Consider the following 72,089-nt stretch of genomic DNA (forward strand, 5'->3'; position numbering starts at 1 on the left):
TAGAGACTAGGTCCCATGAGTGCTGTGTAGAAGCTGGAGACCTGGGAAATCCAGTGGTGTAGCTTAACCTGGGTCAAAATGCCTGAGAACAAGAAAAGCTGATGGTGTAAATCTCAGCCTGAGGGCAGGAGATGAGGCGAGATTTCCCAGCTCAATACTGAGGCATTAAGAAAAGGGACAATTTCTTCTTCCTCTGCCTTTGGTTCTATTCGGGGCCTCAACAGATCAGATGATGTCTGTTCAACTTGAGACAGGCTACCTACTCCCCTGATTCAAATGCCAATCTTACCTGGAAACACTCTCACCCAGAAATAATACTTAGTCTGGGCACCCAGTGATCCAGTCAAGTTGACACATAAAATTAATCATCACAAGTTGGTTTCTTTTTCTGCATGGGGAAGGACTAGAAACGAGGTTAGGGAGCTCAGAGAAAACCACTTTGAAAGACTTCGGGACTGTCTACATCTTGGAAGAGCTACCTCCTTATGTGGAAATACTCATGTCTAACCAGCCATATAATTAATTTTGTGAGGATGCTTGTAGAAGGCACTTGATCATTGAATGAAGACTTTTAATAGACAGCCTTTGAGCTCTTTCTAGCCTTGACATTCTATGAGCCCGTGGCAATACTTAATCCATACCACCAAGTATATTTCTGGATTGCAGGTGACAGCTAATGAGCTACTCTTCTCTCAGCAAAATTGTAAGCATTCTTTAATAAGGTAAGGGAGAGCGGGTATTGATTATTAAATATACTTGTATGTTTAAGGCAAATAAATGATTCAGCATACCCAGAGTTGCACAGCAATGTCTAGCCTAAGAATGAGTGTGTTTTTAATAATCAGTCACTGTTTGTTTGACACATGGCTGTCTGGGTAAATTTAAATGATGTGTATTTAGAAAGCTTGATATAACCCACTACCTTAGAAACATAGTCATTTATCAGGGACTAAGTTGTTGTTAATAACTTTCCCTGGGGGAATTGCAGGCAAATGGTTATGTATTTGATGATATTGGGCCTTCAGTCAGACATGCTGGGAAACTTAATCTTCCATTTCAGAAGAATAATAGGATGTTGTGTGGTAGAACAGTGACAGGGCTGCAAAACAGACTGCATTATTCTCCCAAAGTATTAGGGCACAGGGGCTGGGGTGCCTATGAATTTTTATTCAAAATATGGCCAATTTTGCACTAGAAGAAGCCTTATACAGATGAGGGGAGAGCTCTCTCATGGAGAGAGACATATCTTGTTTTAGTTGTAGGCAAACTTGAAAATGACCTACTCTAATCTTACAGTCAAACACCTTTATTTTACTGACGAGGAAACTGAGTCAGAGAATCCTGAGGTTGGGTGGGGGTATCATGTTCAAGGTCTCAGAGTAAGAGACAAAGAAGTCAGGAGGGAGTAACACCAGGACTCTATTCCCCATGGAGCTTTTCAGCCCAGCTCCAGCAATGGCACAGATGTATCGTAAAACAGGGAGGGAGCAGAGGCTTGCCAGTTAACACAGTCAACAGCTGCAGAGAACCCTGAGGGCTGGGACTAGCATGGGATAACTTGTGGAGGACGTAAAGACTTGAAGTGACTTGGCATGAGGATAATATTTACATTGCCAATGATAAACTTGCAGGCATCGTAGACCCAGGAAACATTGACACAAACTTGGAATCAAGGCCAAGGGCAGCATAGTTCATAAATAGTACCCACTGTCCTGGGCAGGAGTGGAGGGAAGTGCTGGTTGCAAGGAAAGGCAGGGAGAGAAAGTTATGAGGGCACTGACATTTGACCACGGCAGCATCTGGGTGAACAGGAAGACAAGCTCTGCCATCTAAGAATCTGGAAACTTTAAGATGATAGAATTATATGGGTTTTGCCTTTCTATCTGTGTAGAAAAATAGCCAATATTATAAATCTTTCTAGTTTAGGACTTTCATAATTTTATCCTCACCAGGGTATTATTGGGGCGAGGGGTTAACTGACATGTCACCTCCTCTTTTCCAACTTTCTGTGTACAGCTAGAATATCAACTTATACATTTTCTTCAAGTTTTGTTTTTTTGTGGATACCTCCCCTGATTATATTTTGTTAGCAGGGCTGGTATTGCATCTAAAAAAATCTTGATAACTCTTATATCTAGCACAATTTTTAGAAAATAAGAAGTACTTAAAATATATTAAGTAATAAATCCATTAAAAATGTTGAGTATGATGCGTACAGAACTTTCTAAATGCTTAAATGCTTTAACATCAATTATCTATTTTAATTTTCACAGTTATCTTATGAAACAACTTTAATTATTATTCATATTTTTAAAATGATGAAACTTAGAGAGATTAATTATTCAGTATCATGAACCTAGGAAGTGACAGCAATAGGAAGTCTTATAATTATAAAGCCCTAAGTTCTTAAGTTCTTTGCATTTCACCACGAGAGAGAGAGAGAGAGAGAGAGAGAGAGAGAGAGAGAGAGAGAGGAAGGAGACTAAACTGTCTTGGGCAATTGGCTTAAAACTCAAACTCACATTGCTTGTGCACAGCCACCTATCATACTAGAATTCAACTAATAAACAAACACATACTGACACCTGCTATCTGTTCAGCTGCCTAAATTAAAACTGTCAGGCAGGTTTACACCTGTATTCCACTGAGGACAAAATCGTAAGGCAAGTGGAACAGGTAAGTTATGTATGACCAAAGGGTTCTGGCCCTCAGAAGTAGGAACTATGAGTTCTGAGTGAAGGGACCTCAGAAATTTTCACCAAGAGAGATCCTGGTGTTTGACCAGGACCTTGGAAGATCAGTAGGAATCTGGAATGCTGAAAAGAAAAGAGTTTCCCAATTTTATGGAATGATTTTACTCTAAAAGCAAGAGGGGGTGAATATGTAAGTGCACCTGAAGATTTGGTGAGAGTCAGGGAGTTAGAATGGAAGGTGGATGGTGAGTAACGGGAGAGACAGAGGAGCCCAGAAACGCAGGGTGATCGTAAGAGCTGCATATACCCGGCTGTGGACTTTGACATAATGCTGTAAGCGAGAGACCTTTTTGCAGGACTTGGAGATGAAGGATAACTGGACCAGATGTACATTTCAGGAAGATTGTTCTACTAACTCGGTAGAGAGTGGACAAGCTCTGACACAGATAAATCTTGGAGAGCTTATTTTAATAGTCAAGATCTGTGCTCCTAAAATTATATATATATATATATATATATATATTTATATGTTAATATTTTATAGACACACATGTATGTGTATATATATATGTTATGTGTATATATGTGTATAAATAAATATATATATATTACTGGGAGATATTGTTGAAATGCAGCTTCTGGTTAAGGGCATCTAGATGGGGCCCCAATGTTTTACATTCCCAACAGTGCTCACATTTTAAGGAACAGGTGGCTAGGGGACAGATGAGAGGAGTGAGCCGAGGTCATAAGAATAGAAAGGAGGGGTGCCTCTGGGATGGTTCTGAGGTCCCAGAAGAAACAAACTCTACCTTTCTTTCATGGCCTAGCCAAGTTTCGTCAGTTGTTCCTTGCCACATCTTGTCCAGAGGACTCCATGTGTGCTTTTCCTTTTTAATTTTTTTAAACCCTCACTTGAGGATGTTGATTGATTTGAGAGAGAGAGATGTGAGAGAGAAATGTGGATCTGTTGGCTCTTGTATGTCTCCCAACTAGGGATCAAACTTATAACCTAGGCATGTGCCCTGACTGGGAATCAAACCTGCAAACTTTCGGTGTACAGGATGATGCTCCAACCAACTGAACCACCTGGCCGGGGCACTAATGTGTACTTTTATTTTCTTATTTTTTAATTTAAATTATTTTATTGTTGTTCAATTACAGTTGTCTATTTTTTTCCCCCAGCCCTCTCCCCACCCCCTCCAAAACCACCCCCTCCCTTGCTTCCACCCTCCCTCTTGGTTTTCATGTGTACTTTTACAAAGCTTACTGTGCCATGATCTCTTTGGGCATTTAAGTAGATTTTTTAAAATAGAAATTTATCATATGCGTGTATATTTTTTGGCTCCCATGTGAAATTAAAATTCCCTAAAGGTCACAGATTATATCATAATATTTCTTCTGCACTCCAGTGAGCACATAGAACTGGATACTAATAAATGCTTATTAAATTTAGAATGTTCCTAAAAAACATCAGAATATTGCCTTTTTTTGTTAAAGGAAAACCATATTTTTTGTACTGGGGAAGGGAATTTGAAGCTCACAAGTTAAAGCTGATCTCTAGACAAACACTATGCTCAAGAATCCTTTTGAAGTATGAATAATTGTGAAACTTGTTTAATAGAGTGAGATGTTCATTAACAAATGTCCTCCTCCCATAATCTTGCTTTCAAAAGGTAAATCTAACCTAAATGTTTTTATACACGTATAAAGATAACATTTCTCCCTGCAGGCTTTCACAGCAAAACCTTGAATCCCCATTTGAGTCTCAGAATGAAAATCTCAGGGATCAGGGTTTTGATGAGGACAGAGCAAGGGTGGCCCTTTGAAAGCGATAAAAGTCAGATGATAGGAATGGCAATAACTGATACCTTTCTTCCTCAAGAGAATTTAGAAATGTTCTAAATTTAAATGAGTTAACTCTGATTCTTTCAAACTGTTTTAGATCCTTGAGCTGGTAGGGCCTGGGCATGAACTTGGCTTAAACCCTAGCAATAAAATGTCCTTTAGTTCCATAAGGTTGGAAATCAAAAGGCCACCTGGTCCCAGTAAAAGGCCATGGCTTTTACAGATAGACAGATACAGCTTAAAATGCTCCTGGCCCTATCTAATGCCAGAATTATTAAGTAATTATGGGCGAGTTATACAACTGCGTTGGGCTTCAGAATATGCATCTATAAAAATGAGGAGAACCACACCTGAGAGACGTAAATGGCTTCTGGCGCGGCCCCTGCTCAGATGTTCTTTCTCTTTTTTTAGTCCATCCAGGTTATCATTTCCTTTAGGACTGAGGACTAGGATCTGGGGCAACCCAAAACTCCGAGTGATAATAATGATAAGAAAATAGGTTCTTAACTTGTCATAAGCTAAATTATAGCTTTGGTTTTAACATTTCTTCTGAATACATCACATGCCTGAGGTTGTCAAAGAAAATGTGAACAACACAGAGTCAACGGCCGCATTCTCCTCCCTGTCAGGGCAGGTGGCACGTTGCCTGGAGTCGTCTGCCACCTTTTGGCTGGCCAGATAAAAAGACAAGGATGTCTTCTCGGAGGACAGGGCTCGCGAGACTATGCAGACATGCCAGTCATTTTAGGGGAGTCAGCTCCCATGCGAATTTTCTTCAAGCACTTCTTTCTCTCATTTCAACCTTTCGCAGCTTTATTCTGTGAAACATGGCCTTTTTCCTTTATGTTTTAGTATTGTATTCATCATTGGCTTGGTGTGTGTTTGAGTCGCTTAACCTCATTGCACCTGAGTTAACCAAACACAGAATCCAGTGTTCTCAATGTGATGCATGAGTATTTTAATGAATGAAGTGTTTATTCATGTAGTAAAAGGATGCCTTATCAGAAATATGGGCAAATTCCAGAACAATAAGGGCCAAAGAATCATGACTTTAACCAAAGATACATATAAATAAGAGGACATTGAGATATAATTTAGTCTATTTGCTCACTGTGTTCTGATGGTACTTACAAGAACAATATTAATGTTTTTTATTTTGCATTATGACTTACAATTTATACCACACATATTCTTCAATCCTCTAGCTCATTTAATATTACCTAAATCACCTTGCTACCCACAGAGTGAAGTTCAACTCCCTTCTATACCTATAACCTTCACTTATTTTTTATCTGTCCCAGGACTATTTATGGAGCTTATAAAATGCCAGACAAACTCCTAAACTCTAGGAATACAGTAATTGCTGAAACCGAAAAAAATCTCTGTTCTCCAAGAATTTTTTCACAAGTGGAGTAAGAGAGGCAATAAACAAATAAGTATACAGATGTTGTTAAGGGTCGAAAAAATAAAGCAGGATAAAAGAAAGGGCTTGTGAGAGGTGATGCAGTTAGAGCTGCTTGTTAAGGGAAAGTTACTTGATGGGTGATTTATTTTCTTTTTTTAATTTTAGTTATTTATTTTTAAAGAGAGGGGAAGGGAGGGAGATAGGGAGAGAAACACCAATGTGTGAGAGATACATCGATCTTGCACGCCCCCACCTGGGGACCTGGCTCACAACCCAGGCATGTGCCCTGACTGGGAATCAAACCAGCGACCTTTTGGTTTGCAGGCCAGCACTCAATCCACTGAGCTACACCAGCCAGCGCAGATGGGTGATTATTTTCATTAAAACTATAAAGGTAATGAAATAGAGTAAATTAGAAGGACTTCTTAGAGAAGGGCTTTCTCAGTGGAGAGAGTAGCAAGGGTCCGGGGCCTAGAGGGGACTGAAGTTGCTTCCTGAAGGAGGTAAGGAGGCTGGTGGCGCTGGGGCCAAGGAGCAAGGAGAGAGAGGAAGGACATGAGAGTGGACAGATGAGATGCATGGGAGGCAGAGCGCTGGAGCTGGGCAGGTGGGGTGAGGATTTTTTGACACTTTTGTAAGTGATGTCAGAAGCCAGGGCAGAGTTTTCAGCATAGAATTTGCATAATTAATTCTCAAGTTTAAAGAATCGCTCTAATGCCTGTTGGAGAGGACCCGATGGCATGAAGAGGTGAAGCAAGGTAAGATGACCACATCATTCATGATCTAAACTGGGGCACTTCAGGAGAGTGAACATTGATGTTATTCATAGTCATGCAAGGCAGGCTATGAATAGACGTTACCTTGGGCAAACTGGGATCTGTGCTCACCTGGAGCAGGGAGGGCAGTTGGGGGCTACTGGAGATAGGATGGTGCGATGGCTTGTTTCCTGCTTGTGGCAGTTTTTCCTGTTGCCCCTCAGGGTCCACTCTCCACCAGTCTTCCTCCTGCTCTCTGCCCCAGTGGCCTGGCCCAGAAAGCCACCTTTGATGGACTCTTGTGCCTTGTGTCTTCAAGGTGAGTTCAGCCACAGGGGAGCTCCAGCTGGAGATGGAGGGGGGCAGCAGGGGTCCCTCTGGTCCTTCCCCTGAAGGCTGATCCCACAAGCTGTGTCCCTCTGGAGGGGCTGCCCCACCTCATGGCAGCTTGCTCACACTGACTTTCCTTCCAGGTTCTGGCAATCTTTTTGTCCCTGCTCCCTTTGGTGCTGGGGCTGGCCCAGGGTTCCTGCACCATAAATTGGGGTTCCTTAGCACCCCATCTACCCCTTTCTGGTTAGTCTTTTTGTAAATGTCCTCTCTTTGCATTGTCCTAATTTGACTGTGCCATTTGTATCTTGTGGGAGAGGTCTGGTACCCTATCCATCCCTGAAGATAGTTCTAGGAGTGACTCACTGCAAATTGTGCCTAACAAATGGGATCTCAGCCGCTTCATGCTTTGGAATCACCTCCATAAATCATAGCATGCATTAATTTCTTAAAGAACAAAGAAAAAGCAAGAAGAATACTTTTCTTCTGTGACTCTCTCTAAACTCAGGAATTCATTAAGCAACCTTTGAAAAGAAACATTCAAGACAAATCTTAAAATACTGTGTTCTTCAAGTACAGCCTGAAAGGCCTGTTTTATATTTCAGAATAGGTTATCTGATGCCTTTGTAACGGGCAGAGTTTCTCAGCAAAGGCAGCTCCGGATTGCGCCTCTGCCTTTCAAGGAGCTCTCCTTTCTGCCTTCCATGGGGCGGGTGGCACCTTAAGCAGGGGGCAAGGAAGAGGCAGAGCTGAGTGATGCTGAAGCCCAGCTTTGTGCTGTTAAAAGAAAGGGGACCAGAATAAGAATGATTTGAATAAAAAATAGTTACCTAAAGCCACGGTGAACTGGAAAGCAAGTTTGGTGCTAGAGGAAGTGCAAATATTTTTACGACAATGCTGAATGCCAGGGAGGCTGTGTGTTTGTCTCAATGACCTTGGGAAACTGAGTAATGTGGACACTTCAAGCCTCCATGCTCATCATGCCCTGGGAAGGGACAAACAGGGCAGGATGAGAGGATGATCGCGGTCTCCAGAAGCCCAACACCAGCAGAAGACGTGGTCAGGGAGTCCTCCCTTCAGCCCTCATATTCCCAGCACCTGGCCCAAAACCTAGCAGTGTGTTAAGAATTCATAATGTTTATCAGGTGAGTACAGTGAATGGAGAAAGTATCAACAAATAAATGTCAGAATACAGTAAGATAGCATACCATCCATGACATTTACTGCTTTGAAACTGAATTAAGCTGGGGAAACAAAAATGAGTCCAAAGAAGAAGCGGATGGCCCGCCAGTGTGCAGTCTGAGCAAACAGTGGCTTGTCCAGTGCTGCCTGTTGCGCACCTGCTGCTCTAAGTTAACGCTTCAAGTCATGAGTCATCGTGAAAGGAGATTGTCACCAGGAGCCTATCATCCGTTTCGCACTTAAAAATGCTGAGTGCCATGCTGTTTGATTAATAAAGATAACGATTACTTTACTGCCAAGTTTGGGGGAGGATTTCACGATATTCTAAAAGACAAATGCTTACAACTGAAGTGCGGAGGGACTGGAACTCTTAAGGGAGAACCTAAGAAAAGATGTTCACTGTGGTATAGGGACAAGCATTGTCCGGCCTCAGCAGCAGTGGACAGTGACTGCGGGCAGAGGGGTGGTGGGGTTTCACAGAGGAGGACCTGCTTTTGGTATTCGGTCTCCCCATGGATTCAATCAATGGCTCTAAACCTCAGACTAGAGAGTGCCCCAATTTTACGTATAGTCTCTGCTTGCTCATTTATGGGGAAAGGGAAGTCAAATAGCTAGTTAGACAGACAGTGTTTTTGACTAACTGGGTACCAGTTGTACTGCCACATGGTATTCGATTCTTTTTTATTTTCTCACCTGACACTGTCCCAGCAACTGAGACACTGTTCAAAGTCTCTGTTCAAAGTTAATTTATTCTTCACACGAAAGCTACTTAAAATCTAAGCAAGGAATCTACACAACAAATGGATCCTTTACGTTTTTTGACAATAAAAAATAAGATAAACTCCTTTGATTCTTCTACTGTCATCGGGCCTGGTCCAAATTCAAACTTGGAAGAGTGTTTTCTCCTCGACTTATCGAGGCCTCCCATTTGGCAGACACCATTTTCGTCTTCTCCTGTGTGGCACTTATTACACGCTGCCTCCCTCCCAGGGGTCCACCGCCCCTTGTTCTCTCTGTTTTGTTATTCTTCAGGATAGACGTTGAGATCACTTATTTAGCCCTGAGGGTGAATGTAAGAAGTTACCTCTCTCAGGGACATTTGCATTTAAGCCTTATCTCATTGTTATCCTTGATAAATACGTTTCAAGCATTAGAAGAGAGAGTCATAGTGATGGTATGAGTTCTATAGCCTTTGTCCCTTAAGTCATAACTCACATAACCCACTAGCAGAATCTATTTTCGTAGAAAACAATGCCTAGGGCATGCTCATTGTCCTTTCTCTGCGGAGTAAGAGAGAACACTGACTCATAATTCATCTACAATATATATCTTTGTAAGTATTTTACTTTGGATTAATCTTGGCTTTTAATATAAAACATATATATAATTTTTTTCATCCTCACTGGAAGACATTTTTTCATTGCTCTTAGAGAGAGAGAAATGGAGAAAGGAAACAAGAGAGAAACATCCATGTGAGAGAGAAACATCAATTGGCTGCCTCCCATACATCCTCAAACTGGGAATCAAACCCACAACCCAGGTATGTGCCCTGACTAGGGATCAAACCTGTAACCTTTTGATTACAGGACGATACTCCAACCAACCAAGCCATACTGGCCAGAGCTAAAAACGTGTAATTTAAGAATAGGGAACAATGACATAGACAAACTTTTTCCACAAATAAGATTTTCATTTTTGCCCTGGCTGGTGTGGCTCAGTGAATTGAGCACCAGCCTGTGAACCAAAGGGTTACCAGTTTGATTCCCATTTAGGGCACCGTGCCTGGATTGCAGGTCAGGTCTCCAGTAGGGGGCGGCATACAAGAAGCAATCACACATTAATGTTTGTTTCCTTCTTTTTCTCCCTCTTTTCCCCTCTCTCTAAAAATAAAGTCTTTATTTTTTTTCATTTTTCCAAATCACTGACTTAGTAAGTGAAAGACTCTCAACTAAAACATAAGTCTCTCAAATTATTGCCCCCATGTTTTCCTGAAATTTCACCCTGGTAAGTTTGGTCTCTTTTGGCCCCTCATAGTTTTACATTTCACTGCTTTATTGAACTACATATTGGTGTGTTATGCAAAATATGTAAATAATGAAGATCCCAGTATCCTTTCCAGCTACATTAAGTTATTCCAGGAGAAAGAGTTTCCTTGTCCCAATTATCAGAGTAATTTAAGTCCAGTCCACAGATCAGCCTGAGTTTACACCCAGTGCTAATGCTGAAGCCATTTTCTTCCTCCTTTCCTGTGTGATAAAAATTTTAAAAGAACAGAAAAAGCATTAAATGAATATATTTTTGTGGTCTTTTGAAGGTCTGTAATGAGAACAGGAAATACATAATTGAACACAGAGTGGTACAAGGTAAGTCATCAGTTAATAAATTGAAACATACTGTCGTGAAAGTAATAAACTGGAACACTTTCGTAAGAGGTCAGGCGTGTTGCTTTGTAGTTAGACTGTAATTCGCCTTCCCTAGGACAGAGCTGTCTCCTCATTCTGCATGCTCATTGATCTGCAGTCGTTTAATGAGGAGAAGGGTGACCAACAGGTGATCTGAGGAAATTTGCTCTAGTATCCACAGGGCTAGAGATCAGCTGGAGTTGGAACATGAAAAATTACATTTCTTTATTCTCGAGTTGATTATCAGACTGAGCTCAGTTTTCACTGTGGCATCTTTCAGGGTCCTTTATGCGGCTCTTTGAATATCATTGCCTATAAATAGAAACAGTAACATAACCCAGGACATTCCCTTTCATCACGTAGTGAACAGTAGATCTGGGTTCTAGTTCGACCTCTACCACAATTCATTGTGTGAAGAAAAAAAATCTTTCCTGGAAGGGTCTTCATTCAAAACGGTCTCTCCAAATTCTCTTTCACTTCCCACCCATCGTATTTCATGGGGGTGCTTAACCCATGGATGGACTGATGCAAGAAATATATTCCAGGAACTTCTAAAAGAAAGATGAAACCAAATCTCAGACTTTATAATGTAGTTAAGAACCTATGAGTGTGAAAAAAAAATTGCAGCAGGTGTCTGAATACGAGCACATTCTAATTAGCTGGATTATTCTTTCTGGTGATGTTTGATGAACTTGACTCCCAGCTGGGCTAGAACTATACCTAGCATTTCATTCCTTAGTGACTGAGATCTCAAAATGTTTTATAGCAATGATGAAGCCTGAGAATCTGTCTTTGAAGAAGACTCCAATAAGCAGAATTTGGTATTCCAGGTATGGATGGGGCACCTGTTAGGAACAATCTAGTAATGATGCTTTTATTTGAGCTCTGTCAAATTCCAGAGGGAAAGTTGCCTCTGGTGTTTTCATTCATGGCACACTTTTTCATGTCAGCAAATCTTCCAGAGGAGGAGCATAACTATGAACAGCTTTGAAGGTTTGCACCCACTCCTATTTGAATTGATTTATTGAACAGATTTCCTTGGAGCACCTACTATGTATACAGCCTGTATTAAGCATTTTGATGCCTTGAAATCAGGACCTGAGACGATGAGTAACATGATAGGAGAGAAACAAGGGAACACCACAGATAAAAGAATCAGGCCAGTGAGCCACAGTCTAGAAAATTAGGCCATGGGGATGAAGAGAAGCTGACTTTTAAGACTCAACTTAATGTTTAACTAACATACCACTGATTTTCCCGATTAACATTAACATACCCAACAGGTATTGTCAACAAGGCACTTTTTGTATAACTAGTGACATTTGGAAAATCAATCCCCCACCCCAACCTGTTGTTCACAGGTAAAAAGCAAAAAAGATGTACTGATAACTGTGAACTTATAAATTGTTTACATCTTACTGGAATAAAAAGTCTACCTGATTTAAGAGCAGCAAATTAGAAATGTGGCGTTCAGTAGCAACACATCTGAGGGCTTCTAGGAACGTCGCATTGCTGCTGCAACCAACATTCTTTTACAAGAGATCAGTGGTGCCAAGTTCATAGAGATCATTACCCTCATTACAGGCCATTTACCATTTTGAGAAGCTGCACATGTCAAGTTGACCTCACCATGCCCTTTCTGAGACTGCAGTTAAGAAAGAAGAAACAAGGAAGACGAAAGACAGAAGCTGAACTTCAAAGCCACTTGACTCAATTTAGTTAAATCTATTCTTAATAAAGCCAGGTTTAAGCTTCCAACCTGACTCCAGTTTCTCAGCTTACCTGCCTGTATAGGGTCTATAGACTGGAGTTCTTCCAGCAAACCTGGCTGTTCCTCTTTAAGTGGGTAAGGTCAGAAACCCAAGGACTCCTGCCCCAGTATTGTCACACAGTGTGCGTGCCACACTGGGACTGGAGTTAGGGTGCTGCCTTTTAAAAATGATGGTAACTGTGGCTATTTCCAACTGCACATTTTGGGAAGCAATGTAATCCATAATTGTGACTACCCCAGCATGCCAATAATTTTATTATTGTTTAATCGGGCAACTGATTATTCATTTCTTAATTTTTTTTCACCCTCATCAAGGTTGACTCTTTTTGCTCTCCCATGATATGGTACCAGAAGCTGAAATCAGGCCACACCTAGATGATACTATTCCAAAACACAGAATCAAAGAAGTGGGTTGTGCTGATCAGACTGACCCATCTAATTCTCTTATTTAATATGAGATTCTTTATTTCAAACTGAAAGCCATGTTTTATTTTCTTTCTTCCATATTCTTTAGGGTTTGGGTCTTCTCATTAGTTCCTTCATTCAACCATTTAATTAATACTTATTGAGTGCCAGACACTGTGCTAGACAGGGGATAAACTGGGAGTGAAGAGCAAATAAAATCCCTATTTTAATGGTAGCTTCGGCCTAGTGAGAGAGACAGAGTTAATTAAGCAATCACACACAATTAAATCTAAACTTTCAACTGTGAGAAGTACATCCAAGAAGTACACAGTGTCCTAACCTAGGTAAGTGTGATTGCTTTTTGGCCAAGTTTGAGGTTTCTTTATTTTTAAAAATCAGTCTGTAACTGTCCTTACTATTCAAAAGAAATTGGTTCTTGGGTCTTTGAGAGTTTGCACAATAGCTCCATTTTTCTTCTTTATCCTGTTATTTCTGCAGTGATACCAGGGGACCAGAGAGACTCTGAGGTACCTGGAACCACGCAAGAGAATGAGCAGAGCGGCACCTCTCTTGGGAAGACCTACGACCCAGCCGTCAGCTCAGCTCCATTAAGTACACACCATGTAAGCTTGCACGATTCTCTTCTTCTCTATCCCTAATTTCCTCACCTGTGAAATGGGGGTAATAATTACCATCCTTCTAGTATGTACAGCATGCTAATAAATTGTGAAGGGGTAGAATATAAAATTAAAGTAGCGTTATTATAATCACTTTTGTTATAGTTATTATGGCTACCACCAGAAGAGCTAAAGTCAATAAACATTAAAAATTTCTCGGTCTTTTTCCTTCATCCTTGTTTCTTGCCAGAAGATCCGTCGATGGGAGCTCTTCATTTTCACCCAGGCAGATCTCATTATGAGATTTCTCATGGATGGGGACTGTAAATTTCCTCCACCAGACCTTGGGACGCGTGATCTGACGGGGCTTTTTTCCCACTGATTTATGACTTTATTTTTATGAAAATCTATAATAATTACAGTGCTTTAAGATATACATGTAATGCCTCAACTCTGCATGAAAGAATAAAATAAAATAAAATAAAATAAAATAGAATAGAATAAAATAAAATAGAATGGTACTCTCTCAGAAATCTGAGGCATAGCATTATTCTATCCTTGGCCCGCCTCTGTGAAAGATGGTTGCAGATTGGAATTTCTTCTGGTTGTGGTGGCTTTCAATGCAGGGTGAATAAATCTGTCCCCAAGGGCCACCTTCTGAAAGGATGCTCGTCTAGATTCGGAAGATATTTATTTACCTCTGCCACAATTTAGAGACAAACTCTTCCCCTCAGTTTCCCCCTGCCCTTTGCTGCTGATAAGAAACCCCTGTGGATTTATGCTGCTAGCCAACAGCAGGATTTGTGAGTTCAGACAATGTTGCTGGCGCTACAGTGGGTAAGATACATTCATCACAACAGTGCTTAGTCTAATTTTCATTATGTCTTGTACTGCCTGTGCTGTTAAAAACTACTGCTTTTAAACCATGCTCTGGTAGAAAGAGTATCTCCCGGTTCCAATGGCAACACAAGATTCTGTCCTTAAAATGAGGAGAGCAGAACTGAACTATGCTCAACTACTAAAAATACTTCACCTGCAGCCTCAACTTGCTGCTAATGTGTTAGCCCCAGTAGATAAGGCCTGAGGTCATCTTGACAAGGTCTTGTCAAAGGAGCCAGCAAGCCAGTGGGTCTCAGAGCACCAGGGGCAAAGGGATCTTCTCGTAAGTGCTCCTCCAGGCTCATGTTAGGTAAGTGACTCTTCTGGAAATCTTAACATTAGAGTATTTATGACCTAAAACTGATCAAATAACTTGAGCTAATAAGAAGTCAGAAAGGGTCGAAGGCAGAGTTAGGCTTCGAAAGCATCCACTCGGTAAGATTAGGGTTGTGGGGCTGTGGAAAAGAGGAAGCGTTGAATGAGCATTGAATGAACTGAATATCAATCTGGCCATGGTCTAGTGGTGCTTGAGCAAAGTTTCCATGTTTCCAGGGATGACACCTTGCCGCTGTTCATCTGTGAAGTGTTATTTAGTCAAACAAAACCAAGTATTAAGTCATTTCAAAGGCCATTTGCAAAACAAATGATTTCTATGCCTGATTACAAGAGTTTAAAATGAGATGTAAGTTCCTGAGGCCAAAGAACTTCTGGGTTTTATGTATGTATGTATGTATGTATGTATGTATTGGAAATGGCAAAGACACAAGTCAATTCAGTTTAACTTCATTATTAAATGATACCTTAAATTTCTGCTAAGGAACTGTTACCTGGAGTGATACCTTTCTGGGTGCCAGCTAAACCATCCCCCCATGTCAGGGGTTTTGCTCTCTTCATGATGTATACGTGATATATTGCCGCCCATGAGTCCTAGCGCTGTTCGGCCAGGAAGGCTGTTTCTCACTACCTCCCCGCTCCTAGACTCACAGCTGCACTGAGGCTCTCATTCAGCAATTAATCACGCCCAGCCCTGAGACATCTCCTATCTTGTGGTCTTTGTTGTTGTATGGTATTGAATTGTTTAGCCTTTTTTTATGCCTTCTCTCAAAATCTAGATGATAAATGGAGGGAAGGGTCCCATGTTATATGCGTTATAAAGGCAACATTTAATTGAAAAACTTTTGGAGATGACATCTACTTGCAAGATAAATTCAGCCAACTCTTTTTAAATGCCAATAATCTAATTTTATGATTTTCAGTCATCCCGTGCTTGCTGAGAGAGAACTTTGGATGTGATAGATGCATGACAATTTTGTTACTTATTAATAAACTTTGTCCGGATCCCTAGGCACATAATCCAGTCCAGGGAAATGGGCTTGGGGTGGGTCTGAGTGTGATCCAGAAGGACCACACCTGGACAAGGACATCTGGAGGGCAAGGCCGAACCAGAAGGACTATTCCTGAAAGATTATCAACAATGAGCCAGACGCAAGGAGAACAGGTAAAGGAGGAGGTGGAAGGGCCAGGGGTGACTGCATGAATTCTAAGCAGCATAGCAAGTAAGCTTTACACAGACAGGATGGTCGGCAGCCCAGAGACTCAGGAAAAATAGAGTAAAAGTGACAGTGGAGTGTACAGCAGGTGAAGCAAACTGCTTAGAATTCAGCACATGAACTCTGGGCTGGTGGTAGATATGTCTTTTTTGGCACTTACAACAACAGCCAGAACAATGGCTAAGTGATATATACTGCCTTAAAAAACTCTACTGACCCATGCTATGGTTTCTTTCAATTCCTTGCTGATTTGCACAACTACCTTAAGGCTATACAGGGAGCTGCTTAGAGGAGAATGCTAAGGAGGAGAAGATACTTTGCTCTCCCCACAGATCTCAGTCTGCCATAAGCCCTGTTGGCTGGTTGTCCTGCAAACTAGTGCTCAGATTTCTTTGGGAGCCAGGGCTAGGGGTGTGAGTGGATTGGCACGATTCCATTTTCTCACTTTCAAAAAGAACATGGCAATCATAATGAAGCTGGGTTAAAGTAATCTCAGTGAGCCTACATTGGAAATACCTACAGTAGAAGGGTGCTTCGTACACTAACCTTTTGCTCAATGAAAATCAAAGAAAGGAGGGAAGGAAGAATAGTCCATATTATGTGCGTCCTGTGCAGGAGAATGAATCTCTGCACTTTCTCTTCTGGAAGACTAATCAGTATTTTCTTCTTATTTTCTGCCATTAAAACTTGAGACTGAAATCTCATTCCATCTCTTTCTTCAGCTGGCTGAATCTTCTCATGCTGAGTGTGTTAAGGAAGTTTGTCTTCACTCTTCAGCATGTAGTATAGTTTATGCATTTAGATGGAAGAGAGAGAGAGAGCTTTAAGCTGGATGTGGTAGAGTTGTCACTGACCTGCTTTGTCTTTTAACAAAACTCCCCTGCAAGAGTCATATCTGTAGAATCCCATGGAGTCTCTTGTTTCTCCACCCAGGGCAGTAAGATGGTACAGCTTGTGCTTTAACAAGTACTCTGGACACAGATTTGTTTTCATCTACCTTTTGGGCTAAATCCAATAATAGCTGAAGCTTCTCTACCACAGTTGATCCATGGGCTCCATAGAGACAGCAAACTGAGCTGAGATATATAAATGGCCCCCGAAGTGTGGCCTGAAATGGCAATTGCCTTGGTCACTCTAACTGGCTGGTGCTCAGAACAAAGTTGCTAATGGAGACAGATTTTCACCGCTGCGTTTTCCTTTCCCCAGCAGTAGAGCCTCTCAAGATCTCATCCCTTCTTCAGGAATGTGAAGTCAGCTGCTTTCAAGATAAAAATGTGCTTCCAGTTACAAACTACTTTCACATCCATTATACAAGGACCCATTGTATTCTTACCATGAGTCCAGTGAAAGCATTTATTACAAATCCCATTATATAGATAGGTAAACTGAGGCCAAACAACTGCACTGTACCCAAGAAACAAGCAGGGATCTGTGTGTCGAAACCAGAGCTTCAGAGCTGGGCCAGCCACCAGCTCCTTGACCCCACCTGACACCCTGTCTCAGCACATACGTGCTGTCCCACACACGCTAATTATATTTTGCAATGCAGACAGGACACCAGGCTAGACTTTGAGCAAGAGAAAAGCAGTCACTACAGAGTTGTAAAATGACCCATTTTCAACTCTAATTGCATATTTTGTGTCTTTTGCAAAACACACAAAATTCTGAAGGTGGTGTTTTGTGCTCCTTTCTTCATATTCATGGTGGTTTTTAAGGCTTGTAGAGAAGTATTTGTAAGAATTTAGAAGTTAGGGATGAAGAGAAAGAGGGAGGGAGGAGGAAAAAACATTTATTGGGCATCCTTTCCAAGACCAATGCTGAGAGTTTTTTCCACTTATCTCAATGCACCCCCACACTGGGTGGGTCACTGGACTTCACTGGGCCTCAGTTTCCTCATCTGTAAAGTAGAGCTGTGATACCTACTTCAACGTTATAGTTCTGGAGTAGATAAAATTGGTTAATGCACATAAAGCATTTCAAATAGTACCTTGCACTTATTGAATGTTTGTGTTATAATTGTAATTGTTATAATTGTCTTCATATGAAAAAAATAAGACCAAGAATTTTAAATACTTGGCCAACATTTCAGCTGTTAAAAAACTAGGACAAGAACCCAGGTTCAAATCCAAGCCCAAGTTATTGTGAAAGAACTAACATGGCATACCTGCAATATTATATAATATCTGGAAAGACCTTTAGTTACTAGACAAAACAAACATTCCATGTGGGCACAGAGGAGGGGAGTTTGGGGAAGACTTCTTCTTTATTGGCCAGAAAAAGAGGAAACTCATGAAAAAGGAGGAAGCTCACTACCTCTTTAAGCACCAGCCGCCTTTGGAGGAAAGCAAGAGATCGCCCTTGAAATCTACAGAAACTGAGATAATTAATGGCCTGTATATATGAAAGCCTTTCACATAGCCTTTTTTACTGTTGACCTGTCTCTGTTTTAAGAATTCTCCAACACAGTTTTTTAAAAAACATCTTCTCTAGCAGTCCCAAAAATTCACTGTAGGAGCAACAGATTGTTTTTCTTTACTATCTCCTATGTGAAAAAATATCATTTGAATGCTACAGTAGTATATGCATACTGTGTCTTTTTAGTAAGAGTTGATTATTTTTTACCCATTCCATTTTGTTACATTATCTCTGAATTAAGGTGATCATCCATGCAAGTCTTTTGGCATTTACTAAATCACCATGGTAACATAGGGTCAAGTTCCTCTGTGGGGCAGCGAGGCATCTTCCAGGAGCCAATGGGCTATTCTGGACTTTCAAGCTTGCTGTGAGTAGCAAGAAGATGCCTGGTTACAGCAACAGAAGTTGTGGGATGTCGCTTGGCCTTCGTTAGGGAGGTGGCCCAAGGCCCTGCTCTGTGCTGAGTCTTCTAGTCTCTCTAAGAGCCTTCTCAGCTGGTCTTCAAGTTCAGCACAGAGAATGGGCCTAACAGTCATTTACTGTTATTTATGTCTCAAACCTCCCTAAAATAAACAACAAACACACAAACAAATGACTTTCCCTTCTTTCTCTAAATGGCAGGAGTCTCTGTGTATAAAATCTATTCCCAGAAGAAAACTAGCATATCGTGTTTCCTAACAGAAGCCCGTGATGGGGGAGGGAGGGGTGAAGACCCAGAACTGTGCCCAATGTTGCAGAAGATACAGGCTTTTAAAAAGACTAATGCATTGAAAGGCAAATATATTGCCACTATCCATAACCCTGACATTTTGACAAATACTTCAGTGTCTGCCTGTGTGATCAAATTGATTATCTCTGAGAGTTCCCTTCAAAGCCAGTCACCTCTGTGGCAACTTCCACTTGGTTCTATCAAACCCTGGGGCTTGAGGCCAGCACGCAGTTTGCATCCCAGAATTCTTTGCCACTTTGCTCCATTATTTTCACCCACCCCGAAGAAAGCAGTTCAAGGAACGCAGTGAGAGCTTTCCTGAGGGTGAGGTAAATATGGCGACTTCCTGAGTTTTGTTGGGGAGATAAAGCTTTGTTAGAGGGAGCTCAAGACAATTCATTTTCTTGTCTTTTGATATTTTCACTGAGAGAATCTCCAAGTGATTCACTCTGTCCAGCTGGGTTTAACTCTGCCTTCTGAGAGGCAACTGTGGAGGTAGAGAAACACACAGTTCATTGGGATCAACACATCTGCTAATGGTGCTGGCTTGAGCAAAGAAAATGTTAGTTGTGGTGGTGTTCAGGGGGACAGGCAAAGGATAGGTGATACTTCAATTCGATAGAGACCTTTAAAGAAGATGGAACCACTAGACTTAACTCGCCTGAACTTGAACTAAGGTCTATAAAAACATGTCTTCATTCATTCATTCCTTCATCAAATACTTACTGAAATCTTACTGAGTCTCAGGCCACATGCTAAGCACTGAGAATGCTAAGGATGATTACCCCTCAGGTAGTAAGTTTGCCTAATGCCTCTTCCAAAGGATCTTCCTTTGCCTTTCTAGTCTTTGGCAGGGAGAACAGGAGTTGAGGGTAGAAGCTTGCTCTCAGTCCTTTTCTCAGAAAAGGATAAAATAAATTAAAGGGTGGGAGAACATAAGGAGAACAGATTGATACAGAGACGTGAAGAAAGGCAGTTGATCTGTGGCACAAACAGTGTCTGCTAATAGCATGACATTCTCCGCATCATTAGTTTGAAGAATATCCTACCTCCAAAATTGTTCATTCATGTTCTCTCTTTTCCAGCATAACCAACATAAGTCAAATCCAAGTTACCAGCTTTGCCTGGATTACTACAGTGGCTTTTAAAGTAATCTCCTCAATCCCAGGCTCATCTCGAAATACCTTCAGTTCAGCTAGTCCTTCAGCAGGTGCATTGTGGGACCAAATAACCTCCTGACTGACCTCTCTGCCTTCCAATTCTCCCCATCGGAGCCCGCTGTATGCACAGCCACCAGGTTCACCGTGCTGTTGCACAACTGCCTTCGTGCTTCTCCACACTGAGGACTTTAACCCATGGAATACAATTGATCACTTTGTCTGCTCTCACAGACTCTCTACAGTGCTTTGCAGCCGGTTGTCCCACGTGCCCTAAAAGTGACGGGGCTTCTCCTGGTTCCTAAAGCCCTCTGGATATCCTGTCCCTTAGGCTTACTTGTGTTGTTCCCTTCCTCTGAAATGGTCCCTGAAAATGGACTGCTTTCATTCCTCTCACCTGTATTTAAAGCATGCCTCAGTACCTCCTTTCTGCAGCCTTTCAGTACCTGTTCTATGATTTACGATGCCCCCTTTGTCTGACAAACAGACCACATAACCCATCCTGAAGGCCCTTTGCATATTCTCCCTTGAAACTCCCCATGGGCCTCTTGTTGATACTCAGTGAGACCTTCAACGGTTGCGATGGTGTCTTCTCCCTGCTACACTCAGCACAGTGCCTGGCATATTATCACATTATTTTTGAAGAAGCAAAAAAATTAGTAGATGGTACAAACAAACTTAAGTAGAAAAGGGTTTTTAAGTAAATGCCATTGTTAAAACCCTGCCCGGAAACGACAGTGTTGAGAGAGAGAGGGAGGCTGGTCTCTCCCGGGCTCCTGTCGCCAGGTGAACCACTGTTTTCACACATGTCGGCCCCATCCCTGTCGGGTCAGCTTTGGCAATCTGACTCCAGTGCTGCAAAATTGCCTACCACCATTCCAACGGCTTTTGCTTTAAGCATCTCATTGTGTCCTTATTGTTGTTTGTGGGTTTGTTTTCGAACAGCTTAAATAAATATATTAACAGGCAAAAGGCTGCTTTCTTATAGCATAACCCTGGCAATTGCACCATCACATTTCCGTTGAAATATTCCTTAAACCCAGTTCTCCAGAGCTTCCATCAATAAGGAGTCTTAGATCTAATCACCCAGGACCTGGCCAGCTGGGGTCTGGCCCAGCATTCTCAGGATATACTATGGTGAACACAAGTCATGGACAGTGAGGTCAGTAACAGCCTCTCACCAAAATGAAGATGCTGCCACCGCTGACTACGAGAGCAGACATGTCCTGATGGTTTCAGCATCCCTGGAAAAAATGGAAATAATGTGCAAGCCAACAGGTGAGCCAAGGGAAAGCCCATATGCACTTAGAGAGACTGCATGCTCTCTCGCTCTCTCTCTTTCCCTCTCTCTTTCATTTTTTTCCTTTTGCAAAAGATGCAAGTTTCATGCTTCCATCTGCTGCAGAGGAGACAAACCTCAACCTCCCTTTTCTAATGGAGGAAGTAGAATACCCTGTTAGAGGCTCAGACCTCACCTGGAATCTTCCTCTCTGCATTTACTGACCTTTAGGAGCCCAAATCCATTATCTTAAAATTGGCTAAATAAGGTCTCTCCAGTTAATTTTGCCTATAAAACAATTTTCCTATTCAAGAACACTGAACACCGAACTCCATCTCATCGTAAAGAGGCCATTAATTCTCTGCTACTGCTCGTTATTCTTATTAACTATTCGCGGACTTTTTGCTGGAGGCAAAATGTATCTATTAGAGCCAGCAAATAAGGATGGCTAACATGCTGAGGCCAGCGTCCTCACTCAGGCGCTCAGCAAAGCCGGCGACATTGGACATCGCCAGCTGGGCCTGTGCTGAGCATCTGCGCTGCACGAGCCCTGAGAGGGAAGGCGGGAGGACAGGCTGTTGGAGCAGCAGAGTCCTTATTCAGATTTGCTTATTCAGAGCGCTCTGTCTTGGATATGTAGCGAAACTGGAGTTTTCTAATGGTGAAAACTGACTGATCACTTAGATTTGCCTTTTTTCCCCTGTGTCTATGAGGGGAGGGTGAAAGAGAAGAAGAGACACGATGATTTCACTCTGGCACTCTCCATGAAATATAGTGAGGTGGAGGAGGAAGCCATGAACGTTTCCTGAACAATTAGCTTACTTCTTACAATGGCTTTTTAAAAGCAACTCTATCGAAGTATATCTTACATGTCATAAAATCTACCCATTTCCTATGTAAAATGCAATAATTTTTACTAACTTCACCAAGCGGTGCAATTATCTCCATAAATTAGTTTTAGAACACTCCCATTTCCCTCAGTAAAATCGTTCCCCCTCCCCATTTACAGCTACTTATAATCCACTCCCACTCCCACCCCCCGCCCCTGGCTTCTGAGAATTGCTCATCTACATTCTATCTCCTTAAGTGTGCTTTAGGTGATGTTTCATATAAAGAAACCATGCAATGTGGGGTCTTGTATATGGCTTCTTTCATTTTGTATAATGTTTGAGGTTCGTTCATGCCACAGTATGTATGAGTAGTTTCTTTCTTTCTATTGCTGAATGGTATTCTGTGTAGAATACACCACATTTCATCTATCCACTCACCAGCTGATAAACATTTAGTTATTTCTAGTTTGGGATTATTACAAATTATGCTTCTGTGAACATCTGTGAATATCTAAAAGAAGGTCATTTTGTGGACATGCTTGTATTTTTCAGTTCTTTTGGATATAGACCTTGGAGTAAAATGGCTGGGTCACACGGTGTTTTTGTTTTACCTTTGGAGACACTCTCGAACTGTTTTTCCAAAGTGGCTGCGACATGTTACATTCCCACCAACAAGATCTGAGGGTTCCTGTTTCGCTATATCCTCACTAATGTTTCTTGCTGTCTGTTTTTATTTATTTTGGCCACTGTAGTGGGTGGAATATGGTATTTTGTTGTGGTTTTAATTTGCATTTTCCTAATGAGTAATATGTTGAGCATCTTTTTAAGTACTTATTGGCCATTCATGTCCTCTTTGGAAAAATATCTTTATACTCTTTGTCTGTATTCTGATTGGGTTGTTTGTCTTTCAATAGTTGATTGGAAGTATTCTCTGTAAATTCTGGATGCTAACACTTTATCGGATGTGTGCTTTGCAAATATGTTTCTCCCAAACTGTTGCTTATATTTTTTTATTTTCTTAATAGTGTATTTTGAAGTGCACAAGTTTCGTATTTTAAAGAGGCCTAATTTATATATATATTCTTTTCTTTTTTGTTATCCTATCTAGAAAATCTTCATCCAAGACAAGATCTCTAAGATTCTCTGTTATGCTGGCTTGCAAAAGTTGTTTTAGTTTTTATGTTTCAGTTTATGATCATGTTGAGTTAATTTTTGTGTATGTAGTGAGGTGGGAGTCTGAGTTCATCTTTTGGTTTATGGATGCGCAATTTTTCCAGCACCTTTAGATCAAAAGACTATACTTTCACCAATGAATCAGTTGCCTTGGCACACTTGCGAGACAATCAATCAACTATAAATGCAAGGGCTTGTTTCTGTACTCTCCATTCTGTCTGTAACTAGTGTGGGGTTTAAGGATTACTACCTCAGTTTCCCCAGCGATGACACTGAGGCTGGTCAGTGGTAGAACGGGCTCCCAGATTTAGGCCTTTCTTTCTCTAATGTTCATGTTCTTTTTAAAAGTTACTCCACAACTTAAAAATTTTAAAATTCTGTAATATTGATAAAGGATTCAGGAATCTGAGGTTTACCTTTATTAAAAGGCTTTCTTATTGAAAAGGATGCCTATTATCATTCAATATTAGGAAGGATAATTTAGATATACATACCTCCTCCCCCTTTATTTTAGCCGTGGATAACAATGCAAGAAATGAATGCTTCACTTGTTCATTCATTTATCCATGTAACAAATCTTTATTGAGTTTCTGCAACATAGGGAACCCACTATTCCATTAATAACAGATATTTATAATATGCCTTTCATGTTCTTCTTAGGACAAACCTCCTGTTAGTTGCTACTCCCCATATTCTGACAGATGTGAATTCCATCACATGCCCCCAACTACTTCCTCCCTTCCCTCTACCCAAGCAAGGCAAGACCCAGAAGTCACAAAGACCCTGGCTTGAAGCTCAACAACAAAGCGCCAGGCCGGAGGCAAAACCCTGCCTCACATGGCACACCCTGCCTCGATGTGCCACTTCACATCGGTTCTTTGCATCTGGATTCTTTTCCGTTGGTCCTGAGAATTCTTGATTCCTGGATATTCCCTTATCCTTTGGTGACCTGCCTTCTCCACTTGGTGTTTTGTTTTGTGTTTCAAGATGTTTGATCTCTGCTTGGCCTGTGTCTGACTTTCTCTTATGATAATCTATGTAATCCCCTCTCATTGTGACCTGCATCCATGTCTCAGCCTCCTTAATTGGGTGCATTTCCACTGAGAATGACTTACCTGATTCTAGACGGTCAGTCCAGCCTTGACCATCAGAAACTGGGCTTTGACTTGAAACTAGCTGGTCTCTGAGTCCTTAGGATCTGTCTGTCTCCTGTATTCACTGGCATCGCCCTGTTCCAAGGGTTATGCGCCAGTGATTATGGTGGGGGTGGGCTCTAGGCTAAGACTAGGCTAAGACTGTGGGTGAAAACTTTGGGTGTGCCCTTTACTAACTATGTAAACTTGGGAAAATTACTCAGTCTTTCTGTGTCCTAACCACCTCATCCATCAAGTAGAAATAATAGTAATATGACCTCGTGTGGTTATGGTTAGAATTCAAGGAGTACACACACATGTTGGAATAGCATCTGATACATAATAAGCTCTCAATAAATTTTTGCTGTTCTTCTATTGTGGCTACACCCACCATTGTAACCATCTTTCTGACTCCAGGCTGCTCCTCCGTGGCTCCTTCTCGACACTGCAGCCAGAGCAATATTTCTGATAGACAAATGTATAGTGTCACTCCCTTGGCTTCAGGTTAAATACGCAAACCTGACCTTGCTGATAAGGTGTTTCTCCACCTAACCTCACCTTTACCCCCTCTTAGAATCACCAGGGACAACATCTTGCCAATTCTATAGTATATTACTTTTTGTACATTTTAAACTTGGTTTTTTAATTTTTTTAAAAAAATATTGCACAGCCTCATGCTGATCTACTTTCACTCATATTGCTCCCCCTGATGAAAATAAGCCATACCTCATGCCTTTACCTAGGTAACTTTTATTCATCATTTCATTCTTTATTATCAGTTCCTTCCCCGGTCCCCTAAATCAGTTTAGGAATCTCTTTGAATGATCCCACAGCACCTTGAACTCCCTTATCATGGAATTCATCAAGCCCTATTGTAATTGTATGTATACGTGCCTTTCTCTTACACTAGATGATATTATTTAGATCAGGGCCCTGCTTTGTACTGCTCATAGTTTTGCATCTAATCTTATGACTTAGGTCATAGTAAACTCTCAGCAGCTCTCATCAGGCTTTTAAACAGTTGACAATTGTCTGCATTTTGCTAGGTGTTTATAAGTAGGGGAAAGGCAATCTACAGACCAAAATATGAGAATATTTATTACCAGATATAGAGATAGTATTTCATGTATTCTATGAAGCAGCTTTAGTTTAAGGAAAGGTAGGACTAAAATAGATTGATTAATGCTAAAGAAGACAAATGGAAGAAGATTACAGAGCTTTCTTCGTCTTCTATTTATCTTCATAGAGCAAGTCATAGATCTTCAGGGGAAAAAAATCAAACTCATAGCAGAGACAGAGAGAAAAAAGTGCACTGTTGGCACTGACACAATCTCATTTGAAGACTGGTTCCCTCCTTTCGGTTACCCAGATGGTGGCGTGTGAAATTGTCACCTGGTATGGAGTCCATAGATGCTTTTCATGAGCATATCTGCACGCATTTAATTTATCTGTCACCTTTGTTTACAGTAATATATATACTTAACTAATGTGACTTGACATAATCAGGACAGGACCGAGAGAAACAAGATGACATCTTTTAAATATTTCACTTAATAAGAAGGTTCTGGTTGCAATCTCCTGGTCCTTGTTATTAGGCAAGGAGACACGAACTAACTGTCCTTACTCTCAGGGTTAGTATGAATTTATAATAAAATTCTCTAAGACATGTACAATATCTACACTTTAACTAGTGGGAGTTGATTTAGAATTGTATTCATTTTTACGGAGTTGCAATAAACTTTTCTTTTACATTGCTTCTAGTCATACATTAGCCCTTTACGTACCAGGCAGCCTCAGAGAGACACATGCATTATAACAGCTACGGTGGTGTTCGCTCAGCAAATGTGTTTGGGTTTTCCCATAGCCTCTTGGAAATGACACGGTCCCATTCAACAGGGGCGATCTCTCAGCGGCTTGGCCCCATTCACTATGAAAGATAAATGCAAAGGTTTGGAAGCCAACTGATTTCAACTGCACTTGTTGGGTGAAAAATTAAGGATTTATAAGAGACCAATTTTGTCTTTATAAAGCTGTGGTTTCAGTGAGCTGAAAATGCAATTCTCTTAATGGCTTTTCTATATTCACTTCAGTTCCCAGAGACCCCAAGCAGGTTTTTAAGAAAATTCTCTCACCTCTCAGTTTGAATTGCTTTAAAGGTACTGCCCGAAAATAGTGTGAACACCTGCCTCCCTGGGGTCGTCTGTGGCATTATCCAGCCTCACTTATATCGAGTCAGTTATTCCTAATCAATAAAATATGATCTTCCACCAAAGAAGAAAAAGTCTCTGATGCCTATAAACTTAAGTGCCTTTCTTTTTTTTTAATTTAAGAATGATGTACTTGCATCTTGCCTTGTAGAAGTTGCCCATATTGGACTACTTAAATATATATGGCCTAGAAGACTAAGAATAGTAGTTCACAGTTATTAAAAATGAATCATTTGGAGGAACTACTCTTAAACACCCTGAAATGGATTCTAAAGCAGAATCATCTTTAAATGGCAAAACGTTTTAATGGCAACATGGCATCTCGCACAGAATCTTTGTGAGGTGGGTATGACCTGCACAGTCTGCGCACTTCTCGAAATAATTCCATGCGTTCAGTAGGTGGTGATTTCCTCCATTAGTAAAGTTTATGTTATCATAAGCAGGGTTCTCGTTGCTTCCCCTACAGACACCCACTGATGGACACAGTCCTACAAATATTGCTAAACCATGTCAGGGAGCGATAGATGGAGTGATGCTCACTTCATCTCCTGAGAAAAGTAGCTCACTTGCTCTTCGAGGTTGACTGCCATGGACCTCAGTCCTTTCTCAAGGTCTTTTCTATAAGCAGGCAGAGATATTTTCTCTAAGTGTTGGAGCTGGCTCCAAGGATTTCCCGCCCTATAATTCTAGTCTATAAATATAGACCTCAGCCATCTGTTGCTTCCTTCGCTCATTTACATGCAGCATAAGGAGAAGGGAGGCTAACTAGGGATTAAAACCCCACGGAGTTCTACAACTTCAATCTTATTCCTCTGTGGAGCCAGGGAATATGGCTTCCCTGGTTGAAGAGATGGGGAGAGGGGCTTCCTCCCAAAGGTCTCTACGCCTGCCAGTTGCTGCCTTGCTGCCATTGTCTTAAATGTTAGTAGCTCTACTCATTCTAATTTAGAATGCTCTTCAGTCATTCCTTGGGCCCTGGAGGGGTAAAAGAAGATTAGACACTAAAGAAACAATAATTATTCCTGAGTTCCAGAAAATCCAAAGAATTATTTATTCTTTCATTCGGTGAAGTGTTTTGAGCATACATACTCTGTCACTTCTGTGAGCATTAAAAAATCAAAGTTTAAGAAGCATAATTTTCTTCTTAAGAAGCTTATCATTTAAAGAAGGAGGTAATTCAAAAAGGAAAATAAGTCTGCCCTATCTTGAGGTCTGTATGAGTTTACAGGGGAAGCATGGGAAAAAAACACCAACGTGTCTCTGGGGAAGGCAGTGGTTATGGCTTAATACAGGAAAGGGGGTTTGGGCAGGGATCTGAGGGATGAATGTGTTCCAGTGTACAGGCTGAGGGGTCAGCAAGATCAAAGACACAGGATGTGCTGTGAAAGGGAAATATGGAACACATGGGTGGATCAGCAGAGGTCACTTCTTCCTTTGGGTGACCTGGTGCACACATAACCAGTACCTCCCAGAGGAGAGAAGGGGGAGCAAGTCCCAGGGCTGTAGAATGTGCTGTGAGGTCAATGACAATGAAGCAGCCTCCTAGATAGGACCAAAGTCCCTTTCCTCCTTCTTTTATGTCAGCTGATTTCACTCACAAACAAGGCAATGGCCCCTTACTTATATCATTCTGATTAGGCGGGAGAAATCTGTGGGTGTGATTCTGGAAAAGATCTCAAATAAACACCCACCGCAGTTGGTCCTTGTTTGAATGTTGTGCACTCACTCCTTCGCCAAACCAACTGTGCTCAGAAGCATCTGCTTCATCTCTGGCACATGTCCAGGCATTTCTGTGAGCCATGAAGCTGAAATACTTTGCAAACCTTGTGAAGTTCATAAAGAGGCACATCATAATGGTTACTTGGAAGTTCATATTTTAATAAATGAACGAATGGTTCATTACAAAACCTACTGAGCTTTTGTTGAATGGAGGTAGTAATGCAGCAGGCGTGCAGGGACACTGGCCACTCTGGCCACTGCCGTGGAGGTAGAGGTAATAATAAAAAATAATTGCAGTAGCATCACTTCCCCAGGAAGCAGAAACCCATCAGTAGTACATGAATGCCTCGTTTCTCATCAGGCTTTGCCTTAGGAGGCAATGACACAGATTGAATATAATTTACTGGGTACCAAGTCCCCTATGTTGGGTGAGCCATTAACTAGCAGATGTGTGATTCTGGAATGCAAAGAAAATAATTTCAGAAGATTTCCTTCTGAAGGGGACTTAGTAATAGGACACTCCAGAGAAGACCCCTCAAAGACCCCTGAGCAGTTCTTGCCATCATTGAGTAGGGTCTTCTTCCCACCAATTAAAACAACAGCAGCAGCACAGTGCGGAAAGAGAGGCCATTGCTTTCTAGACTAGGATTCAGTTTTCTATTTTCTCTTTTGTCACCTGCCTTTGGTTAACAGGAATACCTTGTGCACTCAATCTACAAAACTAAGGAATATGTATGACATCGAGGGCATGGCATCACTAAGTGGAAATTGCCACTGTGGTTGTTAAAGTTTCAAGATGACCTGTGAGGCCAAGGCATAGCATCTGTGAGTAACTTCCCAAGACGAGTGATAGTGCATGAGTTTGGAGGAAGAGCTGTGGGCGTAATTCCTCTGCTCCTTAGGGAGACACTTCAGTTCCAGTATGGCTTGATTAGACTACACATCTGCCATTAATTGCCCTATTTGGTTTCATTTATTTTACATGGAATAGTTGGGATTTGGGGGTGTGGGGGATGTGGTATGCAAATATATGCAAATTGGACGCCATGTTTATAAAATATACTGTGAAAAATTGCCTGCATTTCATAGGGGAAAAAAATTAGCCTAATCTTGAGCAAGTTTGAGAGAATATGCTCCAAATGTAACTATAATTTCCAGTATGGAAGGTAGAGTGGATTCCAGGGCTCACTTGCTTCTGATAGTTAAACAGTTACCCCCACTCTAAGAATTCCCTCTTCTTCTTTGCATAAGTGGTAGAATCTTGAGGTACAGTGTGGTTCTGTATAGTAAACAAAATGCATGTGTATGTGGGTGTATCAATGTGTTCATTTATCCAATCATAGAGCAAGTAGCGAGAGAGAGCTTGCTACATGGTATGTTCTATTCTTATTCACTGGAAACATTGCAGTGAATTCTGCTTTATGGATTTTTGGTATTGATTGTACAGGGGAGGTCACAAGTTTAAAATAACACGTAAAATATATAATAAAACAGAAGGTGAGTTGAAAAATAGGTCAAGGCAAGGGAAAAGGGAGTGTTGGAATGACTATTTTAAAAAGAGTAGTTACTGGTAAGGGAACGTTTGACTTGAAAAGTTGAGGAAGTCCCGGCAAAGGCAGGAACCACATGAAGAAGAAAAGTAGAAAATGAGGCTGGAGAGGTAGCAAAGGGCTTGGGAATGTGTGATTGTGTGTGGTTCTCTAAAGGCTTTAGGTGTGTACATGGGTGTGTGTGGGTGGGGGGAGGGCCCTGCCTTCCTGCCCACTTAGGTAAGACATTTCTCAGTAGAAAAGGCGACTCAAGGTCAAAGATGGTTCAGGCCAAATGTCAGTATATATTCTAGTATTATAAGCTGTCGAGTTTTGCAGAGGTTTATTTGGTACAGCATGATGTACTTGGATGCAGGCATAAGTTAAAAGTCATTTCTCTTGTTAGAGGCCTTTGTTTAATACTTTATTGTACTGCTTATGCATCAAAGCATCTCAAAATCAGTGTCCTTGCCTGGTTTAAGTTTACCTTTGTGCCTCCCTTAACACCTAAAGAAACTCTCCCAGGAGTCAATACCCATAACATGTGTTGGGTGCATAAGCGAGTAAAATATGTACTAAGAGATCATTAGGGTTCGATGATATAAAACAACACAAATATTACATAGTGTGTAACCCTTACATGTATCACAATGCTTCATTGTGAAAAACGTACAGTACGCCTCTTATATATTCATATCCTTGAGCAAAAAAGGATTGGCAGACATAAAAGTTGTCACATGAGCACAGGGAGGAAAGAGCATTTTTTTAAAAATCATTTTTTCTTCTTAGGTAAGAACCAGAGGCAGCCTCCATCTCATCAGTGCAAATTCGCTGAGTCATTTGCCACTTGAAATGAATTGAGGGCTGTTAAAGGTTTTAGAGAAGAATTCATTAAATATGTATTGAGCCAGCTTAAGATGGAAATTGTTACAAAAACTGGCAAAAGTTCAAACAGCAAAACGGTTCAGTTTATGGTGGAGATATTTTAATCCCACCTGCACTCGGTCCTCCATTCCGACTGGTGAGTCTGGAGTCATCTACGCAGGGCAAGGTAATTGTCACAACTGCTCAGGCGGCTGTTCTGAGAGAAAAAAAATTGTGATTCCAGCCAGATGTTCTCTCTCCCATAAGGCGTGGTGTTCAGTGAGGTTTCTGCATTCACCTAAATGCTGACACCCTCTGATTACCTGGAGGTGAGATTTGGGCCCATTGGAAAAAACATGTAATGTGTCTACATGTACACACATGTACATGGCATTCATGTTCTTCCTCATGCGCTGTTGCTAGCTTTGGAAATCAGGAGGTGATGGGAAGGGAGGAGGGGACATTGGGAAGCAGCGTGCTTGCATGGATGAGCAAGGGGCTGGCAACAGGATTCACGTTCCAGCTGTGCCACTCTGTAGTCAAATAACTAGCATCATTGCCTACTCTTAGCCTTGTGGCCCTCCATATTCACACAGTTTTGAGAATAATACCTATCTCTGTGCCTGGACCTTGTGTCTACAGGCATTTCTGCTTTAATGTTTTATGTGTATTTTCTGATATTCTGCAAACGCATGATCTAAAAGTAACAAGTAAGGGAAAAAAGAGTCAGGTATAGACCATTCAGAAGTTATATAGTTTGGTAACCTGAAAAACACAAAGAAAATACTGTAAAAACAAACAAACAGCATGGCAATGAAAAAAGGTTAAAGTCTTGATAAATGAAAAGTAAATACACAAACTTTGAAAGAAAAACAGGAAGGTACCTTGACCCAAGGGAGCATAGAGAAGGGTGCAAACACTGAGCTTGGAAACGAGGTCTTGATGCGTAAAGGTTGACATAGGCACCAGCAAGCACGTCCAAAACATAGCATGTGGTGTGAATGAGCCTAAGAAAGAATGTGGGATCAATGGGCAGTATGTGCAATACTGTATTTTTTTTTGCAGCTGGCTTTATTCAGCTTAGTATACTGTATGTTCAGGTGGCACAGAAGTTAATGTGTGGGCTGGGGGAAGATAACTTCTTGACCAGTGAGATTTCTGCATTTAATCGATGATATTTCTTGATGCTAACAATTTTCAACCAGTGCACCGCAAGAATTTTTAAAACATGCAATACCTCACTATTCATTTAGTCAGGGCACTGACCTCTTTTCCCTTAGATTGTCAAATAAAAAAAAGACAATAGCCAACATAACAATAGTTGTCCAGTGTGAATGAATCAAAATTATATACCTATTTTTTGTCAGATTGGCAAAAAATATATATATTTTGATGTGCCTCAGAATTTTAGTAATTATGTGTGCCCTGTGATGAAAAAGGTTGAAAATCACTGCTTTAGGTGAATGAGCTAATTTGCATCACAAAAATCCGAAGAGAACAGACTGTGCTTAGTATGCACTTTGGAATGTAATAAATAATATAGAATTGTGAAGAATTAGGTGTTGGTGCAAATGATGTAGGCATGTGCTTGGCACAGTGTCTGACAGAGTCTACGATAAACATATGTGTGTTTTTCCCAGAAAAATAAAATCGAGAAAGGCGTGGGTGTTTATAATCCTGTTCAGAAAGCGGACCAAAAAACCAAAGAGACTAAAAACCTTGCTCTGCTTAACATGAGGTTGGAGTAATTACAGGTGTCAGAAATGCAGCAAAAAGTGCCACTGGAGAAGAGTAGTCAGGATGTACAGAAACGTATTGAGCTCCTTCCTGGGCTGCAGAGGAAAGTGAACACATACTGAATGTCCCGATAACATCTTGATCTCCGCAGCAAATGACTTTTCAACTCTCCCAAGCAGAGCCCGGCACAGAGAGGCTTTGCCGATCAGTGAGAAGCACTGCGCCGTGCGTAATTGCCCACACTGGAACGCTAGAGAAAATGAGCCTCATTTCTCGTCTGTGCTATAATGGAGCATTAGGTGTTGTCATGTTTTTGATTATCCCTTAAAATTTAGCCTTGATTTCTAGATTCAAATGTGAGACATAATAATGAATGTAAATGTGTGGTAAATTGCATAACAATCTATAGTTTATAAAGCATAAGGAATTGGGATTATTATGAAATCCCAACGGTCTGTCAGAGTTGGGTAGAAAACAGAGAAGCGAAGATATTTTAATCCTCTGGTTCACTGTGGGCAACAGAAATGCGAGCATTTTGAGATAAATTTCATAGCATCATATCTACTGACCCAGTTATTCCTTCACAGTTGATACATGGAAAAATCAATTCACCAGGCATGCCCTGCCAACACCACAGCCCTCACAAAATAGCTGATGTCTGTTTACTGCTGTGCTAGGAGATGAGGAAGATGCAGCCCCTGTGACTGAGGGACTCCTGGTCTGGCGTGCTGTATGTTCAAAGAGGAAGATGTTTAGATGGCATTTGGAAAGCAGGGTGAGACAGCTCACCCTGGAGATGAAGGGAAACGGTCCACAGAGAGATCCCCCTGCAGATCATGTGGCCGTATGTCAGGTTACTTCACCTCTCTGAGGATCAGTTTCTGTATTGTTCTAGTAGAGCATTAGGTTAGATCATTGTTAAAATGGCTCCCAACTGAGGACGGTCTGTGTGCTTCTCTAGGGCAAGGGAGGTATGGCGAGGGTGGTGCTTGTGGGGAGGAGGAGAGGAATGTGTCACGGGACCAGCGGTGTGTAGACAAGACCAATAGGGCCGAGTGTAAAACAAAGTCATTCTATGTATTTCCCCATCAAAGGAGACGTTAACCATTCTAAACCAGCTCCCCCACAGCGTAGAAGTTCGTCACTTCCAGAATGTTCGGATTTGGTGGAAGGTTTTTGAAGCCTTTTCCTAAACCCGATCCCTGAAAACAAGCCTCTGAAGTGATGATGTCAGCTGAACTCTTAATGCAAATTACATGCTGCTCCTGACATGCCTGCTATTTTTAGCCCGTGCAGCACGCGATTGCTCTCAAGGACAACAGGGATGCTCATAAACTATGCACAGGTCATGATGGTGCTTAATGGAGAAGTAACCATTTGTTATTAGAGCATTAAATGTTTAATAGTCCATTTGCATAAAATCCTGTTTTTCAAGTTTGGGACTGTTTGCAAATATACGTCATTCCACTAAACAGATGAGTGTTTTGGTATTGAAATGTACACAGGTGCCTAGCCTTTTGACCCTACCAAAGTCTAGTAGGTTTTCCACTTAATTCTCTGAAAATGTCAACCTTAATCATTCTATAACGGTCAGTTAAAGAGTCAGCTGTATCCCCTCATGGGTTCTTTGCAGAAACATTTAGAACAATTGGAGGCTGAATCCTTTTGTGAGTGACAGTGAGAGGGTGTGTCATTCCTTGGTAAAGAGGGGCCTCTGATTACCGTAAAGACCGCGCTGGCTGGGGGACGCCAGACCCGCCAGAGTCTCCTGCTTACATCCGTGTTCTGAACTGCTAGCCATGACGATTTGCCTCTATAAATCTCAGCAAGGGAAACTGAAAGATGGTTGATGGGAACAGGAGGCAAAACGAGAAAGAAGTGGGTGGTGTTGCTATCCAGAGCTTTGCCAATCAAGCTGAGAAGAGCTGTAAAGTAGGAGTAAGAGCCAAACTCTCCCCAAGCCAAATCCTCCCTGTGCCCGTGGCCAGTTCCAGCAGGACTCACTTGGATGCCAGGAAAAATGGAGGCAGAGGTGTTCAGCCGACCAGGAAAGGAGGTCAGCACAGGGCACATTTCGGACAGTTCAGAAATGCAGCCTTTCCTCTTCCCAGTCCATTCCTTAATAGATCTGAGCTTCCTCCCTGTGTGGGGGGAAGCGACTCCAAGTTTCTAGAGCCCTAGAGTGTGAAGAGTAACTCCTGAATTGTGTGTCAGAGTGCCCCCATGTCTGTGGGTAAAGCCCTAACTTCAACTCTTCTGAGACCAAGGAAAATGAATTGCAGTGCTTTAACCCAGAGAATGGGATGAAATATTATTGCAGAAACTTCTATTTTGTTTGCACGGAGAACTTGTGTCTCCATTTTACAAATACTCCCAGAGGCTTCAGACAGAGAGTATTTCTGAAAGATCAATAATAATTACAACAGTAGAGAAGAAAACAGATAAAAAATTGGCATTGCCTTTTAAATTAGATTAACTACTGAGAGTCATAGATCATAGATACATGGAATATTCAATCTGGCAAGGGCCGTAGGGATTGGCTAACCTGACTGCTTTGTTTCTCAAATGAAGAAATCCACAGCGGTTACATTACCTCCCCGAGGTAACAGCTCTAGCTGGTGGCAGAGCTGTTCCTAGAAACCAAGTGCTCCCAGGGGAAAAGTTTCCTGATTGGTCATGTTTGTTATCAATAACAATCACAATAATAGCAATGACAATTTCCCAACCAAGCAGCTGAAGGTAATTTTGTATTTGGAATGGAAAATAATTAATACAAACCTAAGAAAGAGGATAGTGGCCATAGATTTTAAAGAGATATATATATATATATATATATATATATATATATATATAATACTAAAAAAATGGTAAACTTGAAGCTTTGGGGCTCCCATGAATATTTTCTTAGGCTACCCTGAGTTTGTGCTTTAATTAATGCCATTGATTTAATTACATGCACACATATATTTAACAAACCCCGGCTACTTGCATTTATCATATTGAAAAACTAAAGCATATGCTATTGTACTGAGGTCTAAGGTAATTACATTATTCATGTTCCTGCTACATTGTAATATTTTGTATCAGTTTGTATTTGTCTTTCTACATCTCAAATGCAAAACAACTTCCCTTATTGTTATGATGAGTTACAAATCAGAATATATTTATGTCAAAACATGAAAAATTTAAGATTCAAAACCCTGTGAATTTAATAGACTTATTCATAACCCTGAATATGGTACAGACCTTTTCACATTGACTAACTTCTGTGTGTTTTAATTTGCCAATGTAGATCCATTTTAAAATAAATTTCCAGGGTTTAATATGCATTTTAAAAAGTAAAATTATTTCAGCTACTTAATCACATCCGCAGTTAGATGACCTCTGTAGGTGTGAAGTTAATACCATCCTGAAATAAGTGGGTGAAGGAAGGGACAGTTCATCTTATTGATGCTCACTGCAGAATTTCATTAAGAAATAATTTCTTTGTCTTGCCGCTGCTTTTTTTTTACATTTTTTTTTTCACATTCTCCCTCAGGAGAAAGTCTTGCGAGATCCAATTGAACCTGATATTTGACTGCTTTTATACCTTAGTCACACGAACAAAATGGAAATGATTGGAAAGAAGTTATCTTTTACCTTCCCCTGTAATACATTAACCTGTAAAGGGCTGCTATTAATATCAAGAATAATAAGAACAGAGGTGAAACTCTGATGGATTGTATTTGCTTTCATTCACCATGCCTCCTAACCCATGTAAAGTTATCACAGTCCTGTGTTGTGTGGAGCTTTGATCAAAGAAGGACGGCAAATAATGACGGTGGTTCCATAAAATTATGATGGAGCTGAAAGTTTCCTATTATCTCTTGATGTCATAGCTGTCACAATGTCATAGCACAGCATGTCACTCATCGATTTCTGCGATGCTGGGGTAAACAAACCTACTTGCTGTCAATCATGTAAGAGTATAGACATACAAATAAGTACAGTGCATAGTATTTGATGCTGATAATAAACAACCTTTACTGGCTTGTGCATGTACTATACTTCAAGTCATTATTTTAGAGTGTGCTCTTTCTGTTTATGAAAAATAGCTCAAAACAGGGTTCTGTGTTAAACCTGCAGCAACCTTATATGCCTTATGTTTACTGCATCTCTCTCTTTCTTTTTAAAGATTTTATTTATTTATTTTTAGACAGAGGGGAAGGGAGGGAGAAAGGGAGGGAAAGAAACATTAAAGTGTCATTGTCTGTTGCACATCCCCAACTGGGGACCTGGCCCACAACCCAGGCACGTGCCCTGATTGGGAATCGAACCAGCGTTCTCAGGCCTGCACTCAATCCACTGAGCCACACCAGCCAGGGCGTGTTTACTGCATCTCTTAATGGCATCATTTTCTCTTGTGCTTGATTTAATTTTGTGGTGTTTTGTTCTTCAGGGCTCCTAAGTATATGAAATCCACCTTTTAGGTCTCCAGCTAGAAGTCACATCAAGCGATTGATCTGGAAACAAAATTAGAAGTTGACTGAGGATTACATGGTGGAAAATCAGTGACTGTTATTGCTCAACAGTCAGACATGCCCCCTTCCACTACAGCTATGATCTTGAAGAACAAGAGCAAAGGGACAGAAACTGTGAGATGGTGTGTTTTATTGAAGGCAATGAGCCCAATACAATTTTGAGAAGGGCCTCTATGAAACCCAGGGAAACTCTGGGTTGAAGGCTAGACACGGAAGCACACTATTCTCAGCCCCATGAGAATCACAGCTCAAGCAAACAGTTCGTTTGCAATATTGAAAGAAAAGCTTGGGCCCAACTATGACATTGAGTTTATTGCTGGCTGTGGGTGGCTTAAAAAATTCAAGAACTGTTTTTAATTACATGATGTGAAAGTGAGTGGTGTGTCTGTAAGTGCTGATATGAAGGATGCCGAAGAAGAATGTTGAAAACCCTCAATGAGCTCATTGTGAAGGAAGATGACTTGCCAGAACAATACTCCATATGGATGAAGCCTTCCTCTTTCAGAGGCAAATGCCTGAAAGAACTTTCATTCATACAGAGGCCAAGTCAACAGCTAGGTTTCAAGGCTTTTAAGGACAAGATAACAGTCTCGCTTGGGGGCAGTGCCACAGGCTACAGGTTGAAACCCTTTGTGATCTGGCAGAGTGAGAACTTCAGGGCCTCAATACATCAGGAAGTGCGCCCTGCAAGTGCAGTCTGGGGGCCACGTACAGTCGTGTGTGCCTCAGCTGCTCTGCCAGGGTGCCCTCCTGTCGTGTTAACGCCAGTACAATGCAGAAGTACTGTTCAGAGAATGACACACCTTTCAAGATGTATCTTACTGTTGATAATGCCTCTAGACATCCTTCTTCTACTAATGATTGTCATCCCAATATCAAGGTCATGTTTCTTCCTCCAAACATTATTTGTTTGATTCAACCAATGGATAAAACAGTTATAGTAGCTTTTAAGTCCTACTACCGAAGGAGGAACATTGCCCTGGTTATTGTTGCAAATGAGGAAGACCCTGACACAAAGCTGATAGAACACGCACGACCACATCAAGATCGTTGTTTGGCTTGGGGTGATGTCACCAAGGAGTATGTGAATGGCATCTGGAAAAAGACACAGAAGAGTTTTGTCCATGACTTTAAGTGATTTGCCCAGAATGAGGAGGTTGCAGAAATCAAGGCTGTGGGGATGATGGCAAGCAACTTTACCCTGGGTGTGGATGAAGATGACAGGGAAGGGCTCCCAGAGATTGTCCTGAGGTGATGGATGAGGGTTGTTGGGATGGACACTGGAACGCATAGCTGAAAGCAAGAGAAGAAGAAACTATAGAAGGAAAGCAGGGAGAAACCCCAAGACAATTCACAGTGAAGTGTTTAGCAGACCTCAACAAGCAAGCTCCTTAGCTGTAAGACATGAATCCCTAACCGCCCCCCTCCAAAATCCACCTTACTAAAGAGGAATGTTTATGATGCACTTTCGGCTTATAAACAAATCTAGGATAAAAAATGAGAAACCACGCAACCACCTTGGATGTATTTCCAGAAGAATGGCACCTCCTCGAGAAGAGCCTCAGGCAGCTCCTTCAAGAAGTGCTGCAGAAGAAGGCATTGTTGTCATAGAGATGACAGGTCCATGGGTGCTCTCACCCCTGGAGACCTTCTTGTGGGACCAGATGTGACTGTGGAAGTCAGTGATGCTGATGATCTGGACCCTGTGTGGGCCTGAGCTGATAATGTGTGTGTTCATGTCTTAGTTTATAACACAAATGTCAAAAAATGAATAAAAGTATTAATCAGCTTATAAAATAAGGGCATTCAGAAAGAAAATATTTTTGTACAGCCACAGGAAGTGTTATGTGTTTTTTCCTTCTAAATATTTCTTTTTATTTTTAATTATAGTTGACATGCACTATTATATTAGTTTTAGGTGTACAATGCAGAGATTACACTTTTATATAATTTGTAAAGTGATCACCCCAATAAATCTAGTACCCCTCTGACACCATAAATAGTTATTGCAATATTATTGACTGTATTCCCTATGCTGCACTTTACATCCCCATGACTATTCTGTAACAACCAATTTGTACTTCCCTTCACCTTTTTCACCCAGACCCCTAACTGCCCTCCCATTTGATAGCCATCAAAATGTTCTCTGTATCTGTGAGTCTGCTTCTGTTCTGCTTGTTTGTTTATTTTGTTTTTTAGATTCCACATATAAGTGAAATCATCTGGTATTTGTCTTCCTCTGTCTGACTTATTCAGTACAATACCCTCTAGGCCCATCCAAGTTGTTGCAGATGGCAAGATTGTATTCTTTTTTATGACTGAGTTATATTCCATTTTATATATGCACCATTTTGTCTTTACCGTTTATCTATTGATGGACTCTTAAGTTGCTTCCAGTCTTAACTATTGTAAATAATGCTGCAGTGAACATATGGATATATGTGTCTTTTCTATTTAGTGTTTGTGTTTCTTCAGATAAATACCCAGAAATGGAATTGCTGGGTCCTTCTTTGACTCTTGTTATAGCCTTTGCTTAAAAGTCTATTTGGTCTGGTAAAAAGTATTGCTTGTTTTTTTCCCCATGTTTATGAAATATCTTTTTTCATTCCTCTACTTTCATTCTGCGTGTGTCTTTTGATCTGAAGTGTCTTTTGTAGACAGCATATGTAAGGGTCTTGTTTTGTTATCCATTCAGGCTCTGTATGTCTTTTGATTGCAGGATTTAATCCATTTTCATTTAAGGCAGTTGTTGATAGACATATATTTATTGTCATTTTATTATTTATATTTTTACCTATTTTTTCTTAAAGAATACCCTTTAACATGTTAGTTAAATGATACTGATTCATGGCACTGTACTGATTTGGTGGTGATGAACTCCTTTAGCTTTTTCTTGTCTCGAATAATCTTTTTCGGTCCTTTGATTTTAAATGATAGCTTCCCTGGGTCAAGTAATCTGGGTTTTAGGTCCTTGCTTTTCATCACTTTGAATATTTTGTTCCAATCCCTTTTGGCCTGCAAAGTTTCTGTTAGCAAATTATCTGAGAGTCTTATGGGAATTCCCTTGTAGGCAGGTAACTGTTTTTCTCTTGTTGCTTTTAAGGTTCGTTTTTAACCTTTCCTGCTTCAGTTAGGATGTATCTTGGTATGGACACCTTTGCGTTCATCTTGTTTGGGACTCTCTGACCTTACTGGACTCTCTGACCTCACTGGACTTCTGTGTTTTCTTTTCTCCTTTACCTGGTTAGGGAAGTTTTTAAATGTTATTTCTTTGAATAGGTCCTCAATTTCTTGCTCTCTCTCCTCCTATGATATGAATTCTGTTATTCTTCATGTTGTCCTAGAGGTCCTTTAAACTTTCCTTATTTTTTAATTTTTTTCATTTTTTCTGCTTGATTGGGTGATTTCTGCTACCTTGTCTTCCAAATCACTGATTCAACCCTGTGCTATTGATTCCTTCTAGTGTATTCTTCATTTCAATTGTTCTTCCTTCCTGACTGGATCTTCTATATGGTTTCTGTATCCTTTTTTATGCCATTGATATTCTCACCAAGTTCCTTGAGCATCCCTATAACCATTGCTTTGAACTCTGTGTCTGGTAGGTTGCTTACCTCCATTTCATTTAGTTCTTTTTCTGGAGATTTCTCCTGTTTTTTTCACTTGAGATCTTTTTTTTGTCTTCCCATTTTGGCTGCCTCTCTTGTTAGTTCTAATGCATTAGGTAGATCTGCTAAGTGTCTGAGTCTTGGTGGGGTGGTTTTACGTAGTAGGTGCCTTGTGGGTCTCAATTGTCCAGCCTCTGTAGTCACGTAAGCTGGGGGAGCTCCGGGCGTGCCCCCACTTTTATGGTATGTGCACCCTCCTGTTATAGTTGAGCTTTGATTGCTATTAGCATGTCAGTGGGAGAGACTGACTCCTGTGCCATCTGGCTATGAGGACCAGAGGTGACTGCAGCGGAGGAGCCGTTGTATAGGGGTGGACCCCAGGTAGCAGAACTCATTTCAGCAGAACTCTGGGCCTTCAGAGTTCACCCCTTGAGCGTGTCACTCATGGAGGTGGTTGGGTGGTGCCCCAGGCTGGTCTAAACCTGTCTTCCAGGCTCACTGGATGTGTGGTCTCCTATAAGGTGCAGTCCAAGGTCAACCACAACCTGTGCCCTTCTTGAGGCCACTGGCATGGGCTACAAAGTGATCTGCAGATGGCTACTACTAGTGCTGGGCCTGTGGACACTTAGCAGGAGGTACAGGGCATGCTGAGACCAGATACCATTTGTTTAGGGTTTATAAACCTTTGAGAAAATTTATAAATGTCTGCAACATGAGCTGAGACAGGCCAGTTGTATAGAAAAGCTACTGGAATTGGTTTGGGTGGGCCTGCAAGTTCAGTGGGGCAGAGTTTCAGGGAATTGACAGGCAGGGTGAATAGTGTTGATGGGGACTCAGATATAGTGTAGGACTGCACCTTCAGCCAGAGGGCTCAGTAAAAGAACAATGGCTTCTGCCAGCTTTTCTGTATGGGAGAAAACTGCCCCTTTAGCTATTGTCCCAAAGTCAGACAATTTAGTTCTTCCCATTATATCTCTGATGCCTTTGGAGCTGCTGCTCCAGCACTAGAGTTCAGAGTGAGTCCAATTAAGTTCATATGCTGATCCTTTAAGAGGAATGCTTGGAACTCCAGCAGCCTTTTGTCCCACTCAGCTGCAACCTCTGCTGCTTTTCAGAGCCAAAAGTTATGGGGACTTCTCTTCCTGACACTGGAAGCCTGGTCTGAAGTATCTGGTGTGAGGTTGGAAGCCCTCCTGATTTTTATCTGATCAGCTAAAAATCAGATATCCCCCCTGATTTTTAACTACCACACGTGAGTGTGGGATTAAGTATTTGCCCCTGATACCAGTATCCACATGGCTTCTTCTGTATGTCCTTAGTTACAGGACTCCCGTTTTGCTGGACTTGGGTTGCTCTTCCGTGAGGGTTCTTCTGTAGTTGAGCTGTAATTTTGATGTGGTCGTGGGAGGATGGCAGTACTGTGGTTACCTACGCTGCCCCTTGACTGGAAACCACTTAGGCATAATGTCTTTGTGTAATTACAAGAGTAAAAAAGTTTTAAAAATTTAAAAGTTTTAAAGTAGAAAAAAGTTACAATAAGCTAAGGTTAATTTATTATTTAAGAAAGATTTTCTTTATTAAATTTGGGAGTGCCTAAGTGTATATAAATTCTACAGTAGTGTGCGGTAATATCCCAGGCCTTCACATTTACTCATGGCTTCCTCACTGACTCGCCCACAGAAACTTCCAGTCCTGCAAACTCCGTTCGCGGTAAGTGCCTTGTACAGGTGCAGCTATAAAAAATCTTTGACACCGTGTTTCTACTGTAGCTTTTCTATGTTTAGATACACTCATACTTACCGTTGGGTTTCAGTTGCCTGCACTAGTCAGTACAGTGATATTCTGCAAAGGCTTGTAGCCCAGGAGTGATAGGCTATACTCGACAGCCCAGGTGTGTAGTGGGTGGTACCTTCTGGGCTTGTATAAGTGCATTCGGTGATGATCACACAACAACAGCACCGTCTCATGATTCATTATTCAGAACTTACTCCCATTGTTTGGCAATGTATGTTTGTAGAGTTATTGTGTACTGATACTGTTTTTAGGAAAAAATTGCTCTAACGTATTGCTCTCTCTTGTAATACAGCCCTTATGTTTGCACTGTGTTCCAATGTCTTTGGGTAAAGGGAGGTCTAGTAGAAACACTGCACTCCAAGATGCTTAGAAGCATGTCTCCCTTGGATGCCTCACCTTGCCATCCATATCTGACACAGTGGGAATTATTCATGGGCCGGAGAGGTGGCATGCGCTGTCTGCTGGGAACAAATCGATAGGCATGTCTGGATTTGTGTACTAAACTTTCCTTCACAGGGGCCCTGCAAGCAAGAATTAATTGGGTCTGCAATTACTGATGTAGTTTCTGAATTGTTTGTGCACGTGTGCTTGTGTGCGTATGTGTATGTGAGTGCATTTGAATATAAATATTTACTGGGTTGATTAACATGGTCCCACTCTGTAGGGCTTGAAAAACATTAGTCTTGTCTTCAAAGAAAACAGGGGTGCAAGATAAGGCATATGAATTCAATACATGATTTAGACCATCCATCCTATTGAGTTTTAAGCTTTTCACTATGATCTTGTTATAAGGCAGGTAGTTCTAGGAAGGAGGGAAGGAAGGAATGAGGGAAGGGAGGGAGGGAGGGAGGGAGGGGTGGGGAGGGGAGGGAGGGAGGGAGTAGGGAAATAGTTTAGTGGATTACATTAAACTAGTTGGAAAAATTGATTTTAAAAATACAAGTTTGACAAATCATTGACAAACTATAAGCCATGACCTCTTATTCATTTGTTCTTTTACACGATAAATGTTTCTGGTGGTTTGTTTTGTTTCAGACCCTCTTCTAGGCACCACAGATACGTCGGTGAAGGAAACTAGCAGGAGGAAGCAGCTCACATGGAGCCTGTGTTCTTCATAAGAGAAGAGCAGCGTTGGTCGTGGGTTGTTCACAATTCCTGGGTGAAGTTTAGAATAACTAGTAACAGTCTAGTAAACACCCACAAATTTCTGGGTTGCAGAGTTTCCCAACACCATATTGGAATACATACATTTCATTTTATTTTTTTTTACGTTGAGAATTATCATGCATTTCAGAAAATTACATTTGAAATGGAAATCAGCACCCGAGCCTCCAGCTGTTAGATCCTCAGTTAACGAAGTAACAAGATCCAGCCTGCTGACTCAGTGTCTCTTCTTTAGTCTTTCTTTTCCTTTCTTTAACTTTTAAAGTCAATGTTATTTATTGTTTAAATCATATTTTTTCAAATGCAGTTTACATTCAGTATTAATTTGTACTAATTTGGGGAGTACAGGATAATGATTAGATACCCACATAATTTACAAAACATTTTTCCCAATATTTCAAGTGCCCACCTGGCACCAGACACAGTTATTGTAGTGATAATGACTATATTTTCTAGGCTGCAGTTTGCATCTCTGAGACCATTTTGTAACTACCAATTTGTACTTCTCTGTCACTTTACCTTTTTGGCCAGCCGTCACCCCTCTGGCAACCATCAGTCTGTTTTCCGTATCTATAAATCTGTTTGTATTTTGATTGTTCATTTATTTTGCTCTTTAGATTCTACATTTAAGTAAAATCACCTGGTATTTGTTTTTCTCTGTCTGACTTACTACACTTAGTATAAAACCCTCCAGGACCATCCATGCTATCACAAAGGGTAATATTTCATTTTTTAATGTCCGAGTATCTTTCTATTGCATGTGGCACAATGTTTTTATCCACTTGTCTGTTGCTGGGCCCTTGGGTTGCTTTCATATTTTGGCTATTATAAATGATGCTGTAATGAACATTAGGGTGCATCTATTCTTTTGAATTAGTGTTTTGGGTTTGTTGGGCTATATTCCCACAGTGGAATTGCTGGGTCATAAGGCAGTTCCATTTTTAATTTTTTGAGGAAGCTCCATACTATTTTCCATGGTGGCCTCACCAGTCTGCATTCCCACCAACAGTGCCCAACGATTCCCTTCTCTCCACATCCTCACCAGCACTTGCTATCTGTTGATTTACTGATGATACCCATTCTGAGAGGTGTGAGGTGACATCTTATTGTGGTTTTAATTTACATTTCTCTGATGATTAGTGACATTGAGCATCTTTTCAGACGTCTCTTGGCCATCTGTATGTCTTCTTTGGAGAATTGTCTATTCAGGTTCTTTGCTCACTTTTTAATTTGATTTTTTTTGGTGTTGACTTTTATTAGTTCTTTATGCAATTTGGATAAAATTTTAACACACCCTTATTGGATGTGTCATTGGCAAATATTTTCTCCCATTCTGTAGGGAAACATACACTTTACATTCAGATACTGTAAATTGTTTCATTTGTTGTGGGCTGGATGCCAGCCATCTCTCCTTCACATTTGGTCTTGTGCTCAGTTAGGGACCTTCTCCATGTTCATTTTTTTGTTCCCGGCATCGGTGGAGGTTGGACTCAGCAGATAGTGCTGCATTATTGCCTCCTATTTGACTTGTTACCACCACGACCTCTACATCTCTCTCCATATCAACTTTAAATAAATTTAAAACTCAAAGCACTGGGTGTCAGGAATTGAAAAAGAATATGGAATCTGCATGTGACCTCCTATATTTCCATTCCAAGTTTATACTCAGTCCATCGTAATAGACAAAACAAACCTCAATAAATGTGTCTCTCATATTTATAGAGCTGAAGAGGGATGATCCATGTGAATTAGAATGAGCCCCTTTCTTTATCGTGGAAGAACGCCTGGCTCGCCCCGTGGAGTCCTGGCAGCTGGGCTGTTAGCCATTGTAAAGTCACGTGCCTGAATGAGAGGCTTGGAACGCTGTGGTTGTTTATTCAGACCCCAGATCTGCACTCTTGTGGAGGTTAATTCCATCTCTCTAACTAAATCATCGTTCCACATGCAGAAAAGTGATTGCATCAACACCAAAGGCCCCTAATCACATTGCCCCCACAATCCTAGTCCCAGATGCTCTGCCACTTCTTTTGGTCTTAGCAGCAGGTAAGGTCTTCTTGCCAAATAGGAGGTTCTTCTGGAGTCCCAGCTGAAGGCATCAACATTTGTTATCAGTCCTTCAAACAAAAAAGAAAAAATAATCCCTACAAAATACATTCTTTTCATGAACTTAAGTCCTTTACAGCCTGAAAGGGAAGTGGGGAAGATAGAGTTGGGTTTTATCTTATTGAAGTTTTTGATTCACCTCTACACTTCGCTGGAAGGGTGACTGTATCATCAACTCAAGTCCTTGCAGCCCACTTAATGTAGCACAGGGAACCTGCCACTATGTTACTGCCATTCCCTGCTGTGCTCTTTTAACAAAGCAAGGCTATGTCTGTGGTGCGGATACATGAACAATAGCCACAGTGCTAACAATAGAGTGTATACAGTATTTTTTTTTTATAATTTACCTCTATTCCACATACACTGAAGGAAAAAGTTTGCCTCCCCAGGCTTCGAAGACTTAGTGCTTTTTGGGAAATTGTGGAGTCCAGTTTCAGCCCCTGTGATACAAAGAATAAAACTAAATATGGTATTAAAAACAAGGGAATCAGAGGAACCCTTTGAATGTATGATGATTATTCATTCTAGAGAGGAATCTAAGAAGAACCTGATTTGTGTTGGAACGACTCAGCATTTTACCAGGCTGCCTTTGCTGGTGAAGCCTGTTTCCTAAGTGTGTGCAAATGGGCTGCATGCAGGGACCGTGGTGGTGCACGAGGCTGAGCAGACCCTGACCGCACAGGGCTTCCATGACTGCAGGGCACACAGGTGTTCCTCAGACTACACACATCGGGACATAATTCAGTAGCATGGAGCCCTCCGAAGCCCAGGTTGCTGGTGTGTCATGGAAAGACCTAGTGGTGTCTGATAGGGAAGGCTCCTTTGAGGAAGTGATGTTTGTGCCGGCACTTACGGAGTTGCCTGAGGTTGCTTTTTCTTTATCACATGTTGATGGAAGTAAGGATGTTCCATGAAGCTAAAGTCTTGTCTTTTCCTTCCCTCAAGATGAATATTTTTCACAGTGAAGCCGGATGCTGTATGATTTGGGTGACAAGTGATAATAATTGTTAGAATCAAAATAGGCATCCCAATGTATCATAGCAGAGGGCATTCTTAGATGTTTTCCCATCTCCGTCCACTCCCACCTGAGGAGCACCCATCTCCTCTTTGAGGTAGACTCTGTAGTTTCCAGTTATGTCATTTTGGCAGCACTGGGTTGAGAAGGACAATGAAAGGTTATTAGCGTTTCTGTAGCCACTGAGTCTGGCACCAGCCTCATTCAGGCCTCCGATGCCTCCCTCCAGGATGGGTTCACTAGCCTCCAGGAGGTCTCCCTGACTCGGGTCTCTTTCCTGTTAAATCTATTCTCCATACTAATGGGCTGAGCTCTCTAATGAGGGAACTTGACAGAGAAGATCTGTTTCTTCAACCATAACACAAGGCTCTTTGTGGTCGCCACTTTCCCTTGCCTCATCCTTGCAGTAAAAAAAAAAAAAAAAGAAAGAGCTGGCCTGTAGCCGCTGTGAACCGTTAGCCTCTGCTTGGGCTCCCCATGCTCCCCCTGCTCCCCCCAACTCCAGTGCCCTTGCACGTGCTCTCATCCACTTGAAGCACTTCTCTCGCCCTTCAATCTCTACCTCGTTAACTCTTACTCTTAAATGCTTAGGTCAAGCTTAAGCATCTTCAGGAAACCATCTCTTATTGTCCCAGTCCGAGTGAGATGTCCATCCTCTGCATTCTCGCTGTGCCTGGCTCATGCCTCTCTCATAGGCTTATCACACGCCATCAACATGATAGCCACTAGCTGCGTGTAAATATTTAAGTTTACAATATAAACTAATGCAGCTACTACGGAAAACAATACGGAGGTTCCTCGAGGAATTACAAACAGAACTATTATGTGATCCAGCAATCCCATTTCTGGGTATATATCCAAAAAATAAATGAAATCATCTTCTCAAAAAGATGTCTGCACTCCCGTGTTCATTGTGGCATTATTCACAACAGCCAAGGTCGGGAAACAACCTAAGTATCAGTCATTCAATGCATGGATAAAGAAAATGTGACATTATGTATAATGAAATATCATTCAGCCTTATGAAAGGAGGAAATCCTGTCTTTCTTTTTTACTTGCACAAACCCGGAGACATCATGCTCAGTGAAAGAAACCGAACAGAGAAAGACAGACACCGCATGCTATCAGTTTTATTTGGAGAATGTTTTTTAAAAAAAGTGAAATTCACAGAAGCAGAGATTAGAAAAGTGATTTTTAGGGGCTGGGGGTGGTGGTGGGGGTGAGAAACAGGGAGAGGTTGGTAAAGGGTACAGACATTTAGTTCTAAGATGAATTGTTTCCGAGGATCTAATGAAAACCACGGTGACTCTAGCTGACGGCGCTGTGTTGTGTATTTGAAATTTGCTGAGAGAATAGAATTAAAATGTCCCCCCACCCTCCCCCCACAGGCAAAGGTAAATATGTGAGGGAATGGGTCTGTTCCTCACCTCATTGGGGTGACTTGCTCACAACGTATACATATATCAAATTATCACACTGTGTTTTAAATGTCGCACAGCTTTATTTATCAATGACAGCCCAGTAAAGCTGGAAAACTTCCAATAATTAAAGTTAAATAAAATTTCAGTTTCTTCGTTACACCAGCCATATTTTAAGTGTTCCAGAGCACAGTGGGTGGAGGTCCCCACGTGGGCGCCACAGCGTCACACCTGCCCACCCCTGCAGAGTTCTACTGGACGGAGTTCCACTGGTGAAGAGGGTGGGAACCCTCGCCTGTCTTCCCATTGGGTTTGCTCCCCGGTGCTGGCCAAGTGCAACAGGTGTTTGTTGAAAATGAGTAACTTATTAAGACATGAGTTCCATATCTGTTGTTTACTGCATATATGCAACTACATTTTGACCAAAGGGGGCTCTGGATGGGCAGAATGGGAAGTTAGCGCAGAAAAGAAGGGCCTTCTTTGTTCCTGGTCTACCCCTTGCCTCAAGCTCAGGAAGGAGTCAAGCCTCTGTCCTGAAGCCTCATTGTGAAAAAAAAAAAGGCAGTAGATGTTTTGAGTTTTATTCTGGGAAACTGTCCACGGGACTGGTTTTTGAGTTGAGTATGAGAAGTGGTAGCAGGTACAATTAGTGCTTACCCTAACAGGCTATACTGTTTCTTCTAGACACGAAGTCCACTAGACCTTTCCACTTCGGTTGGAAGGCACACCCAGTGGTAGCTACACATCTAGTTTTAATAGCTAAGGGGAGTAAATATTTAGTGTAAAGCGGTAGGAGGGGGCATTTGGGTGATAGCCGGCTTTAAATTCTTCACCAGCCACCTACCCTGAGGTCGGTCAGGGGGAAGATGCTGTTTCAAGCCCGGGTTGTTCTCGGGGATTACAAGCTGATCAGAAGCAAGCAACGACCAGGCCCAGGAGGATCCAGCGTAAAGAGCAAGGAGAATCTGTTTTCCTTCAGCAAAACAATTAAGTTTCCAGGCCCCTCAAACCTGTTAAAAAAAAAAAACTGTTCCTGAAAAAAAGAAAACAGGAAAGAATAAAAATTAGTTATTTTAAATTGTGGCTTTCATTTTATTTTCTGAATACAATTGCACTCTACAGCCTCCTAATTTTGTACTTATTTCATGGCAAATATTCAATGATCCAGTTTCTACCCCTTTCAGAGTTGGAGATGTTTGTAAGTTGTCTTGCTGCTTGAAGCCTGTGTTCCAAGGGAGACAATGGTAATTAGTGTGGCTTCCAAAGTTTGAATGAAGCCCTGGAGTGACTCCTAATTTTGAATGGCTCTTAATTGCTGGCAGATCTAGCTGGATTTATATCATTTAGTAGTTTCCAGTTTCTCTGTTCTTCTTCCTCCTTTGACTTTGAGTAGAAATGTGATTAATCAGGAAAAAAAAATCCCATAATGTTTACAATTCTAGATACAGCCTTTTGGCAGTAAGACAGAGCTCCTATTCATACCATTAGCGGAGTTAACCTAGAGACAGCCAAACCTAGATGGCGTCTTGAAATTTTGTATGAGAATATTAACTAATAATAACATAGGGTAAAAAATAAAATAACTTTAAACCCACCACCCCAAACAATTGCTCTTTTTCGTGCCTATGATTTTTCCTATCTGTCTGCAAGCACTCACATGTTATCAACTGTACGGCGCATACTACTTTTTTTCTCAATATTATATTTCAAACATTTTTAACATACTCAGTCTTGGAAAGTGGTAATTCTGGAATCACTGCAGTGGTCTGACCAGGACTTTGCTGCCTAAGAAAACCCAACCAACTATTTCTCACTTCCGTCAGTTTCCAGAGGCAGCCAATAGGAGCTAAGAGACAAAGAAGTTACTGCAACCCTGTGAGAGACAGAGACAACAAAGTTGCCAAACACTATTGTCTGACAAGACTCCTCTGGAGGGACCAGGATGAACACCGCACAAATTACTGAAAGCATTTTAAGAAATTGGAGACCGTTCAAATGTGAAAAATAAGGATGTTAAGGATAGTGTGGCCTGGAGGATTCTGTTCTTTTTCTTAAGAACATGTGGTAAAGGTGGTTAGCTCAGTGGGTGTGTGTATTTCCAAAAGAATACTGCCTTGGCCAGGGAAAGAAGGCACCCACCACTCACACTGCCCCGGAGGGGAAAAATGCAAATTCTGTTCTGCATAGCTAAAGGCGTTTGTGGAAGGGCCCTCCTTTTGCTGGCCTTAAGAGACACTGTCCTTGCCTTGACCTTGAAAACAAGAATCTTGACATTACCTGCAGCTATCTGAGCCAGGCAGCTACTGAAATACCGTTCTTCCAGAAGGGGTACTGCTGCCCCCCCCCCCCAAGTAAGGAGCGAACACGTCTGCATTCCATGTGATACATGTGTATGTATGCAGTCCCCACCCCCCAGTTCAAGCGGTACAAACAAGGCAGACTTGCCATCTTTTTTGTTTCCCTCCTCGGTCATGCTGGGATGTTTTCCTGTGATGTGACTCTGGGGAAGAGGCTTAGGTACACCATAGAGCTGGTGGACAGCTGGTGGAAAGCACTGAGGGTGTGACTCCGTTTTTGCTTTGGTAACTTAGGTCTCAGTAAACTTAAGATCATTTTTTTTTCCTAAGTGACAGGTGGACAAATGAAAAAAGTGAGACCTGTCCTTTTTTCTGATGCCTCCCCTAGCACTTCTGACTTGTTTACGGAGGATGTTGTCACACTGGTAAAAGTTATCACTAGGCTGAATTCTCAGAAAGAGCCTGAGGGTGAGTTTCTCATTCTTCCAGTCTCCTGGGGTATCCCATGTCCTCTTTGTCTGCCCTTGATATTTCTGGTTCTCTGTTTTCTTTCTTAGGAGGGCTAGACTCTGTGGGCAGCATGTAAGGGTCCTGCCAATTCTAGCTCGTTACAGTTCTGTGGGTGATGTGCGGTAGGCCCTTCACAGTGAGGCTGACGACTCAGGTAAACGCTAATGAGAAGAGGGGAAAGGAGCCGAAATTCATCAAGGGCTTACCCTGCGCTGAGCACCAGTTGTGTGATATCCTTTAATACTGAGCTGTGAGTTAAGAAATCCCCCTCCCAACCTGAGATGAGGAAGGAGGTCAGCAATAAGCAACTGTTTGAGCCTTACAGCCAAAATTCCACAGAATCAGAGAAGGAGCATAATTTCCTCTGACTCCCACACCCAACCACTCTAACTCCCTATAATATCACGCTGCCCACACCCGGCCCACGGCACAGCTGGGCCAGCCATGCTCAGGCCAAACCTTAGGCCTGAGGCTGAGGACACAGAATGGTAGAACAGTAGTGGTGGAGACGGGTTTTGCAAGCACTATGTTGTTTGGATAGAGATCCGAGAGAAAGGCTGTGAGAGATTTTTGTGCTTTAATTTTTATTAAATGAAAAGTATAAAGCCATTATGAAAGATACTATTAACAGAATCTCACAGTTCTATCACATTATCTGGAAGTAGTTATCTTAATTATTGCTTGTTTTACTCACACATAACTATTTCGCTGTATTTCTAATTACAGTCTGTCACTTTTGTTCTGTGATTGTTGTTTTTTTTTAAATTTTTTATTTTTCAATTGTAGTTTACATTCACAGTTTTTTTTTATTGGTTTCAGGTGTTCAGCATAGAGGTTAGACAAACATATACTTTCCAAAGTGGTCCCCTTGATGGTCCCCTTGGTATTTCCCGTACCCACCTGGCACCATGCATAGTTATTACAATATCACTGACCAGGTTAAAATTAATATTGCTTCATAACCATTTTGAGAGGCACTTTGGCTGTCCCCCTGTATCATGTTCTGCCTCCATTCCCTCTAACACATGCAGAACACAGGACAAAGATTAAAGCTACTTGATGCTAATGACTATTTTTTCTAATGAATTTCTTTTTGGAATGGGTAAAAACTGAACATATTGATTCTATAGAAATGAAAACACATTAATTCTATAAAAGTTAAGATATTGAGGGTTTTGATTCTCTGTGCATACTTATCATTTCTTTTTCTTTTCAAATGGGGCATCAGTGGCTGATTCACTTTGCAAGAAAGTGGCCCTTTGAGTCATTGACCACATGGGTGAGCATGAGGCTCTGCTTGCTGTGTACAAAAATACCATTACGTGTACGTCTATAGAGAGTTGGAAAACAAAGGCTTTGGTGAAAGTTTAACTCTAGTTAGAAGAGAGAAGCGGTGGGGGAAAGCCAGGCGCCCTCACTCACTGTTGCTGCCTGCCTTGTTAGCTCGAGGGCAGCATTGGTGGAGGATGAGAGGAACGAGCAGCAGATGCAGACCACTTGGATGTGTATCGTTGCTCTGATTGACCTGGGCCTGCAAGACAACGCATTCCAAAAGGCTTATAATCTAAGGCCTCTTTCATCTGTCCCCAGAGAATTAGAGCGTGAAGTTATCTTGATGGCAGTGGGACTGTCCCCCATAGCTGCCACAGGTTTACAGCCAAGGTGCACCACTCCAGACACCCAACAGACTCAGGTACTCGGAGGAGACTTTGCCATTGTCTTCAGTGACAAAGGGCACTTGTTTCCTAAGTGTCTGTTATTACAAATTGGATCTGTCTGGTGTAGGATGGTTCTGCTACACCCTTCCTAATGCGGTTTCTCTCTAACCGGGTGGTGTGGTGACCACTGGTGGCCTGGGGCTGTGGACAGTCATTGCAGAACTGGAAAGGGTAGAGAGCTGATCAAGTGGGTCTGTCACTGGGCTATGTCACTTCATCCCCAGCAAGAAGCAGGGTCCCTAGGTGCTCCAATCAGAACCTGTGCTCTTTGTGAGTGTGTGAGTGGGGTGTTCTTGGCTGGCAGGCAGGGTAGCTGTTGGGCCCATGACCTAGCCAGAGCCCTGACTGATTTGTTAGAGAAACAGCAGGCCCCCACTAGGGCACCAATGAGCCTAAACAGCCCTCCCTTGACACCGCAGCTGGTCAATTCCTGGGCCCTGGCCCACGCTTGACTCCCAAGTGCTGAGTTGTGTGAGAAACTCTCCTTGCTGATGCCCTAGGCCCCAGAAAGCTAAGGCTGGACTGGTGACAGAGTGTGGACAAGCCCAGGGGCTTGACTGCATCTCCAGTGCAGGTTTGCCCTCCCCAGAGCTCTGCGTGTCTCCTCTCTGCCCCTAGTGGAAGATGTGAGCAGTCGGCCCACTTCCGTTCCTGTACCCGTCGGCCACAACCGCCACAGAAGCGCCTCTCAGAAGTAACTGCGGTTGTAAGGGGGGTTGGCCCACCCAGTAGAGGCTGGGTGGGAGGTGAAGTGTCCCCTCAACCTCGCAGAGCATTTCCCTGACACGCTATAATGACATTCAGAGGGTTCAGGCTTTGATACGTGGCAGGAGTTCAATTACAGCTTTTCAGGTAGTATTTTGTGATATCGAGCAAGTCATACTACATCACTTTCTTTTAAATTTAATACCTAGTTTTCAAAGTTTTTGTCACTAATAAATGAAACAAGACTGATCACAGTAACTGGTATATAATGAGCTCCCAATGAATATCAGCTAAAATAATTAACTGTATAATGTATCATTTATAAACCCAGATTTATGGAGTATGCTTAAGCCATGCTAACTACAATTACTGACAATAATGTTATCATGCCCTTGTATGTATGATGCTGCCCTTACAGAAAGTGATAATCAGGCCTTGGGGAGCAAGCCGTTGGCAAGCTAAGAGAAAACAGGTACTTGGAGAAAACTGAGCGTGAATGGACACAAATGAGCAATGGCAGCAACAGAAAAAACCATTGGCCACCGGTTCGGGTCTCAGAAGGTTCGAGAACATGCAGGTGCTGAGCAGAATGTGTGCCCACAGCTGGCATGTGGGGGAAGGAGGGACGGAATACACTGTCAAACTGGCGAGAAAGCCGCTCATGGTGACAGCAGTTTCAGCCAAAAGCCAGAAGAGATGTTTTCTGATTCCTACAGAAAAATACCATTTTATTTTCTGATTCTAAAATGAACTGTCAAGATGTGGGTTTATCCAAGGACAGAAACATGGATATAAGGTACCTGGAGAGCAGGAAGCGTTGGAGGAACTTTCAGTTAGGTAATGCAGTGTGCAGCATGCACACAGTCTTTACCTTGCACGTTGTATCCCCATAACTTTTTTACCTTGTAATCACAAATTAGTGCCTTTGATTGCCCAGCTCCCGCATCTGCCGTCCCCAGCCTCTCTTCCTATGAGTTTGGCTTCTTTAGATTCCACGTACAAGTGAGACAGTATGGTGTTTGTGTTTCTTTGCCTGAGTCATTTCACTTAACATAATGCCCGCGTGGCTCTTCTATGTTGTGACAAATGGCAGGATTTTCTTAATGTTCATGCCTAATAATTTTAATTGTATATATGTATGTGTATACAATACCCATGGGTGTGTGTATGGGTGTTTGTGTGTGTGTGTGTGTGTGTATATATATGTGTGTATATGTGTGTATATATATATATCACATTTTCTTTATTTATTTTATGATGGACACTTAAATTGTTTTTATGTCTTGGCTACTGTAGATAATAAACATGGGGTGCAACTAAGTCTTCCAGATATTGATTTCATTTCCTTCAGACATGTATCCAGAAATGGAATTGCTGGATCATAGATTCTAAGAGGGTGGATCTTGAAAGTTTCCATCACAGGAAAAAGCAATGTAGTTATGTGAGGTGACAGATGTTAACTAAAGTTATTGTGATATATGAAATATTTTTGTATACTTTAAATTGACATAATGCCACATGTCAATGATATCTCAATAAAATTAGGGAAAAGCAGCTCTGGATGATGTAGCTCAGTGGATTGAGTGCGGGCTGCGAACCAAAGTGTCGCAGATTCGATTCCCAGTCAGGGCACATGCCTGGGTTGCAGGCCATGGCCCCCAGCAACTGCACATTGATGTTTCTCTCTCTCTCTCTCTTTCTCTTTCTCCCTCCCTTCTTTCTCCAAAACTAAATAAATAAAATCTTTTTTAAAAATTAGGGAAAAGGGCCAATTGTATGGAAGTAGGGACAGACAGAGTATAGGGAAAGGTTTGGAATTTTGTCATTTGTCATCTCTTTAATGTTTCTGATGCTTTACAGATTGTAACACTTTTACTGCACTATTTTTAAGCCTATTTTGACATGACAGATGAATGGAAATTTTATTCTCCTTTCCTGAAGATGAGTAAACTGAGGACCAGTTTACCAAATTTTGCCCCAAATCATACAGAAAGTAAAAAACAAGATCAGGGCTGAAATTTGAGCCCGTGAAGGCAACGCAGCCTTTTATTAAATTATGAAGATCTTGTGGTTACACTGTATTTTTAAGTTATTTATAATTTCAAATATTGTTCATGTACATTTGGAATCTCTGAACATCTCTACTTTAACTTAGGTCACTAGTGAGCTTGAGTAGACAAGATGACACACGTGTCTATAGTTGGTTACATACAGTAGAGAAGATTGGAAAAGGAAATAAACTGCAAGGCAATATTTTATAAATATTAGGTTTTGCTGTAATTAATAGTCAGTTTTAACATATTATACTACGGCACAATCCCAAATCACCTGATAATCAGGCTAAAAGCATAATCTGAGTCAAAAAGAAGGAGGAAAGAAAGGAACAAAGAGGAGTGTTGTTACCTATTTCAGCCAGCTATCTTTGGGCTTTTAATGGAAAAAAATTGAAGGATCATGTGGTTAGCAGATTCTATTTAAAGTATGATTAAGATTCACTGGTGGGTGAGGGAAAGGAGTCCATAGAAATCAATACCAGCTATTAAAAGCAGCTGGCCCTCAGACATGGATTCGATCTATGGGGGAATCCCATAGCAGAGGAACAGGACCCCGATCTCTCCTCTGATGGGCCCTTATACATTGAAGGCCTTCCAATGACAATACACTTCATCTGCAAACACAAAGATTGTTGTGCATGAGCAAACTGGTGATTCCATGGCAATAAGTCCTGACCCCATAAGAATACCATCAACAGAAGGGAGGTTGATTCAACTTTCTTATTTCATGGATTAGGCTATTTAAAGGTAAAGAGCTTAGTGGACTTACCAAAGGTCATCGTGTTAGATGATGGACAATCTGTGACCTCCATCTAGCACTCTGTCCACTATTGTACACTGTCTTCCTTGCTCATAGTTGTATGTTGGATACACATTGTGTATCAGCCATTGCTTTCTCTGGGTTGGCAGTGAAATTCAACACAGCGCTCATTTATGGAGCCTCTATTCTCGAGCAAGCACTGTGTGAACAAGGCACAGGACACAAGATGCAGCAGCCACACTCAGAGTATACAGTCTAAGGGAGAGATAGATCCAAATATCCTCGATGCCTACCGCTTCCAGATTGTTGCAATTTCTCCTGCAGTGGTTGGAGTCCCTAGCTGTGCTCCATTACTTGATATTCCTGACACCACTGGCCTGTCACAAACTAACGTTTTATTTTATCTTTTCAGTTTCCTGTTCACATCCCCTTCACCTTTGTACTGCCACAACATTGCTTATGTTGTATTTTCTAGCACAAATGTCTCTTTCTCTCTTTTTATGGCAAGTATGTTCTATCAAAAAGTCTTCCATGCTTTCCCCCACATGTATATTTCTCTTTGCACTGAATTCAAATACCCTGTGTACATCATGTTTATGCCATCTCTAACTTTTCATTTTATATTATACTTATGAATGTATATATCATTTTCTTTACTAAGCTTTAGATACTTGGAGCAAAAAATGTAAGCTTGCTTTATTTCCATATCCCTATCATGCCTAGAAGAGTCATCACACGGCCGTGCCTTGACCAGTAATAATGTAAATGAATCCAGAGATAGCATTATATATTTAATTCAATTCAATACTCATGGACTGAATGTTTACCATAAGCCTGCTGTGGTGAATGAATGTTATTTTTATTAATTATTAAACAGATTCAGTCTTTTTTTAATTTTTAAATTTTATTTTTTTAATTTTTAAAGTGTATTTTATTGATTATGCTATTACAGTTTTCTCAATTTTTCCCCTTCTATCCCCTCTCCACTCTGACTCCCCAACCCTCCAGCATCCCCCCTGCTTTAGCTCATGTCCATGGGTTGTACATACAAGTTCTTTGAATCCTCTGTTTCCTATACCCTTCTTAACCTCTCCCCGTCTATTTTATGCCTACTAATTATGCTTCTTCTTCCCTGTACCTTCCCCCCCCCATATATCTCCCTTCCCCCTCCCCACTGACCTCCCTCTGTGTTATGTCCATTTCTCTGATTCTGTTCCTGTTCTGGTTGTTTGCTAATTTTTTGTTTTCATTGTTTTTCTTTTCTTTTAGGTTCATTTGTTAATAGTTGTGAGTTTGTTGTCATTTTATTGTTCATATTTTTTATCTTCTTTTTCTTAGATAAGTCCCTTTAACATTTCATATGATAAGGGCTTGGTGATAATGAACTCCTTTAACTTGACCTTATCTGAGAAGCACTTTATCTGCCCTTACATTCTAAATGGTAGCATTGCTGGATAAAGTGTTCTTGGATGTACATCCTTGCCTTTCATGACTTCAAATACTTCTTTCCAGCCCCTTCTTGCCTGCAGGATTTATTTTGAGAAATCAGCTGATAGCCTTATGGGCACCCCTTTGTAGGTAACTCTTTCCTTTCCTCTTGCTGCTTTCAGGATCCTCTCTTTGTCTTTAATCTTGGGTAACTTAATGATGATGCACCTTGGTGTGTTCCTCTTTGGGCCCAACTTCTTTGGGACTCTCTGGGCTTCCTGGACTTCCTAGAAGTCTACTTCCTTTGCCAGATTGGGGAAGTTCTCCTTTATTATTCAAATAAGTTTTCAACTTCCTGCTATTGTTCTTCTCCTTCTGGCACCCATATGGTTCGGATATTGGAACATTTCAGGTTGTCCCAGAGGTTTTAAGACCGTCTTCACTTTTTTGAATTCTTGTTTCATCATTGTGTTCTGGATGGATGTGTATTTCTTCCTTTTTTTTTTCAAATCGTTGATGTGAGTCCTGGTTTCCTTCCTGTCACTGTTGGTTCCCAGAATATTTTGCTTTATTTCATTTATTTTGGTATCTTTCCTTTGTTTTTTCATTTTTCAAACAAGCTCAATCAGTTCTGTGAGCATTTTGATTACCAGGGCTTTAAATTCTCCATCAGATGGGTTGGCTATCTCCTCGTCGCTTAGCTCTCTTTCTGAGGTTTTGCTCTGTTCTTTCATTTGGGCCATATATCTTTGTTTGGGGTACTTGATAAGTTGTAAGGGGGTAGAGCCTTAGGTGTTCACCTGGGCTGGGCAACCCTCCTAGCTGCACTGCGGCACTGCCTGTGGGGGAGGGGCCAGAGAGGGAACAATGCAGTTCTCATGCCTGCTCATCTTTAGCACTCTTTTCAACAAACACTCGTGTGAGACTGGGAGTTTCTCCCACAGCGGCAACTGCTGTAGTCCACAGCTGCCTCTGAGTCTCAGTTTCCACTTAAGTCAGCCCCTCCCTCAAAGCCTGCCACCTAGCCACAGCCAGCCCCACCCCCACAGGCTGCTGCCTCACCAGGGTTTCTCTCCACCTGCCCCCTTACCAGTCTGGTTGTTCTGTTTGGTTGTTTCTTTAATTCTGTGGTTGTGGGAGTTCCATGCAGTTTGATTTTCTGGCACTTCTGGTTGTTTATTGATTTTTTGATTGGTGGTTATCCTCCTTTTGGTTGTGCAAGGAAGCGAAGGATTTCCACCTGTGCCTCCATCTTGGCCAGAACTCCAGATTCAGTCTTGAGCATGTGGATGAGATTGCTCCTGCGACTTTGATCATGGGCGAAATCTTCAGGAAACTGAGGAAACTCTTGGAAATATGGTAGCAGTGGCACTTCACCAGGCAGACTGAGGTGTTTTCTGTTTGTTTGTTTTAAGACCGCACCTTAGAGAGCATTCCAGACACTGGATGACACTCCTTTATTTCTCAAGCTATTTCTGCAGGGACATGTGAATGAACCTTATTTCTTCTTGATTCTCCAAACTTGTTGACTCCAGTTCAAGTGTTTGGGGAGTTGTTCTGGTTGAGAAGTAGTATTTTGCTGTGTATTCATATGTACCCAGTTAACGTGACTTCACAGGTCTGAAGGGGAAGCCATTTTGCCAACACCCTTATTTCTTCACAGTGAAATATTTTCTCTCAAAGCTTGGTTTGTGTGTTCACAGTCTTTCTTTAAGACTATTTAAGCCACTCTCTATAGACTTCCCATTAATTGCTTTACTGATTCACTTCTGTATTTGATGGCGTTTACACTTGACCTCGTTAATTAATACCCATCCTGCTTGGTATCACAACATCGATTTCCAGTTGCAATGAACAAAAGTGGGAAACACACTTCAGAGGCTGACTTAGCGCTCCTCATCGCAGTACAACAGAGCAGGGTTCCAGCTGCCTTTTACTTTCTTTTTTCACCTTTCTTTGTCTAAATTTCTATGAGCACATATCCAGCCACATCTGATAGGACTTTATAATGAAGTCAGACCCCAGGTTCTATCTATACCAACTGTAAAAACTAACACTGGCAATGCCTTCTGCATTTCCCAGTGCCCTCTCACATGGACTGCCTCACTTACTTCACATGCAACAACACATCAAGAAGGTACAAGTATCAGTGCATCGTAGATGAGGAAGCTGAGGTTCAGAAAAGCTGAAATGTCTGCTCAAGTTTATAGAGTCAGAGGGTTGCAGAGCCAGGGCCTGAGTCCAGATTTTTTAAATCATGGAAGACATTATTTTTAATTTCTAGATGACTCTGTGCTCTTCTGAAAGTATACTGTATGTAGCAATTGTGTAATACCACTAAATATCCAACGAGTCCTACAATCTACCAATAAACTGAGCTGCCGAGCAGCCCCTGGAGTGGCCATGCTCCGCTGGGATGTGACGGGGTAAGCAGCACAGATAGATGGCAGAGGGTCAGTTATGCAGTAAATGGCACTGGGAAAATGAGGTAGGTTTATGAGGAAGAAGAAATCAATTTAGATCTTCCTATAAAACTAAACATTAACATAAAATCTAGATGAATTAAAAGACTTTCATTAGAAATAACATAAATTGGGAAAATATATAAATGAATAATTGCCCAACCTTGATGAGGCAAAAATTTACATGCTTAAAACTAATGAGAGATATCTCAAAGGAAGCAATCAATATACTTTACTGGATAAAATTGTAAACTTCCTCATGTCAAAAGCATAAACTACAAGTAATAAACAGAGAAACATTTGCAACATGCATGGCATAAAAGGCTTAAAACCCTTAATATCCAAAAAGCTCATATTAATCAATGAGAAAGTCATTAAAACAGATAATAAGAGAAAACGAAGGAGGAATATAAATATGTGAAAATGTGTTAAACTATTAATCAAAAATATAAAATCAAAGCAAGAAGTTACTTTTCAAAGTTAAGTATACAAAGTTTGTGAAGATCCAGCATGATGAATAATCACTCATTCCCATACATAGACATAAACTGATGTAGCCCTTTAAGAATGCAATTAAGCTGCATTTATAAAGAATAGCAAAAATATTCATATTCTTTAACCTAGAAATGCTGCTTTGGGGAATGTATCCTCTCCCCTGCCAAAAAAATTAGAGATGTGAACAAAGTTGTATACATGAAGTATCAATCACAACCTAATTTAAAGTTAGAACAGAAATCCTGATTGTCATAGTCATTATTTTATTCTCACTGCCGAGAATAGGGCCTTGCCCTAGGTGGAGGCTGCAAGCAATTTGCCGAATGCTGGAACTAATGAGGGGCTACAACCTAATTTACAATAGTGGAGAAATAGTTCAATATATTACAGTGTGTCCAGATAATTAAATACAATCTTTAAAATCAACAATTTGAGGAATGTTAAATTGAAAATGCTATTGGTGTAACAGTTTTCATAAAATGGAATACACATTATAGATGTTCTATGATAATATATGCAAATATATACATATACATAGTTAAAGAGGCACACACCAGGCAGAAATGTGTAAGATGCTAACACTGGTTATTTGCTAGAGTTAGAATTATGGATAATTGTTGTTTTCTTGAGGGTACAGTTCTGTATTTTTCAATGTTCACGTAAACCATGTGCATATTTAACTAAAACACACACACCAAATGATCTGAAGATTCACGTGAGAAGTTCATTGTCATTATCACTAGGTGATGATATGTTTTTAATTTTTGTAAATTTTCTACAATAAGCCTGTATTATTTTTAATCAGAAAAAAATGTTATATTAAAGAGAAACAGAAATCATCAGTCAATAGCACGAAAAAGTTAGCAATAAAATGTAGAAAGAATGAACATCCCAGAATCAAGATTAGCAATCAGCCTGCAGCAGGGAGACCCTGATCGGAGTGGTTGATGGATTGCCTTAAGGTCCGAACTCCTCACCCTCCCTCTCTGCATTGCCCTTGCTCGATAGCTTTCAGTGCCCTCCCTCGTTTACTCTGTGCTTGGCCAGATGATTTGCCTTGGCTGGCGGGCTTTACACATATTAAGCAGTCGTTGAAATGGGCAAGTGCTTTGGGGCCAGTTTCCCCTGTGAAACCGCTAGGAGAACACGTCCCATCTGTCCTGCTGGTGGAGAGAGACTTGTGGCTCAGTCACCTTTGTTACCCCAACTCACCAACAGGCAACTGCCAGACGTGAGGGCTAAGATTAGAACTGCCAGTCCAGGCTAGTCCAGGCTAAACTGCTGACCCACAGATGCGTGAGCTAAATAAATGCTTATTGTTGTAATCCACTGAGTTGTGGGATGGTTTGCTATACAGCATTATTTTGACAACAGCTTTGATTCAAAGGGGTGTAATGACTGTTGATTAGAAAGGGCACAACAAAATCTCTCTTTCTGGTGCAAGGACATTTATCTCTTTAGAGGACAATAGGAAACGTTTCTCTTGACAATCAAATTCCCATTCCTCAGACACCATTCTCTCTGGCCCATTCACTGACCATAAAGGTACATAGATTTCATGGGGAAAATGCTTTTAATAAAATACTTTAACACTCTAGCTCCTGGGAAGATTTTCATACCTCTCTCTCATAGATATAAATACACTGGCATTCCGATTAAATCATAAATCTATGGTACATTTAGTTAGCATTACAATGTCTCTAGGATGCCAATCAGCTGGGGCAACGACAAGCTGTGCTTTCTGGGAGGAGGAAGCTGAGAAGAGACCCTGGGACCGGGGCTGCGCACCAGTGTGCTGGCATCGCATGAATCTTCCCAGAAAAGCAGAACCTAATTTTTCTCTGGCTGTTGCTATACACTTTCCATGATTCTTTAAGCATCAACACCAAACATTAAACCAAGTGCGTGAATGAGAAGAGTGCCAAAGTTGAAAGGACATTGGCTACTTATGAACGCACTCAGCATCATTAAGTGTCTATCCAAGCACTGCTTAAAGGAAAACAACCTTGTTAGTCTGAGGGGCACATCAGGCTGTCAGGGGCCCATGTCAGCATCTGTTTGAATCACAAAAGTAATGATAAAGATCATCTGAACAGTATTAATATTGTGCTGTTCTCTTTACACAACACAATAATACGCCTGCAGAGTAAGGGTCAGTCCCTCCATTTTACAGGATTGTACAGCAAATGCACCAGCTGAGGTTTAGAGAGGCAGGGACACATGCCCAGGTCACAGGCTGGACCATGGCTGAGTCAGGGTCACGTCCATGCTTCGGGACTGGAAGGTTCACTTCCAGGCTGGATCTTTCTGCTTCCCTCGGTACTGCAAGCAGACACACTTGTTTCTACTTGTCTTAGAAGTCACATTTACCCTCATAAATCAACAGGTTGACATTCTGATTTTAAAATAAAATTTAATTTCTAATTAGCCCAGTCCTCTCCTCCAGAGTCTCTTTCATTGAACATGCAATAAGGGCCTTTCCCACTGGCCTTTCATCCGTATGCAATCATCCTAAAACCCCCGGGAACATGCACAATTTCACCCAGCAGTGTGTAGTCACTTTAACATGAGGATTTAAAGGATAATGAATTTCCTTCATTTGCTGCTTAACATATGGTACCTTCTGATTCCGTTACTAAAATATGATAATTACAAATGCATAAATTTAATTGTAATGTTTACCATGTACTACATGGGCTCCTGATTGTAAAAAAATAAGAACTAAAATCCCTATATAGTAATAAGCCTTATTCTGCACCAAAGCAGAACCCCGTCTTCCCTCACCCCATTCCCTCCTTTCTTCCATGACCCGCCCCCCACTGCCCCTCCTGGGTCAGCCCTTTGGTCAGACGGGCCCCAGGCAGAGCAGTGCCAGCTTCTCCATCAAGCCCTGCGCCCAGTGAGCTGTCTCTTGGAATGATTTCAGAAGGACATCGCATTAAGATATTAATTTATAGCTGCTTAAAACCTTCCTCTCTCTGGGCTACCAATGTTTTAATAGGGCAGTGATTAACTTAAAAAAGAAACTCAGGCAGAAGAAACTTTAGCATGAAGTATAAGCTTATGAGTTGAAATACCTTTAGAAGTGACTCTTTTCCTAGCGTCTCTGGGCGCATGTTGTATAGGTGCTGTCCCCTTCAGTGACATAGCGTCTTCTTACACTGATAGCCATTAAATCACATGGAGGCTGTTGGTATAAGAAACCAGACTTGAAACTCAGACCTTTAGATTACATTATAAGTGCTTTCCTATAATTTTATGTTCTGCAGCAATATTTTGATGTGAATCAAGAAAGAGCTATGCTTGTTATCTTTAAGATGAGTAGCCTTGGCTGGTGTAGCTCAGTGGATTGAGCGTGGACTGGGAACCAAAGTGTCCCAGGTTCGATTCCCAGCCAGAGTACATGCTTGGTTTGCAGGCCATAACCCCCAGCAACCACACATTGATGTTTCTCTCTCTCTCTATCTCCCTCCCTTCCCTCTCTAAAAATAAGTAAGTAAAATCTTTAAAAAAGAATTATTTGAAAAAAAGATGTGTAAAGGAAAATAACAATACTTAAATTTATTATGATGACAATAATACCAATTTATGTGAACAAGAAATGCCATGCCCACGTATACTCAGTGCTCCATGTCCACACCTGAAAACATATTAGTTAGATCATAGGTAGTTATTTGTCAAATGTATAACAAGTGAATTTTTATACACATAAACACACCACACATACACACACACTTATTCACATTTGCCGCACAGACACACAAAGACAGGTGCATGCAATGTGGCAACAAAATTATTTCCTGAGATTTTTGGAAAAAAATACATTTTTATATATCATCCTTACCACTGTGTATATTATGCCTTTCTGAAAAATCCCAGGAAGGGGACAAAATAATTGCAATTTCTATTTCTTCTTCATGAAATATTGAATTTGATCAATTGGCAAGTTGATGGATTAATTTCTGTAGGAAACTTTCACTTAATCACCTAAATGTTTGCAGTTATTATTTAACAGCCCTAAATCTTAATATTGTGATGGCCCAAATACCTCACTGAGAAATTAGGTCTAAAATAGATAGAATCCCACCAGATTTCTCTTTGCTAAAGGATAAGGTCTAACAAGTTTCTAACCTTTTCCAAGAGCCTCAGGTCAATCTGACAAACTCCCCTGTCCCCATAAATCTGGATTTAGAAGTACTTGTGGAATTAGGACCTCAGGGCAGTGCTGTGAAAGAAGAAGGAAACTAAATAAAACGTCAGCACCTTTTTCTTCTCTTACCCAGTGAGGTTTTCACCCCTCTTCAGTCTTATAAATTTAAGGCAGAACCAGCCACTAACTCCTCTAGCCTGGCTTATTACATTTCCCAGATAGCTCTTCAGCACAGACATAGGATAGGGTAGAATTTCATGAATTAGCCCTTATTTGCATAATTTCCTCCAGCAAGTATTTGACTAATAAGTTCCATGCTGGATACTGTGGAAGAAACTTTATTTTATTCTTTCTCCACTCAACACATTTTTATTGAGCACTTACTATATACCAAATGCTATTGTAGGTTCTATGGGCCAAGTAGTAACAAAACATGATTAAAAAATCCCACCAAAAGACATCACATTTATATTTAATTGAAAGAAAATAAAGATGAAAAAAACAAGCAAATAACATTATGCAATTCCCACCCCGCACCCCCAGATGAAAAAGAGTGTTGGGAGCTAATGGTAACTACTCTGAAACATGTTCAATCCTTTTGCGTTAGACCAGAGACACGGGTCACACTGAAAGGCATGTTTGGTGCTTGCATTGGTGGTATGGAGGTGGCAGTCTAGGGCATTGATAGGAGGCTGGGCTACATTAATTGACCTGTTTGCTCCCTCTCTTTTATTATTCTTTTTAAGGACAGGTATACTCTTCTTCTTTTTAAGTCAAATTACTTATGTCATACAACCTGTCCTGCCTTCTCATTTGATTTGCACTCCATCAGTAAAAGTTTAGGAGTTAAAAAAAAAGGCTCTTAACTCATGTTAGTAAAGATAAAGTAATCAACTTCTTTTGAGGCCTACTGGACAATAGTCAGTAAAAGCTAGATGTATCCTACAGCTCAATAAGTCTACTCATTGATGTAGACATCAAAGTCAGTCCTATAAATGTGCGCAAGGAGATGTGTACAAATATGTTCGTTTCAGCATTGCTTATCAAGGGAACTATGAACAATAACCTGGTAAACTAATAAATGAATTCAACAAAGTAGCAGGATACAAAATCAGCATGCAGAAATAAATTGTGTTTCTATACACAAACAATGAGCAATCTGAAAAGGAAATTTCAAAAACAATTCCATTTATAATAGCATCAAAAACAATAAAATACTAAGGTTTTAACCAAGAAAGTAAAAGTTTATACAAGGCAGACATATAAACACATAAAGACACAAATAAATAAAGGAATATCCTATGTTCATGGATTGGAAAACAAATAATATTGTTAAAATGCCAAAACTATCCAAAGCAGATTCAATGCAATCCCTATCAAAGTCTCAATGACATATTTTGCAGAAATAGAAAAACCTACCCTAAAATGTATATGAAATCTCAAGGGATCCTGAATTTCCAAAACAATCTTAAAAAGTAGCACAAATCTGGAAAACACACACTTTTGAATGTCAAAATGTTCTACAAAACTACATTAAAATGTGTGATATCAGCATAAAGATAGAAATATAAACCAATGGAATACAGTAGAGAGCCCGGAAACACACTCCTGCATATAAGACCAAATGACTTCCAACAAGCGTGCCAATGCCATTCTGTGGAAGAAAGAACAGGTTTTCCTACAAATGATGTTGGGAGAACTAGACTTCCACAGACAAAATAATAAAGTTGGACCCTTACCTACTATCGTAGACCCTGTTAACTCAAAATGGATCACGAACCTGTATTTAAATCTTAAAACAACAAAACTATTAAAAGAAATCATAAAAAAGAACTCACAACTTAGGCCATGGTAATATTTTTATATATAAGACACCAAAGGAAAAGGTACAATAACAAAAATGACAAATTCAACTTCATAAAAATGTTTTTAAAAGAACCTCAAAAGACACCACCAACATAGGAAATAGGCAACACAAAAAATGGGACAAAATATTTGCAAATTATATATTTGACACTTAATATCCAAAATATATTGAGAACTACTAAAACTCAATGACAGCAACAACAAAACAAACAAGCTGATTAAAAAATAAGGAGAATTTGAATAGATATTTTTCCAAAGAAGATATACAAATCACTAATAAGCACATGAAAAGATGCTCAGTATCACTAATCATTAGAGAAATTCACATTAAACTTAAAATGATACTCCCTCACATCCATTAAGATGGCTACAATTAAAAAACAAAACAAAACAGAAAACAAGTGTTTATGAGGACACGGAGTAGTTGGATCGATCCCTTGTGCTTGGCTGGTGGGAATGTGGGATGGTATGGCTGCCCTGGAAAACAGTGTGGCTGTTCCCCAGAAAATAGAAAATAGAATTTCCTTATGACCCAGCAGCTCCACATATGGGTGTGCCCCCCCAAAGAATTGAGACAGGATCTCAAAAAGAAAGTTTTACACTCTTAGTCATAGCAGCGTTATCTGAGATAGCTAAAACAACCCAAAATTCACCAACAGAAAAATGAATGAGCCAAGTGTGGTATGTACACACAATGAAATGAGTATTCTTCAGCTTTAAAAGGAAAGAAAATTCTGCAACACACTGCAACATACTACGACATGGATGAACTCTGAGGACATTATGGTAAGTGAAATAAACCAGCCACAAAAAGACAAATACTGTGTGGTTCCAGTTTCACGAGGCACTCAAAGTAGTCGAAATCACAAAGACAGAAAGTACAGTGGTGGTTGCCAGGGGCTGGGGGGAGAAGTGGGTGGGGAGTTATTGTGTAATGGGTGTAGAGTCCCAGTTTTACCACATGAATTGATTTTTGGGGATGTTTGCACAGCAGTGGGAACATATTTAATGCCATTGAACCATAAACTTAAAAATGGTTGAGATGGTAAATTCTGTTATGTGTATTATGTATGGAAAAATGGGTAGCTTAAAGTAATAACAGAAACAATGTATTGGTTGATTATAGCATAGGGATTATTAAAATAAATAAAGCTAATGTCACAAAAGATGAGAAAAATAAATTGAGGATCCTCTGTAATAAAAAACCTGAGTACACCTTCAATGCTATTCAAGGAGAAATTTAGATTAATTAAAAAATATATCTTATAAATTCTAAGGCAATGCCACATTTTGTTGAAAAAGCAGTCAATTAATATGTTGAGAGAAGATACAAAATAGAATTACATAAAATGCTCAGTTAAAACCAAAGAATGCAAAAAATAGGGAGGGAAAGAATCAGAGATCGGGTGCAATGAATAGTGAACAGTCATAAAAATGGTAGCTATCAGTCTAACTGTGTCGGTATCACTTTAAATATGAATGGTCTAGATACACCAATCAGAGACAGAAATTTCAAGAGTGGACAAAAATACAAGCCATAATTCTAAGCTGTCTTTAAGACACTCACTTTAACTATAAAAACACGAATAGGTTAAAATGAAAAGATAAAGAAAGATGTACCATACTAACACTAATAATAAAAAAAGCTGAGGTATCTCTCTTAATTTAAGAAAATTCAGACTTTAAAACAAAACAAAACAAAAGATCATTGGGGAGAAACAGGGAAATTATATAAAGAGATCAATTCTCAAAAAAATGTGATAATCCTAAATGTGTATGCACTTAATGAAAGAGCATCGAAGTATACAAGGTAAAACCCAACCTAAATGAAAGAAAAAAATAGATCCACTATTTTAGCTAGAGACGTGAATATCCCACTGTCAGGGATTGACTAATCAAGCAGCAGAATATCAAAAAGGATACAGATGATATAAACAGCACTGTTAATCAGCTTGACCTAATTGACATGTATAGAATACTTCACCTAACAACGGCAGAGTATTCTTCGAAGTTGACATGGAACATTCACCGAAATAGAATACACTATGGGTCATAACAACTTTAAATACCTGGAAAATATAATAGAAAAATAAGTATATAGAAATAGAAAATAAATAAGTAAAATGACATGAAGTATGTTCTCAAGCCACACATTAATTGGGCCAGAATATAAAAGGGGAGGATGAAAAGGGTGAGGCTTCCATAGGCCTAGTTAGGTTACTATCACCCTAAAAGTGGACTTTTCAAATTTATTTGGGTAATCATATATATTACATCTCTATGTCTTATAGAGATATAATATAATATATAGAGGTATATAATTATAGAAATCATTTTGTACAACTAAAACAAATGCAATGTTATATGTCAGTGTTATCTCGACTTAAAAAGTAAATAAAATATGAAATCAGTACAAAATTATGTGTCTAGAGTACTCATAATTTTGTAAAATAAAAGAATTGTATTTGCACTGCTAGGATTATATTCTAAGAACCCTGAAACACCAATCCAAAAGAACCTATGCACCCCAATGTTCATAGCAGCACAATTTACAATAGTCAAGTGATGGAAGCAACCTAGGTGCCCATCAGTAAATGAATGGATCAAAACACTCTGGTACATTTACACAATGGAATTCTATGCAGCAGAAAGAAAGAGGGAGCTCCTACCCTTTGGGACAGCATAGATGGAACTGGAAGTCATTATGCTAAGTGAAATAAGTCAGGAAGTGAAGGACAAATACCATATGATCTCACCTTTAACAGGAACCTAAAGAACAAAACAAAGAAACAAGCAAAATATAACCAAAGACACTGAAATACAGAATGGGCTGACAGTGACCAGAGGGGAGAGGGGAGGGAATTTCAGGGGGAAAGGGGAAGGGTTTACAGGAACAAGTATAAAGGACACATGGACAAAAACTAGAGGGGGTGAAAATAGGAGGGAGGTGGGGATGGCTGGGTGGGTGGGTTGGGATGGGAATAAAAGACAGAAAGCTGTACTTCAACAACAATTAAAATAAAATTTAAAAAATTATATTTATAAATTCATAGAAGGAGATGGATCATAAAGTAAATGATGATTATGATTATTTGCATGGTAGGAAAATAGTTGCTTTTTGCTGATACTTTTCTCAAATTTCCTTAATTAACATGTTTTGCTTTCCCAGTTAAAAATATTTCAGATTCTTATTTTTAATTTTGATTAGAAATGTTTTTTAAAAACACAAAAAAAGTAAAAACAATGATACAAAAACACTTATATTCCGATTCTCAAATTTTAACATTTTTGCTGTGTTTTATTTATCCATTTTTAAGTTACAGCCATCATAATATTTCATCTTTATCAATTCAATTTTCTATACTTAAAATAATCACCTTTTTATGTAACTGCAATATCATTATAATTCTGATAAGTTTAACAATAGTTTCTTAATATGATTTTGCACCTATTTTACTACTCAGATTTCCCAAATTTTATCCAAAGTATCTCTTAGAGTTGGTTTGTTCAAACTAGAATTTAATCAGGAACCAGTCATCGCATTTGAGGTCATGTGGGGTTCTTTCTAAGAAACCTGACTAATTGGAACTTCATGATAAACAAAATGTTTCATAACAAACATGGCATTTGAAATCTGGGTCCTTAATATATGTCAGAATTGACATGGACAGAGAAGTGAGGAGGTCTTTTCGGGAACGAAGATCAAAATGAGGACATGTAAGAGAGACCGAAAGATAACAGATGTGCTTGGGAAGTGGCAATTAGCCCAGTTTTGGGATTTTTTATTCAAAAGGATAAGAAATAATGGGTGGGGTAAATAAACAAAATAGATCAGGTTCAGATCATGGATGGCCTTGAAGTCATTTCCAGTTCACTGGGCAGACAAGCGGAGACTGTGAATGAGCCCCGGGGGTGAGCAACCCACCCATCTGTAACGCCTGTAGGATAGTTGCTCTGTTTTGTTCATTTGCGTATCCCTGGCACCTAGCCAAGTGCATCTTTTATGATGTTCACAATGTATTTATCGTTGAAAACATGATGTTACTGAAGAAATTTTACTTAAAGACTAAGATGCTAAAACCTCCTTTGGGAAGATTTAGAAAATTTGTCAGTAATGATGATGAGTAGAGTAAGAATTTAGAGAAGACAATTAAATGAATCCATTGAAGCAAGAAGGATTCACAGGGAAGGGGGGCTTGGGTAAAAAAAAAAAAGACCGTTTTATCTGTGAAATGTCTTAGGTAAGCCTTATAATAACTGAAGGGAAAAACCTTAAAGTAGTTGCATAAAATATAAAGAAAAGGAAAATAGAACACATCACCACAGAAAAAATACCAATTTACAAAAGTGGACAAAACAGAGGAAGAAAGAAAAATGGAAATATAAAACAATCAGAAACAATAAGATAGCATTAGTAAGTCCCTAAATATCAATAATAACTCTAAATATAAAGGGATTGAATTACCAGTCAATAGGCACAGAGTGGCTAGATGAACTTAAGAAATAAAGAAGACCCAACTATACACTGCCCTTAACAGAATCGTTTCGACGTTGAGGACACGTGCAGGTTCAAAGCGAATGGATGCACAAAGATACTTCATGCAAATGGAAATCAAATGGAAATGGATAGCTATACTTATATCAGACAAAATAGACTCTAAGTGGAAAAAATGGTAACCAGAGACAAAGAAAGTTATTATGTAGTGATAAAGTGGTCAATTCATTATGAAGGCATAACAGTCATAAACGGATACACACCCAATATCAGAGCACCTAAGCACATCAAACAAGTAAGCCCAATCTGAACAAATAACAATGCAGTGAGAGTAGGGGACTTCAATTCCCTACTTTCAGCAATGAATAGATTATCCAGACAAAATCCACAAGACAAAAAAAATAGAAATTCAACCATATGTTATTTCAAATGCAACTGAGACAGTTATAGAACATTTTATTTGTCACAAGCAGAATGCATATTCTTTTTAAGTGTACATGAAACATTTTCTTGGATAGACCCTAAGACACAAGTCTTAGCAAATTTAATAAAATGAAAATCATACTGAGTATCTCTTCTGACTACACTAATATGAAATCAAGCACAAAAGGAAAGATGGGAAATGTACAAACATGTAGAAATTAAACTATACACTCCTAAACAACCAATGGGTCGAAGAAGAAATGAAAATGCACATTTTTTTTTAAATCTCAAAACAAATGAAAATGAAAACACAACACACCAAAACCTACTGGAGGTTGCAAAATCAGTTCTGAGTAGAACGTTTATAGAAATAATAGCATGTGTTAAGAAAATAGAAATGATTCAAATACACAAAACCAAATATGTATATTAAGGAAATGGGAAAAAATGAAACAGTCCAAATTTAGCAAAAAGTAGGAAATAACAAAGATCAGAGTAACATTAAATAAAAGATAACAGAG

This window comes from Phyllostomus discolor, chromosome 13 (assembly GCF_004126475.2).
Source record: "Phyllostomus discolor isolate MPI-MPIP mPhyDis1 chromosome 13, mPhyDis1.pri.v3, whole genome shotgun sequence".
Lineage (NCBI taxonomy): Eukaryota > Metazoa > Chordata > Mammalia > Chiroptera > Phyllostomidae > Phyllostomus > Phyllostomus discolor.